Raw genomic sequence first — 72,089 nt, forward strand, 5'->3', positions numbered from 1 at the left:
CTGGCACAGTGGGTACAAGAACAGAGTGGCCATGCTGGCAGAAGTAGTGGCTACACTGGGCTCAATAGCGTGGACTCTCATTTGCCAAGAAAGTCCAGTCTCTAAATGTCCAACTTGCCAACAACAGAGATCATTGCTGAGATCCTGAGAAGTCACTGTTTCTCAAGAAGACCTGGCAACTGATCCGTGGAAAGTCAACTGCTATGGGGCCCTTTAATCTGGAAGGGCCAGCATTTGGTCCTCGCAAGAATAGATAGCTATTCTAGTTGTGATAAGTGGCCTTTTGTGCCTGCAGAGTCACAGCCAACATCTGTACTAAGGGCTTGCTTAGAAATGTATGATCTTTAACCATGGAATCCCACGTGGCTTAGCATGTAAACAATTTCATGACTTCCATGACTGAGGCACAGAAATAGGTCCATCCCAATAGTATCCATTGTTTGCATCACGTATCAAATATTCACTAGCAACCACATGCACAGTGTGGTGCAACAACCTACAGAAGACTCAGCAGAAAAACCAGCTCAGAAACAATATCCTGGAAGGATGAGTGCCGTCCTTCAGGGTACAGTGTCTATACTAAATCAAAGACTGCCATATGGTACTGTATATCCATTATGAGGAATATATGAGATCAGAAAGCAAGGAATAGAAGTTGGGTGGCCCTCCTTAACATAACTCTTAGTGAGCCACTGGTTGTTTTTCTACTTGTCCTCCCAGCAACTGGGTGTTCTCCAGGGCTTTAGGAAGTCCGTGGGCCACAGAAAATGTACTTTTGCCAGAGACACAGCATGAGTGCCATGGAACTGCAAGGTAGTGCCGTAAAAGCCTAGTCTGTAGGAGGAGGAGTCACCATTTTGGATGGAGTCATTGACCCTGAGTAGCAGGGGAGTTAAGGCTACTAATCCTCAGTAGAGGCTTGGAAGATTACCTGTAGAACCTAGGTAATACATTTGCCAGACTCCTGGAGCTCCCTTGCTTGGGGAATGGTGTGACTGGACTTGTGCAGCAATCTTCACCTGAGGGGTCTCAGAATCCTGAGAATAAAGATGCAAAATTTTTAAACAAACAATATGGAGAGTCCTGTGTTTTTTCACCATATATTCTACTCTGCTCCCTCTACTTTCTCCTTTCTTATACTCATACCCCGTGGGTATCTAAAACTACTAAAAGGTTGGCAGAAACAGTTCTCAGCAGTAGTGTTATATTGCTTATCAGGACTCCTCCAAGGTATGGGATAATAGGAAACAGCCTCATGCATTAGTTTTTGTTAAAAGAGAAACTGTGGCTAAAGTTTAAACATAGAACTGCTATTCCAATTCTTCCTCTTCCAAAAACCTGACCCTGTTTCATCTGGAAAGTGACCTGGTCTGCAGATGTTCTGTGATACACCTCAACACAATGAAGTCTTTACCATCTGTTGGAGTCACAGAAATCTTTAAAAAATTTTGATTCCATTGTTTGGGAGAAGTAGAAAAATTTCCAACACTGCCTAGCAGGGTCAAAAACAGAACCAGTACAAAAGACTTGTATACAGAAAATTATAAGACACCGATGAATGAAATCAAAGATGACACAAACAGATGGAGAGATAGTCCATGTTCCTGGGTAGGAAGAATTAATATTGTGAAATGATTATACTATCAAATGCAATGTATATATTCAATCAAATCCCCATCAAACTACCATTTTTCACAGAACTAGAACAAAAAATTTCACAGTTCATATGGAAACACAAAAGACCCTGAATAGCCAAAGCCTTCTTGAGAAAGAATGGACCTGGAGGAATTAATCTTCCTGACTTCAGATTAAACTACAAAGCTACAGTCATCAAGACAGTTTGGTACTGGCACAAAAACAGAAACATAGACCAATGGAACAAGATAGAGAACCCCGAGATAAACCCATACACCTGTGGGTACCTTACTTTTGACAAAGGAGGCAAGAATATAGAATGGGGCATAGATTGTCATTTCAAAAGTGGTGCTGGTAAAACTGGACAGCTACATGCAAAAGAATGAAATTAGAACACTTCCTAATACCATATACAAAGATAAACTCCAAATGGATTAAAGACCTAAATGAAAGACCAGAAACTATAAAACTCTTAGAGGAAAGCATAGGCAGAACACTTAATGATGTAAATCAAAGCAAGATCTTCTATAACCCACCTCATAGAGTAATAGTAATAAAAACAAAGAAGTGGGACCTAATTAAACTTAAAAGCTTTTTCACAGCAAAGGAAACTACAAATAAAATGGAAAAAACAACCCTCAGAATGGGAGAAAATAATAGCAAATGAAACAACTGACAAAGAATTAATTTCCAAAATATAGAAGCAGGTCATACAACTCAACACCAGAAAAACAAATAGCCCAATCAAAAGTGAGAAAAAGACCTAAAAAGACATTTCTCCAAAGAAGACATACAGATGGGTAACAAACACATGAAAAGATGCTCAACATCATTCATTATTAGAGAAATGCAAATCAAAACTACAGTGAGATACCACCTCACACCAGTCAGAATGGTCATCATCAAAAAGTCTATTAAAAAAAAAAAGTCTACAAACAATAAATGCCAGAGAGGGTATGGAGAAAAGGGAACTCTCTTGCATTGCTGGTGGGAATGTAAACTGATACAGCCACTGTGGAGATTCCTTTAAAAGCTAGGAGTAAAACCACCATATGATCTAGCAATTCCACTCCTAGACATATACCCTGAGGAAACCAAAACTGAAAAAGACACATGTACTCCAATGTTTGTTGCAGCACTATTTACTATAGCTAGAACATGGAAGCAACCTAGATGTCCATTGACAGATAATGAATAAAGAAGCTGTGATAAATATGTACAATGGAATACTACTTAGCCATAAAAGGAAGACATTTGAATCAGTTCAAGTGAGGTGGACAAACCTAGAGCCTATTATACAGAGTGAAGTAAATGTAAATATCGTATACTGACACACACATATATATAGAATGGTGGACTATATGTGAAATCTTTTATATACCATAAAAGATAGTACTGATGAATTTATTTTCAGGGCAGCAATGGAGAAATAGACATAGAGAACAGACCAATGGACACGGAGGGAGGGGAAGAGGGAGAGGATGAGATGTATGGAGAGACTAACATGGAAATTTACAATACCATATGTAAAAGAAAGAGCCAGTGGGAACTCACTGTATGACTTAGGGAACTCAAACAGGGACTCTGTGACAATCTAGAAGGGTGGGATGGGGAAGGAGATGGGAGGGGGTTCGGGATGTAGGGGACATTGGTGTATCTATGGCTGGTTCTTGTTGATGTATGACAGAAAACCACAAAATTCTGTAAAGCAATTATCCTTCAATTTAAAAAGTTAAATTAAAAAAACAGAACCAGTCAAAAACCCCTATTTTTTTCTTTTTGGTGTGCAGGTAAGTCCTCCTCCTGTTCCCATTTTTTTGCTTGTTTCTTTTTTGGTGTGTTTGTTTATTTATAATTTGGAGTTGGGGGGCTGTAAATCTCTTGATTTTTTGGAGCCCCCAAAAATAAAGTCTGACACTGTTTCTACTGTTTCCCCATCTATTTCCCATGAAGTGATGGGACCAGAGACCATGATCTTAGTTTTCTGAATGTTGAACTTTAAGCCAAATTTTTCACTCTCCTCTTTCACTTTCATCAGGAGGCTTTTGAGTTCCTCTTCACTTTCTGCCATAAGGGTGGTGTCATCTGCATATCTGAGGTTATTGGTATTTCTCCCGGCAATCTTGATTCCAGCCTGTGCTTCTTCCAGCCCAGCATTTCTCATGATGTACTCTGTATAGAAGTTAAATAAGCAGGGTGACAATATACAGCCTTGACATACTCCTTTTCCTATTTGGAACCAGTCTGTTGTTCCATGTCCAGTTCTAACTGTTGCTTCCTGACTTGCATATAGGTTTCTCAAGAGGCAGGTCAGGTAGTCTGGTATTCCCATCTCTTTCAGATCACTGCATATGGTGATTGCAGCCATGAAATTAAAAGATGCTTACTCCTTGGAAGGAAAGTTATGACCAACCTAGATAGCATATTGAAAAGCAGAGATATTACTTTGCCAACAAAGGTCCGTCTAGTCAAGGCTATGGTTTTTCTACTGGTCAGGTATGGATGTGAGAGTTGGACTGTGAAGAAAGCTGAGCACTGAAGAATTGATGCTTTTGAACTGTGGTGTTGGAGAAGACGCTTGAGAGTCCCTTGGGCTGCAAGGAGATCCAAGAAGTCCATTCTAAAGGAGATCAGTCCTGGGTGTTCTTTGGAAGGACTGATGCTAAAGCTGAAACTCCAATACTTTGGCCATCTCATCAGAAGACTCTGATGCTGGGAGGGATTGGGGGCAAGAGGAGAAGGGGACGACAGAGGATGAGATGGCTAGATGGCATCACCGACTCGATGGACATGAGTTTGGGTGAACTCTGGGAGTTGGTGATGGACAGGGAGGCCTGCAGTGCTGCAATTCATGGGGTCACAAAGAGTCAGACATGACTGAGCGACTAAACTGAACTGAACTGAGCTCTCTTGAAGGTCAACCTTTTGTCACACGGAGGTCAGTATTTTTCTTCTGCTTTCTGAAGATCTTTGGACAGGCAGAAAATTAGGCGTCTTTCCTAAGGTAGATCATGTGCCTCCTTTTACTTCAGACTTTTTTTTTTTTTTACCAGAGAAACTCCTATTTTATTCAAACTGTTTGTCACATTTGCCCTAGATATATGATCTGCCAGAAAGACCCTTAGTCTGTTAATATCTTCTCAAAGTAGTATAGTCTTATTGAGTAAGATCTGGAATTGTAGTGGCCCTCTCTGGCTTCTTGGGGATGTCAGAGTTGTGAGTGTGGCCCCTTAAGAAGAAAGGTCATTAGAATTGCCATCACACCATGGGCATTCTACCTCAGTTTGAGGTAGGAGATCGATGGGCCTCTGGTATGGACAGCTGGTATTTGTCAAATGGAGTAAAACCGAAGCTTTGTTTTCTCCAAGCCAACCCAAGAAGAAAGCTAGTGGCAGAAGCTGAACTCTGCTGAAGTAAAGAGAAAAGGAGACCACTCCTGAAGTCAAGGAAAACCTCCCTGTCTGCACATGTGCAGGAAGGCTCCTTAGGGGTCAAAAAGGGTGGAGGTGCCACCCTGTAATAAGTGTGGACGTACCCCCACAGGCGTGAGGAGTGGGATCCATCTTAGCAAAAACTTGCGCAAGCATGCTGGGGAGGGTCCTAGGGCAGGTCAGGTGTGAAAAAAGATAACTGGCCAAAAGTAAACAAGGACCCAGAAGGACTGTCTCACTTAAGTGATTTAAATCTCCTCTTATTGCGGTCTTCCTCGTTAGAGAGGACAACCTCACGCTTTCTCTCTTTTCTCTCCCTGTGTGTATTTCTGCTTTGTTTCTGTCTTAAATAAACAAACTGTTTCTCTGTGTGCTCTCCCACTTATGCTGTGTCTCTAAGAATAAACTTTGTACGTGTGTTTGTATTCTAGAAGCATTCTTGCTTTCAAATGAGGGCTAGAGCCAAGGGGTCATTGCTTCTAGCCTCTAGTCACTGGTGGTCCAGTGGTGAAGATTTCTGGTTTTTCACTCAGGTTACCCAGTTTCAGTTCCTGGGCAGGGAACTAAGATCTCTTAAGACCACTCCCTGCTATCTCTCCAAAATCAAGCTGGTGAAAAGAAGCCAAGAAATGAAAGATTTTGAGTAGATTCTAATATTCTGTGGCCTCTATTATATAACTTTCACCTTGCTGCTGGTGCTTCTGCTTTTTCCGTAGAAAAAGACCTTGTCTTTCTATGTCTTCGTATGTTTGTGTGTCTCACAACCCCACTCTTTTCTCAGCTTTCTCCTATCCTTACCTCTGTTTTCCTTTCTGCCCCCTTGATTCTCTTCTTTATTTTGTGGCACTCCCTCTTCCTTTTGTTCTGGAACTCGACCCTTTCTTGATATGCCACAGCCCTAGAAATAGGAAAAAAAAAATTTTTCTAGGGCTCTTTCCAGGTGTTTCTGCCCTTGTTTGCCTGGGAATAATCCAACTAACTGTGTTAACTTGGCTGCAGTGATTTGATCTGACAGGTCTGACACCAATTAGAAACTGCTTTTAAGGAATACACATGTTGGGCCTTAACACAGGACAGCCATTTAAAAGTATGGCCTATACCTAAAATATCTAATGCTGTTCAGAAACAAAATAGACGGGAGATCACGCCTGTCCTCAATGTAAAACACTTTTGGTCAACATTTCTGGAGATAGCATGGTAACCGAAGAGAAAACCATACACCATTGAGTGTATGGTACCACAAATTAAACACCTTGAGAGAAGCAAAAGGTCTTCCACCAGTACAAAAAATCACTAAGATTATAAGTAGATCAGAAAAATAGAATTAAGAGAGGAAAAAGTGACAGGGACCACAGCTATCATGTTTTGGCAAATTCAGTTCAGTTCATTCGCTCAGTTGTGTCCGACTCTTTGCGACCCCATGAATCACAGCACGCCAGGCTTCCCTATCCATCACCATCTCCCAGAGTTCACTCAGACTCACATCCATCGAGTCAGTGATGCCATCCAGCCATCTTATCCTCAGTCGTCCCCTTCTCCTCCTGCCCCCAATCCCTCCAAGCATCAGAGTCTTTTCCAATGAATCAACTCTTCGCATGAGGTGGCCAAAGTACTGGAGCTTCAGCTTTAGCATCATTCCTTCCAAAGAAATCCCAGGGTTGATTTCCTTCAGAATGGACTGGTTGGATCTCCTTGTAGTCCAAGGGACTCTCAAGAGTCTTCTCCAACACCACAGTTCAAAAGCATCAATTGTTCGGCTCTCAGCCTTCTTCACAGTCCAACTCTCACATCCATACATGACCACAGGTAAGACCATAGCCTTGACTAGACAGACCTTAGTTGGCAAAGTAATGTCTCTGCTTTTGAATATACTGTCTAGGTTGCTCATAACTTTTCTTCCAAGGAGTAAGTGTCTTTTAATTTCATGGCTGCAGTCACCATCTGCAGTGATTTGGGAGCCCCCCAAAATAAAGTCTGACAGTTTCCACTGTTTCCCCATCTATTTCCCATAAAGTGATGGGACCAGATGCCATGATCTTTGTTTTCTGAATGTTGAGCTTTAAGCCAACTTTTTCACTCTCCTCTTTCACTTTCATCAAGAGGCTTTTGAGTTCCTCTTCACTTTCTGCCATAAGGGTGGTGTCATCTGCATATCTGAGGTTATTGATATTTCTCCCAGCAATCTTGATTCCAGCTTGTGTTTCTTCCAGCCCAGCGTTTCTCATGATGTACTCTGCATGTAACTTAAATAAGCAGGGTGACAATATACAGCCTTGATGTACTCCTTTTCCTATTTGGAACCAGTCTGTTGTTCCATGTCCAGTTCTAACTGCTGCTTCCTGACCTGCATACAGATTTCTCAAGAGGCAGGTTAGGTGGTCTGGTATTCCCATCTCTTTCAGAATTTTCCACAGTTTCTTGTGATCCACACAGTCAAAGGCTTTGGCATAGTCAATAAAGCAGAAATAGATGTTTTTCTGGAACTCTCTTGCTTTTTCCATGATCCAGTAGATGTTGACAATTTGATCTCTGGTTCCTCTGCCTTTTCTAAAGCCAGCTTGAACATACAGAAGTTCACGGTTCATGTATTGCTGAAACCTATCTTGGAGAATTTTGAGCATTGCTTTACTAGCATGTGAGATGAGTGCAATTGTGCAGTATTTCAAGCATTCTTTGGCATTGCCTTTCTTTGGAATTGGAATGAAAACTGACCTTTTCCAGTCCTGTGGCCACTGCTGAGTTTTCCAAATTTGCTGGCATATTGAGTGCAGCACTTTCACAGCATCATCTTTCAGGATTTGAAACAGCTCAGCTGGAATTCCATCACCTCCACTAGCTTTGTTCGTAGTGATGCTTTCTAAGGCCGACTTGACTTCACATTCCAGGATGTCTGGCTCTAGGTGAGTGATCACACCATCGTGATTATCCGGGTTGTGAAGATCTTTTTTCTACAGTTCTTCTGTGTATTCTTGCCACCTCTTCTTAATATCTTCTGCTTCTGTTAGGTCCATACCATTTCTGTGCTTTATCAAGCCCATCTTTGCATGAAATGTTCCCTTGGTATCTCTAATTTTGTTAAAGAGATCTTTAGTCTTTCCCATTCTGTTGTTTTCCTCTATTTCTTTGCATTGATCGCTGAAGAAGGCTTTGTTATCTCTTCTTGCTATTCTCTGGAACTCTGCATTCAGATGATTATATCTTTCCTTTTCTCCTTTGCTTTTCACTTCTCTTCTTTTCACAGCTATTTGTAAGGCCTCCCCAGACAGCCATTTTGCTTTTTTGCATTTCTTTTCCATGGGGATGGTCTTGATCCCTGTCTCCAGTGAAGCGATGGAGCCAAAGCAAAAACAGTACCCAGTTGTGTATGTGACTGGTGATAGAAGCAAGATCCGATGCTGTAAAGAGTAATATTACATAGGAACCTGGAATGTCAGGTCCATGAATCAAGACAAATTGGAAGTGGTCAAACAAGAGATGGCAAGGGTGAATGTCAACATTCTAGGAATCAGTGAACTAAAATGGACTGCTGCTGCTGCTGCTGCTATATCACTTCAGTCGTGTCTGACTCTGTGCGACCCCATAGACGGCAGCCCACCAGGCTCCCCTGCCCCTGGGATTCTCCAGGCAAGAACATTGGAGTGGGTTGCCGTTTCCTTCTCCAAATGGACTGGAATGGGTGAATTTAACTCAGATGACCATTATATCTACTACTGTGGGCAAGAATCCCTCAGAAGAAATGGAGTAGCCATCATGGTCAACAAAAGAGTCCCAAATGCAGTACTTGGATGCAGTCTCAAAAACGACAGAATGATCTCTGTTCGTCTCCAAGACAAACCATTCAATATCACAGTTATCCAAGTCTATGCCCCAACCAGTAACGCTGAAGAAACTGAAGTTCAACGGTTCTATGAAGACCTACAAGACCTTTTAGAACTAACGCCCAAAAAAGATGTCCTTTTCATTATAGGGGACTGGAATGCAAAAGTAGGAAGTCAAGAAACACCTGGAGTAACAGGCAAATTTGGCCTTGGAATGCGGAATGAAGCAGGGCAAAGACTAACAGAATTTTGCCAAGAAAATGCACTGGTCATAGCAAACACCCTCTTCCAACAACACAAGAGAAGACTCTACACATGGACATCACCAGATGGTCAACACCAAAATCAGATTGATTATATTCTTTGCAGCCAAAGATGGAGAAGCTCTATACAGTCAACAAAAACAAGACCAGGAGCTGACTGTGGCTCAGATCATGAACTCCTTATTATCAAATTCAGACTCAAATTGAAGAAAATAGGGAAAACCACTAGACCATTCAGGTATGACTTAAATCAAATCCCTTATGATTATACAGTGAAAGTGAGAAATAGATTTAAGGGCCTAGAACTGATAGATAGAGCGCCTGATGAACTATGTTTTGGCAAATGGACTGCTAATTACAAACAAAATCACCCTGTCCACACCCTTACCCCCAGCCCACCTATTTTCATCAAGTGTCTTTGGATCAACAAGAAGTTACCAGGTTAGCAAACCGTTATCCAACTCAATTTTAATAGATATTTGTGCAAAGAACAAATGCAAACACATGTTTGACAAGGGTATAGTAAACTGATTCTCAGATCTGTCATGGATTAAAATCCAGATTTCTCTACCAGATGAACCTCGTGGATGAGAAGTGCTGCCTAAGAGAACTCTGTAAAAGTTGGGCAAATTATGATTAAACAACAATATCCTATGTATAGTATAGAGAGCTATATTCACTATCCTATGATGAGTCCTAATGGAAAAAATATTTTAAAAGAATATATATATATGTATATATATTACTGAATCACTTTGCTGTATGGCAGTAATTAACACAGCATTGTAGATCAGCTATACTTCAATTAAATGGAAAAAAGTGGATAAATGAAAGTGTCACAGGGTGGCTATCCCATTGATTCTCTACTGCTATATCCATCCTTCCTCTACCCCTAGGTAGCTACATCATCTGGATGCCAGATATTTTCAGAAAGGGATTTGATATAAGGTCTGAGAAATATAAATAGCATGAATGTAACACATCTCACTTATGAGACCTGCTTCTAACAGTCTCTTATGAAGCAATTGCATCCTATTTCCTTTTATGTAAATTTTTGTTTCTGTATATACATCAGGCACTCAGTTCTACCTGTACTTTTTAGACAGGTCATGCTTAGCCAAGTCCTATGATTTAATGTGAAATGCTATGACATTAATAACTAGGGGCTGCAAGAAGTAACATAGCAGTGATCAATGGCTTCTTGGTTGATGGTTTTACAATGTGTGAAGTCGCTCAGTCGTGTCCGACTCTTTGTGACCCTGTGGACTGGAGTCTGCCAGGCTCCTCTATCCATGGGATTCTTCAGGCAAGAATACTGGAGTGGGTTGCCATTTCCTTCTCCAGTGATCAGTGGCTTCCTGGTTGATGGTTTTACAATAAGAGATATCAAATGCCGAAGTCATTATACTTGAAACACTTCTGTTTTAGCACAACCCAAGAGAACAATGAGAATGATAGTGTCAGCATTTTTTTAAGTGCCTAACATATTCCAGGCCCCGCTTAGGTCCTTTCTTTGGACCATCACAAAACTCCAGGAAAGTACATTTCATCTCTCAGTGTAAAATGTCAGATATAACCTTGATCCTCTGAAAGCCTATGACTTTGGGCAAGATCAAATACTTAGGGCTTCCATGGTGGCTCAGTGTTAAAGAATCTGCCTGTCAGTGCAGGAGACCCGGGTGCCATCCCTAATCTAGCAGGATCCCACATGACATGGAGTACCTAAGCCGTTGCACTAAAAGTATTGAGCCTGTGCTCTAATAGAGCCCTGACGCTGCTGCTGCTGACCGCACGCGCTCTGTGCTCCACCACAAGAGAAGCCACTGCAATGAGAAGCCTGTGCACCACAGCTAGAGTGTAGCCCCCACTCTCGGCACCTCAAGAAAAGCCCGTGAAGCAACGGAGACCCAGCACAGACAAAAATAAACAAACATAATTATCTACTTAGCAGGCTGTTGAACTGCTGTTGATATTCATATGCCAATGACGTGGAATTTTTGATCTTCCTACTGCATCAGTGTGTCTTTTATTGGTATCTTTTATGTTTGGCTTGTTTAACACTATCAAAAACATGAACCAGTAACAAAAATTTGTACATAATCAACTAAAGAAAAGTCTAATAAACTACTAAACAAAAGTGCATACCAGTTCAAACAAGATGTGCTACAGGCACATCCATGAACCATTAGCAACCACAACATAAATAAGCACAGGACCTCTTGTCGGTGATTCTAACAGTTCCCATTATCATTGACCGGGATAGTAAGAGTATGACCAGATATAAAATATTAAATGCATATAACCACCCAGACCCCTTTTAAATTGCCAAGTCATTTTATTTTAAAATAATAACTTCAGAAAAGTTACAGGATTTTGTAACTATCAGAGTGATTATCGTTCATTTCTTCCAGTAGGTGCCAATGTGAGTTTCTCCATTTTGTGTCCTCTAGTCTGTATTTATTTGGCTTCAAGGGATTATTTTTCCAACAGTTTATTCTTCAGTTTCTCCTTTCAAAATATCTTTTACATAGTAAAGGACACCTATAACTGCTGTAAGCAAAAAATAAAAAAGAAACATGCGTAAAAGCAATAGAACAACTATTAAGTTTACAGTCTGTAGTTCCAAGGCTCGAATACGTAGTTTTGTGTCAGGTGGAGGGCCACTATCTACACTGCTGCCTGGTCCTCTCTCAGTACAATTTGGTGGTTTCCAACCTCGCTGACAGTGACAATTTTTGTTATTGTTGCACACCCCTCTCTAATTGCATTTCTTGACATTGCAGTCAAAACCCTGGTCTTGAAAAAAAGTACAGTTTTGGTCCTTACAGTATGCTCCTGGGCCACATGTTGCACCATCCACTGCAAGCCCCATTTATGGCATGTCTGTCCTGAAGTGGGCATCATACCCAAAGCAGGTTTGTGGTGTAACATCCTTTACTACCGGAGAAGGCGATGGCACCCCACTCCAGTACTCTCGCCTGGAAAATCCCATGGATGGAGGAGCCTGGTAGGCTGCAGTCCATGGGGTCGCTAAGAGTGGGGCACGACTGAGCGACTTCACTTTTGCTTTTCACTTTCATGCATTGGAGAAGGAAATGGCAACCCACTCCAGTTTTCTTGCCTGGAGAATCCCAGGGACAGAGGAGCCTAGTGGGCTGCTGTCTATGGGGTCATACAGAGTTGGACACGACTGCAGCAGCAGCATTCTTTACTATTATTTGATGAAATGCAGTGTGCTCCCCACCACCAGGAATTTCCTTCACATTGCTACAGTGTAGCAGTCCACACAGAACATCATCTTGTTCACATTGTACAGGTTTTCCTCCTTCTCAAATCACCCTCACACCACAGTTTCCGAATTGGTCACCCCTGACATTCAATACGTCATAGCATGCTGGGATAGCATCTTTTATGTCATAGCCAAAGGAGGGCTTGACAGTGTAAATCACAGTCACTACAGTTTCCCCTCACACAAACAGCTGATGCTGTTTCTTCCTGTATATAAGTGTCAGCTGGACAATCATGTGTCTTCCCATTACAGTATTCTGGTAAATCACAAATACCAAGAGTATCTCTGTACATATATCCAGGTTGAGCATATTTACACTTCATGCAGCAATCTCCATGATCACAACCACTGCCAAGGCTGAGGATACAACTGGTTTCGCAACATGAAACCTTACTACAGTCTTTTAAGGTGCCACAGTCACATTCTTCAAAATTATCTATTATCTTGTCACCACACCGTCTAGCTACATAAGGAAAATTATTATATGCTATATTTAGTGAGCTCAAACAAGGATCCCACATATGCAACCACTGATGAATAGCCTCAAAAGTACAATTGCTTATCATGTCTAGAAGACCAGGATTAGGAGCCATGAGGCACTGATATCTTCGAAAACACCGACAACCTGGAACATCGTGAAATGCACCCATAAGACCTATTGCATGTGCTCCAACAGTAGCAGCTAAAAATATGTGATATCTTACAACATATAAATATGATGCTCGCCAATTGGGGTTGCATATTCCATTATGGCTGCTATAATAGGAGGTCCCAGTGATCTTCTGTCCTGTTAAAAGCAACGAAGTATCACGTGGTACATTTGCATAAAAATTCTGAGAGTTCCATAAACCAAACTGATTCTTTGCCTCTGCAGTGCTTCTAAACCTTTGGAGATTCATCTGATCCCTCTGACTCCATATTGCACAGAGCACATATGAAAACCTGAAGTTGACCCTGGTAATAAATGGTGTGCAATATGTTGTTTATACTCACTATATTCTCTTATTACACGTGTCTCATTACTCTTCTGAACAACTAATGAGTTTGAAACTGTGTAGTGAACTTTCAAGGCTTTCCTGTGTGGCCACCACAAATACACAGTGCCTGCTCTAGGCATTTCAGAAATCATTGCCTCCTCATACTCTTGATTTGTATTTTTCTCTTCAGCCTCACATTTCTCATCCTCTGCTGCTGTTTTCTGTGTCACAAGCTGAGAAATCAGATGCTCAAATTTGGAAGAAGCCTCCAATGGTTTGATTTCGTAAGTGAAGTCGTCCAGCTGCAGCATGCCACGCAGACCCCCATGGCAGGTGTCCAGGGTGCCCATGGACCCAGGAACCCCTTCCAGGTAGCTAAAGTAGTAACAGTCTCGGGGGATATAAGGGTAGTTCTCCTGCATGGCACCTTGGTCGTTATCGGTGATAACAGGAAAATGTCTGGGCAGCAAGTTCTTCTTGACTCTCAAGTGAACCACATGTCTTTGGCCGCTGAAGCGAATCTTGTAGGAGAGCTGGCCTTGTCTCTCAATTCCACTCACTCTGTGGGACACCTTCCTGGGAATCACAATTTCAGAAGAAGTGAAGCGCCATCCTGGTGGGTCATGGGAACAGCAGGTTGGAGACAGGAAAAGCCAGAGCAGAGGCAGCCAGAGATCACCTCTCAGGTGGGCCTGGGTCCAGGCACGCCCCATGAGTGAGGAAGTGCGTGACCAAGGAAAGTGCACTGCGGTGGGAGGCAGGCAAGACTATCCCTGGAGCAGCAACTTTGAGACAGCAGGCTGGTCCTGAGGAGAGCAGAGGCAGACTGGAGGCTGGACAGCCCCAGAGAGGTGGGGGAGGGGGTGCAAGCTCTTACATAACAATGTGTCCTCATGAAGGGGAGGGGCTGTGCCAAGTGGTCCTAGGGGTCCTAACACAGGGGTGTTAGGGAAGATGAAACACAGCAGAAATGAGGGAAAACAGAGTGCATATCTGGGCTGAGTGGTTCCATGGTCCTTCGGAAAAGCCACAGGGGAAGAATCAGGGGGTTTGGTGCAAGTTTGAGACAGTGATTGACTTTTTGCCCTCAAACCAAAATGAGACAAGGCTTCAATTTGTAATGAAAATATGAAATGGAGAAGAGAGTGGAAGCTTCTTTTAGTCAGACTTTTGAGGAGAGAATCAAATTCTTTCATACTTTACAAACGTGGGATATGTTGAGGGTGATGAGTGGAACAGAACAATAGTGTCATGAGTAGAAATGTTAGGGTGGACAATAATAGTTCCTTATAAAGTTAAAATGATGCCTGCCCTGTGTCTTGGTGATTCTAGCCATAGGAAGTTACCACAATGATTCTATATACATATTCATAACAGCATTATGCTTGAATTTATTCCACAGACTGGGAACAAGCAAACAGTACTGGACAGATGGATGACACTCAAAGGGCCTATTCCCTCAGTGGGAAAATCCTCAGTAAATCTGATCAAGTTTTTGGTATGTGTACAATCATGGATGTATCTCATGGATAATATGATAACAGAAAGAAAGCAGACCAAAGAAGCTTTACATAGGACTTCCTTTGTACGATGTTCTGGAATAGTCCAAAATAATGTACGGGGAATAGAATTTTAATCAGTGCTTTCCTGATGTGAGGGAATGGAGGGATGGAGGGAACTTCCTGGAGTGATGGGAAACTTCTGAATCTTGATTGGAGTGTGTTCAAGATGAACGTTTCCCTCCAGAGTCCACATGTTGAAATCCGACCCCCCACCCCAGGTGATGGTATTAGCAGCTGGGGTCTTTAGGAGGTGATTGGTGCTTTTACAAAGAGGCCTCAGAGAGATCCTTCAACCCTTCTGCCCTCTGTGTTTACAGTGAGAGGGTGCCATCGATGAACCAGGAAAGGGTTCTCCAGACACTAAATTTGCTGGCGTCTTGATCTTGGTCTTACTAGCCTTCAGAACTATGAGAAATATTTTTATTAACCACCCAGCCTAAGGTATTTTATTGTATAGTATTCTCAACACCCTAAGACTGGATGGTACTTACAAGTCAAACCTCAACAAGCTGCATCATTAAATCTGAATATTTTATTGTATATGCTGAGTATACCTCAAAAAGTTGATTTACTTAAAAAGTTCTGACTTGAGCTTTTTTTAGTTCGTTACAGAATAATGAATCATAATCTGATCATCACTGTTTCATACATCTTTCTGCTTTCAAAAATCATTTCTGCATTGAATTGCCTGTAAATGAACTCAACTCAAACTAAGGAAGTTACCATGAGCAATTTATCTCGCCTGATTTCTCTTTTTGTGGATCATATCTTTAAGTTGGAACCAGTAATAAGGACATTAACATTTAGAAAAGAAGAATGTCCTATTGCATAAATGTGATGTATGCAACACTGAAGGATTTTTTAAAAATTAGTGCACTCTCTTGCCTGGAAAATCCCATTGGATGGAGGAGCCTGGTAGGCTTCAGTCCATGGGGTCGCTAAGAGTCGGATACGACTGAGTGACTTCACTTTCACTTTTCACTTTCATGCACTGGAGAAGGAAATGGCAACCCACTCCAGTGTTCTTGCCTGGAGAATCCCAGGGACGGGGGAGCCGGGTGGGCTGCCATGTATGGGGTCGCACAGAGTCGGACACGACTGAAGTGACTTAGCAGCAGCACCAGCAGCAGCAGGAATATTCAAAAAGATACAAGTATGCTTGAACTCAGCTTGAAGTCAATTCACCATGAAAAGAATAGGTAACTTCCTATTTTTTAACTGAAGTGTAATTGATTTATAATATCGTGCTGTTTTCAGGTGTACAACATAGTGATTCAGTATTTTTATGGATTATATTCATTGGAAGTTGCTACCCTTGAAATATCCAATGCCAGATGCCACTCCCTTCTGGCACCAAAGTTTCCACAGAAAAGTCCGCTGATGGCCGTTTGAATTAGTGTTTTCCTTTTCTTCTTCTATATACCCAGGTGTGGAGTTTCTGGATCATGTGGTGAATTTACTTTTAATTTTCTGGTAATCCTCCCTACTGTTTTCCATAGTGTACCGATTTACATTCCTAACAACAGTGCACAACGGTTCCCTTTCCTCTGTATCCTCACTAACACTTGTTGTTCCTGGTCTTTTTGATGATAGCTCTTCTGAGAGGTTCGTGAAGTCATATCTCATTGTAGTTTTGATTTAAATTTCCTTAGATTAGCGATGTTCAATACCTTTTCATCTGCATATTGGCCATTTGTGTGTCTTTCTTGGAAAAATGTCTATTCGGGTCTTCTGCCCATTTTCTAATTGGGTCATTTTGTTTTCTATTTGATGTTGAGTTATTATATACTTTGCATGATAATCCCTTATCCATCATTGCATCTCCAAATAATTTTTCCCACTCAGTAGACTGACTTTTAGTTTTGTGAATAGTTTACTGCGCTCTGCAAAAGCTTTTAAGTTTAATTAGGCCCCATTTACTTATTTGTGCTTTTGTTTCTTTTGCCTTAGGAGACAGATTCAAAAGAATACTGCTGTGATATATTTCAAGAAGCGTTATGCCCATGTTCTCTTCTAAGTGTTTCTGTTTCTGGTTTAGGTCTTTAGTCCATTTAGAGTTTATTTTTGTATACGGGATAAGGAAATGCTCTTGTTGGTGTACAGACAGAAAAGTCGCTCAGTCATGTCTGACTCTTTGAGACCCTGTGGACTATACAGTCCATGGAATTCTCCAGGCAAGAATACTGGAGTGGGTAGCCTTTCCCTTCTCCAAGGGGATCTTCCCAACCCAGGGATCGAACCCAGGTCTCCCGCATTGCACGCGGATTCTCTACCAACTGAGCTGTCAGGGAAGCCCATTGCCAAAGCCCTTGACAAAAGTTTTGCTCTGCATTACTCCTGGAGGCCTCAATCCTCAGGAAAGGGAGAAAGAGCCAATCATTTTCTCAAAAACATTCTCGAAAAACAAATCCAGGAAACTTCACAAGTTTGGGTAACCCTGTTATCTATTGCCCTCCTTAGCAGTAGAATAACTCCAAAGGATCCCTCGGTTTGAGTCCATATACATTCTTTCTAACATCAGACCTCCTTATGGACAGGGAAGCCCTAGGGCTACAGTAGTATGTAACCAAACTCTCAGTGTTCTAACAGGCCTTTAGGGAATTTGGCCCAGAAACCAACCCTCCTAGCCCTCACTCAGCCATACTATATCAACTTGGGGATAGAGTCCTTAACAGAACTTGGATGGACAGTTCTCCCAAGTCCCAGCTGGTTCCTATTTGAAAGGGACTTCTTCCAGTCTTCCTTTCCTCACCTACAGCCATCAAAGTTTCAAGAATCTCTAGCTGGATTCACCTCTTCAGGGGGGAGCCTTGGAAACTGCCCTCTGAAGACTCAAGCACTCCAGCATCCTACACCTCTGAACCACTTGAAGACCTTAAATTTCTCTTCAAAAGGACCAAAGATAAGTAACAATCGAACTCTTTAAAAAGATCCATGATCAACTGCCCATGTTGTGCTCCTGATATCGTGATTGTCCTTTCTTTCTTCCAGTCTCGTGCCCTCCTGTGGATGATCCTATCTCACACCTGTGGTACCTAACCTTGGTTGTCCGGTCTTCCAGAGGCCTGCACCAGGCATCATTCTTGACTAAATGCCCCTCAAACTCACTCTTGGGCTCCAGAATCACTGAGGATGGTGACTGCAGCCATGAAATTAAAAGACGCTTGCTTATTGGAAGAAAAGCTATGACAAACCTAGACAGTGTATCAAAAAGCAGAGGCATCACTTTGCCAACAAAAGTTTGTATAGTCAAAGCTATGGTTACTCCATCAGTCACGTACAGATGTGAGAGATGAAACATAAAGAAGGCTGAGTGCCGAACGCCTGATGCTTCTGAACTGTGGTGCTAGAGAAGACTCTTGAAGAGTCCCTTGTTCAGACCAGTCAGTTCTAAAGGAAGTCAACCCTGAATAGTCACTGGAAGGATGCTGAAGCTGAAGCTCCAGTACTTTGGCCACCTGACATGAAGAGCCGACTCACTGGAAAAGACCCTGATACTGGGGAAGATTGAGGGTAGGAGGAGAAAGGGGTGACAGAGGGTGAGATGAGATGGTTGGATGGCATCATTGGCTCAGTGGACGTGAGGTGAGTTTGAGCAAACTCTGGGAGATAGTGAAGGACAGGGAAGCCTGGTGTGCTGCAGTCCATGGGGTCCCAAAGAGTTGGACATGACTGAGCGACTGAACACCAACAAGCTCACTCTGACTCTCACCTTACCCTTCCTCTGTTCCACCACACCAGCTAAACCCTCCCAACATTCCTTAGACCCAGAGGAGTATTTATAGACCCTAGCTACTGCCCACAACCCATCCTTCTACTGGCTATGCATCTCTGGAACTAGCCTTCAGACAATATTACTCTGGCCAATAGGAACTCGGTCCAATGTCTTAGCTTACCCAGATGCATCATTTGATTCTAGGACCACAAGCTTTAAGTTAGATCACATAGAGTCTATCTTTCTTCAGGTCCTACAAGAATGCCTAAATTTTATTCCTGTCATTCTGTCAACCCCACAACCCAGAAGCATCCTAATGAACCTAACCGAGGCTTTCATATACCCCATCTCCTTTCAGGGCAGTCACCCATGGGGGTATTCTGTCGGTAACATCTCCAACCATGCAACCATACCTTCATCTTGACTTTTCCGCCAGTGAGTGAACAACATTGGAAGAGCACCAACCAAACTATCCAAGCAGCAGTTAAACACAAAAAAACAAGTCCTCCGAAATATCTCAGCTTTTTGGTCTTCAAAATACAGGTGCCAGACAAACCCCTCTTTAATCATAGATACTGACAATACTTTCATTTCTACAGGATGGGTCTCACTAAATATCTCTGGTCACTCCTCACTTCTTGCACAATTACTGGTCTAGGGACCAAAAAAACCCACTTTTTAAAATGCTATGCTGTTGCCAGCATCCACAGGGGCAAATTGGGAGCCTCTGATCCATGTGGAGTCCGGCTGGGAGTCCCAGTAGCCGGTAACGCCAACCCCCGAATTACACTCCACTCTGACTCATATGGAGCCAGCTTACCCCCATCTCAAGACCTCTTTTCCATGTGTGTGAGCTCAGCATACATGCGCCTGCCCCCACAGTGGAAAGGAAAATGTTCTTTGGGTTACATGCATGAAAATCTTTACCTGAAAATGTCTAATCATCTGAAGGCCTGATAGCCAGTTTTGTTTTGTTTTGTTTTGTTTTTCTTTCCAGAGCACACTGCCTTATTTCTGATTTCCACTTTGAGCTCCTTTCAGGAGGTGCTGAAGGTTAGCAGCTGCAGTGGCTATGATTTAATTCTTTTAGAGGCAGACAGCACGTGCCAGATTCCAGTTGGCAGGGCCCCTTCATGGCCAAAAATTTGACCATGGTTGGGGGCGTTTTATGGCCGTTTTGTCCTGTGGTGCTGGGAATGCGCATCTGCTGGTTTGGCAGAGGTCCCGCTGATAGGCAGCTCAGAGTGCTGTTCCCGGAGGAGGCCATGGGAGCAGCACAAGTTCTGGCCCATACCTGTCTCACCAGTGATCTCTTAGGGCCCAAGAGGACGTTCCCTCCGCTGCTGCTTCCCATGTCTGCACTCACATTATTACAATCAGTGACCCCATGTTTATTGTTTAATCCCTGTGTTGTGCCCAACTCTTTTGTGACCCTTATAGACTGTAGCCCACCAGAGACCCCTCTGTCTATGGCGTTTCCCAGGTGGGAATATTGCAATGGATTGATATTTCCTTCTCGGGGAACTTCCCAACCAGGAATTGAACGCTTGTCTCTCGCACTGGCAGGCAGATTCTTTACTACTGAGCCATGTGTTTATATATATATATATATATATATATGTATATACACATACACATCATCATTTTATCAGAGGCTCAGTCACACACACTTGGTAGTGCAAGCAACAATTTTGCAAAACAGGCAGTAAAAAGAAGTGAGCTAGCAGTAGTAGTAAGGTAAGAAGTAATAATTTAAGAATTTTATTAGGTATAGTCCAGGATACCCTAGGTCATCTAACTTAGTCTGTTAAGTAACTATTCAGTTCAGTTCAGTTCAGTCACTCAGTCGTGTCCGACTCTGTGACCCCATGAATTGCAGCACACAAGGCCTCCCTGTCCATCACCATCTCTCAGAGTTCACTCAAACCCACGTCCATCGAGTCGGTGATGCCATCCAGCCATCTCATCCTCCATTGTCCCCTTTTTCTCCCGCCCCCAATCCCTCCCAGCATCAGAGTCTTTTGCAGTGAGTCAACTCTTTACATGAGGTGACCAAAGTACTGGAGTTTCAGCTTTAGCATCAGTCCTTCCAAAGAACACCCAGGGCTGATCTCCTTTAGGATGGACTGGTTGGATCTCCTTGCAGTCCAAGGGACTCTCAAGAGTCTTCTCCAACACCACAGTTCAAAAGCATCATTTCTTTGGCATAAGTAACTATAGCCTGGTGTTAATCTCCTGGTTGTAAATCGTGAAGCATCTGCTTTTACCCGAAGGTTGATGATGAAGTTAGGCTTTAGGGAAAAAAACACAAAAAACCACAACTTAGAGTATCCCTTTAATAATTTAGTTAAATCTTGTTAACAGTATAACATAACAGCAAAGGACTGCCTGGGAAGTGAGTCTTAGTAGCACAGACCTTAATTAATAAAACTAGAATTTAATATTTAGTGAAACATAATTGTTTCTAAAATTATGCTTTTTTATTAATCATAGCCGACTAGTTTGTTCTTAAAATAAGTTTGGTCCACTGACCATATAGGCTTTTTTTGTATTGACTCTGTCATAATTTTTCAGGAGTCTCGGACTAAATTCCCAAAGGCGTCTGAATGCCAAGAAGGTCATGCCAAAGGCCTGCCATCACATTTTTCTCTTTTATCGGTCCCCCAAATATTTTGAGATATCTGTATTTTTTTAGGAGATGGTCTTCTTATTTATTTGATGAGGTTGTTCAGAACCCAAGTGTCTCCAGTTTCTGGAGGGACAAGGCAGAGAGTAAAGGAAAATGTTTGAATTTTACCCATAGGTGTAAAATACCGAATTGTTTTAAACCATAAGTAACTTGAGGAGAAGAGCTTCTTTATATCTGAAAGAAAAAAAGAAACCCACAAAGTTTATAAGCCAGTAAAATGTCAGACAAAAGTCATGAAAGTTGCAACCATATTTAGCAGTTCATTTAATCCCCTGTAATTAATCTTTGTTCTGTCTATGGGGTCGCACAGAGTCAGACACGACTGAAGCGACTTAGCAGCTGCAGCAGCTGTTGCCCTTGCCTGATAATTGAGGATGATAGTCTAAAGAAGTTTGTAAAGTTTGTGTTAAGGCTTGTGTGATTGGTCCAGAGAAGTAGGTGCCTTGCTTACTGGAAACTATAGAAAGCATATCCCAAGTGGAAGACACATTGTTAAACATTTTTTCTGCGTCAGGGCATTTACCCTGTGCAGGCAAATTAAAAACAAACAAACAAAAAAAAACAAACAATGAGGTTCATCAGGGAGCTGGGAAAAGCCAAGCAGCTGTCTTAGATTTCCCATAGCCCTGACTGTTTGATTTACCCATTTTAAAATTCCTGACTTAGGAGTAGACTGTCACCATGTTTTAAAGACATCAATACAGCAAAAGTCTTAATTTTTGTAGAAGCAGAATGAACTTTATCCACATGTGCCATAGTCTTCATAGACCATTGTGAAATAATGCTTATTTACTTTACCAAAGTAACAAAAGATTTTAAAAGCAAATATAAATGGCTTAAAGGTAAGGAAATTCACATAGCCTGTTATCAAAAGCCACATTCCAAGAAAATTTTCTTCTCTTAGGAGAGTGAAAACCAAATTCCAGTCTGATACCAGGTTATATTCACTGTGATAACAATAGTTATTCACTTAGTCAAAGTAACAAAAGATTTCAAAGGCAGTCAACATCTTAAGAAAACTGTACCCTGCACCCAAATTTTCTTAAGCAACCACGAACTGTTCTTTATATTAGCACTCTGTAGTTGGTAAACATAAATCACCCAGAGCTCTTCATTTTATTTTCATTTTTTCCCCTTAAAAGTTTCTTCACGTAAAGTGACTTTCCCTGTTGACAAATTTGCAATAGATGTAAGAAGAATGTTATACTTACTGTTGATGATTCTTAAGACCTGTCCATATTAATTAGATTAACAAACATTAATAGCAGGTCTTAATTTAATATTGAATATTTCCCAGTTCATGTGAACGTAAAATTCATTCAGTTTAATTTCCCTGTATTTAGAATTGTTTGATTTGTAAGCACTTTTCTTTAGGCCCGTTAAATTAGAACTCATTTACAAAATAACCTCAGCAGTAGGATTCAAAGACAAAGACACACACTGAGACGTAGATTACTCCACACAGAAAGAGATCTCATAGTTTTCCACTTGAGATTTAAAATGTCTCTTTGCACTTGTATTTTCTTCCTTGGCTTGAAGTTCTACTAATCTGTCCAAGGCTGAAGTCTCAGGCAGTGTGGGCCGTGTATGTCAAGGATGTGATAACAGTTAACTTCAGGTTTTTCCCTAGGCATGTTTCTCAAGTCTGAAAGAAGCATTTTAACAAGCTAGCTTTCTCTAATTGCACATGCAAAAAGAACCAGTTTTGTAATTTCAAAAAGGTTTCATTTTGGCCAGTTTTCTCCAGAGTCTGAAGAATATTATGACCAGTCTTTTTCTTTCTGCATCATAGCCTCATAGCTAAAATTTAAATCAGAAAGTGCGGAAATTGGTTCAGATGACAGGTGCAGACTGACTGCTAAGATGTTGTCCCCGTAGGACTTGACCCTCTGGGGAGGTGGGGTCGTAGTCTGATCAGAAGAATCGGAAGGAGTAAGAAAACGTGCAGGAATGGGGGCAGCTTGGTTTCCCTTCCTTCCTCACCACATGCCCTGAGAGGTAGGAGAAGTTAGAAGGAGACTTTTTTAGAATGTTCAGAGAGTTTTTTCAGGCTTCTGATTACAGACACAGTAGGGGATGGGGAGATAAGGCAGCCACAGAAAGACGCATACAGCATGAGTCTTTCAGGTTTGGACTCTGACTTCCCGCCATGAAGGAGTTTAGTGTGCCAGTAAGAGGCCATTTTTCTTTGGCCTCTCAATTTGTGTTGGGGCTAGGAAAAGAAAATGAGCCTTTTCTTTTTGAGGTTTCCAGCATCAAATTTTTTTCCTGTTCTCCAGCAGCAGCAGAATGTAGCTGAGAGGTGAGTCTGAGGGAGTCTCCCTGCCTCTCCAAAACCCATTCTTAGCCTATATGCCCTAGAATGGGGGTGCTGAGAGTCACCAGCCATAGAAAGGAATCCCTTTTATCCCAGGGAGCCCTCCCTGAAACTGAGACACCATGTGACTAATGGCACAAATGGCCGATTATCCCAACAATCGTGTCAGACAGTGAGAGGTAGCTCCTGAGTGTGCAGCTAAGGCACAGACTGTGAGACAAGATACCATGCAACTCGGGCAGGAAAAGATAGGAGAGAAAGAGATTACCAGGACCAACCTGGTGCCTCACCCTTTGGCAATTCCCTGAAACATGGAGGCACTTTTTAGAATGACTCAGAGGCAACTCCCAGACTCCTGTGTATCAATCCAGACCAAGGGAGGAAAAGTGAAAGTAACAGGGAAGACAGGCTGAGGGATCTGCTTTGTGGCTGTGCCAGGAAGGCAGCAGTCAGGGGTGAATGGGCTCAGTGTTTTGCTTGAACCCATATGTGCCTGACATTGCACAGAAACTGTCTATCTGGGGGCAGATGTCCTAGTAGCCTTGTCCATTCTGTGACCCCCTTATCTTGTCATGGGAGTATTCAAGTGGCAGGTGCACTAATGGCTTTTAAGTGCCTGAGCTGTGCTTGCAATTTTAATTGGCCTGGTCCTCAGCTTAAGGGAGAATGGGGAAAGGAGGAAAGGAGGGCCCTCACCCTTTTAGGTGGCAGTTACTGGGGCATAGTGGACCTGGGGCCTTTGGAACATGCCAGAGAGTACCCCTGGCCAGAGTTCCTCAATTGCTTCCACAGACACTGGCCTATTCACAAGGGGTTTGAAGAAAAAGAAATGAGAGAAGAAAGGAGAGTAGGGGAAAACTCCCCTGAGAATCCCCATATGGGCCACTCAATGTTGTGATCTGTGCCTGGGCTGGAAAAAGATTTCCAAATACAGAGTATTTTAGAAAGGAATGAGTTCGTTAAGAAAAAGAGCAGAGAAAACAAGGGTGCTGCAAGCACACCGGGTGGCCTCCTGCCAGACCAGGGAAAGCTAACGCTTTTCGTAGGTTAGTAGCCAATTGTCATAGTCTCAAGACAGAGAAAATTCCTGCCAGAAGGGTGGCATTAGAGAATTGCTCAGGATGGGTATTTTTGTCTGTTATGGGGTCAGAGGGCTGGCTGGTTTGCATCAGGAGAGCTCTTGCAAAGTTTGCTATGTGACTCAGTCACGTCCCCATGACCATGGTGCAGGGCTCCTCACCTGTGGAACCTATAGCTTTCCATAGATAGCAATAATTAACACAGCATGAAAAAATTATATTTCAATAAAAAAGGAGAAAAATTTGGACAAATCAAAATGTCATAGGGTGGCTATCCTGTTGATTCTCTACTGCTACATCCATCCTCTTCCCTTAGGTAGTTACCCTCATCTGAACTTTATATTTATAGAAATGGATTTTCCCCAAGGACTGAGACATTTAAATACCATGAATATAACATATATCACTTATGAGACCCGCTTCTAACAATCTCTTATGAAGCAATTGCTTCCTGTCTCCTTCTGTGTAAATTTTGTATCTGTACATACAAAAGGCACTCAGTTACACCAGTACTTGATAAACAGGTTGTGCTTAGGCAGTTCCTATGATTTTAAGTATGAGATGCTATGACATTAATAACTGGGGACCACAAGTAGTGATAGAGCAGTGATCAATGGCTCCTTGTGTGTTGGTTTTAAATTAAAGATAGCAAATGCCAAAGTCATTATACTTTGAATACTTCTGTTTTCGCACAACCCAAGAGAACAATGAGAATGGCAGACACAGCATTTACTAAGTGGGTAACATATTCCAGGCCCCTCTTAGGTCCCTTTGGACCATCACAAAACTCCAGAAAGGTACATTTCATCTTTCAGTGTAAAATGTCATATATAACCTTGATCCTCTTAAAGCCTGTGGCTTTGAGCAAGATCATACTTAGCAGAGTGTTGAACTGCTGTTGATATTCACATGCCTGTAACATGGAATTTTTTATCTTCCTACAGCATCAGTTAAGGTATCTTTTATGCTATCTTCAAGTTAGGTTTATTTAACGCTAGCAAATACATGAACCGGTAACAAAAACCTAGTACATAATCAACTAAGCAAAATCCTAATAAACTACTAAACACATGCATACCAGTTCTAACAAGATGTGCTACAGGCACATCCATGAAACATTAGTAACCACAACATAAATAAGTAGAGGTCCTCTTGTTGGTTGGAATCTAACAGTTCCCATTATCATTGAGAGGAATAGTAAGACTAAGACCAGATATAAAATAGTAAATGCATTTAACCACACAGACTCCTTTTAAATTGCCAAGTCATTTTATTTGAAGATAACAACTTGGGAATTAGTGTGATTATTGATCATTTCTCCCAGTAAGTGCCAATGTGATTTTCTCCATTTTGTGAACTCTAGTTTTATTTACTTGGGTTCAAGGGATTATTTCTCAACACTTTCATCTCCCTCTTCAAGTTTATCTTTTACATAGAAAGTGGCACCCATAAATGCTGAAAGGGAAAGAAGGCAAAGGCGAAGAAGCAGCAGAGCTAATGCTCCGTTTAGACTCAGCCTTAGACTGGCTCGAATGCCTAGTTCTGTGTCAGGTGGAGGACCACTATCTACACTGCCACCTGGTCCTCTCTCAGTACAATTTGGTGGTTTCCAACCTCGCTGACAGTGACAATGTTTCTGGCTGTTGCACACCCCTCTGTAATTGCATTTCTTGACATCGCAGTCAAAACCCAGGTCTTGAAAAAAAGTACAGTTTTGGTCCTTACAGTATGCTCCTGGGCCACATGTTGCACCATCCACTACAAGCCCCATTTCTGGCACATCTGTCCCAAAGTGGGCATCATACCCAAAGCAGGTTTGTGGTGTAACATCATGTACTATTAATTGATGAAACGTAGTGTGCTCCCCACCACCAGGAATTTCCTTCACGCTGCTACAGTGCAGCATTCCACACTTAACATCATCACGTTCACATGGAACAGGTCTTCCTCCTCCTTTAGTCACCCTCACACCACAGTTTCCAAATCGGTCACCCCTGAGATTCAATACCTCGTAGCATGATGACGCAGCCGCTTTTATCTTAAAGCCAAAGAGGGCTTGACACTGTAAATCACGGTCACTACAGTTTCCCCTCATACAAACAGCTGATGGTGAACATGGGGTTCCATCCTGGATATAAGTGTCATCTGGACAATCATGTGTCTTCCCGTTACAGTATTCTGGTAGATCACAAATACCAAGAGTATCTCTGCAAATATATCCAGGATAAGCATATTTACAGTTTCTGCAGCAACCTCCATAGTCACAATCACTGCCAAGGCTGAGGACACAATTGGAATTGCAACATCGATCCCCACTACAGTCTTTCAAGGTGCCACAGTCACATTCTTCATTGGGATCTACCTTCTTGTCACCACATCGTCTTGATATATAAGGAAAATTGTTGTATGGTATATATGGAACACTCAAACAAGTATCCCACATATGTAACCGTCGGTGAATTTTCTCAAAAGTACAATTGCTCATCATATCTAGAAGACCAGGGTTAGGACTCATGAGACAGTGTTGTCTCCGAAAACACTGACAACCTGGAACATCATGATTACAACCCAATACATGACCCATCGCATGTGCTCCAATAGTTGCAGTTAAAAATAGGTGGTATCTTGCAGCAAATACATATGATGCTCCCCAATTGGGATTGCACACTCCATCAAAGCTGCTACTATAGGAGGCCCCACCAATCTTATGTCCTGTTATAAGCAATGAAGTATCATGAGGAATTTGATAAAACCATCCCCAATATTTCCATAAACCAAAATCAGTTACTGCTTTTGTAGCTGATTGAAATTCATACAAATTCATCCTATCCGCGCCATCCCATATGCATAAAACACGTATCAAAACCTGAAGTTGACCCTGGTAATAAATGCTATGAATTATGTTATTCAAAATCACTACATTCTCTGTTATACGTGTCATATTATTGTTCTGAACAACTAATGAGTTTGAAACTGTGTAGTGAACTTTCAAGGCTTTCCTGTGTGGCCACCACAAATACACAGTGCCTGCTCTAGGCATTTCAGAAATCATTGCCTCCTCATACTCTTGATTTGTATTTTTCTCTTCAGCCTCACATTTCTCATCCTCTGCTGCTGTTTTCTGTGTCACAAGCTGAGAAATCAGATGCTCAAATTTGGAAGAAGCCTCCAATGGTTTGATTTCGTAAGTGAAGTCGTCCAGCTGCAGCATGCCACGCAGACCCCCATGGCAGGTGTCCAGGGTGCCCATGGACCCAGGAACCCCTTCCAGGTAGCTAAAGTAGTAACAGTCTCGGGGGATATAAGGGTAGTTCTCCTGCATGGCACCTTGGTCGTTATCGGTGATAACAGGAAAATGTCTGGGCAGCAAGTTCTTCTTGACTCTCAAGTGAACCACATGTCTTTGGCCGCTGAAGCGAATCTTGTAGGAGAGCTGGCCTTGTCTCTCAATTCCACTCACTCTGTGGGACACCTTCCTGGGAATCACAATTTCAGAAGAAGTGAAGCGCCATCCTGGTGGGTCATGGGAACAGCAGGTTGGAGACAGGAAAAGCCAGAGCAGAGGCAGCCAGAGATCACCTCTCAGGTGGGCCTGGGTCCAGGCACGCCCCATGAGTGAGGAAGTGCGTGACCAAGGAAAGTGCACTGCGGTGGGAGGCAGGCAAGACTATCCCTGGAGCAGCAACTTTGAGACAGCAGGCTGGTCCTGAGGAGAGCAGAGGCAGACTGGAGGCTGGACAGCCCCAGAGAGGTGGGGGAGGGGGTGCAAGCTCTTACATAACAATGTGTCCTCATGAAGGGGAGGGGCTGTGCCAAGTGGTCCTAGGGGTCCTAACACAGGGGTGTTAGGGAAGATGAAACACAGCAGAAATGAGGGAAAACAGAGTGCATATCTGGGCTGAGTGGTTCCATGGTCCTTCGGAAAAGCCACAGGGGAAGAATCAGGGGGTTTGGTGCAAGTTTGAGACAGTGATTGACTTTTTGCCCTCAAACCAAAATGAGACAAGGCTTCAATTTGTAATGAAAATATGAAATGGAGAAGAGAGTGGAAGCTTCTTTTAGTCAGACTTTTGAGGAGAGAATCAAATTCTTTCATACTTTACAAACGTGGGATATGTTGAGGGTGATGAGTGGAACAGAACAATAGTGTCATGAGTAGAAATGTTAGGGTGGACAATAATAGTTCCTTATAAAGTTAAAATGATGCCTGCCCTGTGTCTTGGTGATTCTAGCCATAGGAAGTTACCACAATGATTCTATATACATATTCATAACAGCATTATGCTTGAATTTATTCCACAGACTGGGAACAAGCAAACAGTACTGGACAGATGGATGACACTCAAAGGGCCTATTCCCTCAGTGGGAAAATCCTCAGTAAATCTGATCAAGTTTTTGGTATGTGTACAATCATGGATGTATCTCATGGATAATATGATAACAGAAAGAAAGCAGACCAAAGAAGCTTTACATAGGACTTCCTTTGTACGATGTTCTGGAATAGTCCAAAATAATGTACGGGGAATAGAATTTTAATCAGTGCTTTCCTGATGTGAGGGAATGGAGGGATGGAGGGAACTTCCTGGAGTGATGGGAAACTTCTGAATCTTGATTGGAGTGTGTTCAAGATGAACGTTTCCCTCCAGAGTCCACATGTTGAAATCCGACCCCCCACCCCAGGTGATGGTATTAGCAGCTGGGGTCTTTAGGAGGTGATTGGTGCTTTTACAAAGAGGCCTCAGAGAGATCCTTCAACCCTTCTGCCCTCTGTGTTTACAGTGAGAGGGTGCCATCGATGAACCAGGAAAGGGTTCTCCAGACACTAAATTTGCTGGCGTCTTGATCTTGGTCTTACTAGCCTTCAGAACTATGAGAAATATTTTTATTAACCACCCAGCCTAAGGTATTTTATTGTATAGTATTCTCAACACCCTAAGACTGGATGGTACTTACAAGTCAAACCTCAACAAGCTGCATCATTAAATCTGAATATTTTATTGTATATGCTGAGTATACCTCAAAAAGTTGATTTACTTAAAAAGTTCTGACTTGAGCTTTTTTTAGTTCGTTACAGAATAATGAATCATAATCTGATCATCACTGTTTCATACATCTTTCTGCTTTCAAAAATCATTTCTGCATTGAATTGCCTGTAAATGAACTCAACTCAAACTAAGGAAGTTACCATGAGCAATTTATCTCGCCTGATTTCTCTTTTTGTGGATCATATCTTTAAGTTGGAACCAGTAATAAGGACATTAACATTTAGAAAAGAAGAATGTCCTATTGCATAAATGTGATGTATGCAACACTGAAGGATTTTTTAAAAATTAGTGCACTCTCTTGCCTGGAAAATCCCATTGGATGGAGGAGCCTGGTAGGCTTCAGTCCATGGGGTCGCTAAGAGTCGGATACGACTGAGTGACTTCACTTTCACTTTTCACTTTCATGCACTGGAGAAGGAAATGGCAACCCACTCCAGTGTTCTTGCCTGGAGAATCCCAGGGACGGGGGAGCCGGGTGGGCTGCCATGTATGGGGTCGCACAGAGTCGGACACGACTGAAGTGACTTAGCAGCAGCACCAGCAGCAGCAGGAATATTCAAAAAGATACAAGTATGCTTGAACTCAGCTTGAAGTCAATTCACCATGAAAAGAATAGGTAACTTCCTATTTTTTAACTGAAGTGTAATTGATTTATAATATCGTGCTGTTTTCAGGTGTACAACATAGTGATTCAGTATTTTTATGGATTATATTCATTGGAAGTTGCTACCCTTGAAATATCCAATGCCAGATGCCACTCCCTTCTGGCACCAAAGTTTCCACAGAAAAGTCCGCTGATGGCCGTTTGAATTAGTGTTTTCCTTTTCTTCTTCTATATACCCAGGTGTGGAGTTTCTGGATCATGTGGTGAATTTACTTTTAATTTTCTGGTAATCCTCCCTACTGTTTTCCATAGTGTACCGATTTACATTCCTAACAACAGTGCACAACGGTTCCCTTTCCTCTGTATCCTCACTAACACTTGTTGTTCCTGGTCTTTTTGATGATAGCTCTTCTGAGAGGTTCGTGAAGTCATATCTCATTGTAGTTTTGATTTAAATTTCCTTAGATTAGCGATGTTCAATACCTTTTCATCTGCATATTGGCCATTTGTGTGTCTTTCTTGGAAAAATGTCTATTCGGGTCTTCTGCCCATTTTCTAATTGGGTCATTTTGTTTTCTATTTGATGTTGAGTTATTATATACTTTGCATGATAATCCCTTATCCATCATTGCATCTCCAAATAATTTTTCCCACTCAGTAGACTGACTTTTAGTTTTGTGAATAGTTTACTGCGCTCTGCAAAAGCTTTTAAGTTTAATTAGGCCCCATTTACTTATTTGTGCTTTTGTTTCTTTTGCCTTAGGAGACAGATTCAAAAGAATACTGCTGTGATATATTTCAAGAAGCGTTATGCCCATGTTCTCTTCTAAGTGTTTCTGTTTCTGGTTTAGGTCTTTAGTCCATTTAGAGTTTATTTTTGTATACGGGATAAGGAAATGCTCTTGTTGGTGTACAGACAGAAAAGTCGCTCAGTCATGTCTGACTCTTTGAGACCCTGTGGACTATACAGTCCATGGAATTCTCCAGGCAAGAATACTGGAGTGGGTAGCCTTTCCCTTCTCCAAGGGGATCTTCCCAACCCAGGGATCGAACCCAGGTCTCCCGCATTGCACGCGGATTCTCTACCAACTGAGCTGTCAGGGAAGCCCATTGCCAAAGCCCTTGACAAAAGTTTTGCTCTGCATTACTCCTGGAGGCCTCAATCCTCAGGAAAGGGAGAAAGAGCCAATCATTTTCTCAAAAACATTCTCGAAAAACAAATCCAGGAAACTTCACAAGTTTGGGTAACCCTGTTATCTATTGCCCTCCTTAGCAGTAGAATAACTCCAAAGGATCCCTCGGTTTGAGTCCATATACATTCTTTCTAACATCAGACCTCCTTATGGACAGGGAAGCCCTAGGGCTACAGTAGTATGTAACCAAACTCTCAGTGTTCTAACAGGCCTTTAGGGAATTTGGCCCAGAAACCAACCCTCCTAGCCCTCACTCAGCCATACTATATCAACTTGGGGATAGAGTCCTTAACAGAACTTGGATGGACAGTTCTCCCAAGTCCCAGCTGGTTCCTATTTGAAAGGGACTTCTTCCAGTCTTCCTTTCCTCACCTACAGCCATCAAAGTTTCAAGAATCTCTAGCTGGATTCACCTCTTCAGGGGGGAGCCTTGGAAACTGCCCTCTGAAGACTCAAGCACTCCAGCATCCTACACCTCTGAACCACTTGAAGACCTTAAATTTCTCTTCAAAAGGACCAAAGATAAGTAACAATCGAACTCTTTAAAAAGATCCATGATCAACTGCCCATGTTGTGCTCCTGATATCGTGATTGTCCTTTCTTTCTTCCAGTCTCGTGCCCTCCTGTGGATGATCCTATCTCACACCTGTGGTACCTAACCTTGGTTGTCCGGTCTTCCAGAGGCCTGCACCAGGCATCATTCTTGACTAAATGCCCCTCAAACTCACTCTTGGGCTCCAGAATCACTGAGGATGGTGACTGCAGCCATGAAATTAAAAGACGCTTGCTTATTGGAAGAAAAGCTATGACAAACCTAGACAGTGTATCAAAAAGCAGAGGCATCACTTTGCCAACAAAAGTTTGTATAGTCAAAGCTATGGTTACTCCATCAGTCACGTACAGATGTGAGAGATGAAACATAAAGAAGGCTGAGTGCCGAACGCCTGATGCTTCTGAACTGTGGTGCTAGAGAAGACTCTTGAAGAGTCCCTTGTTCAGACCAGTCAGTTCTAAAGGAAGTCAACCCTGAATAGTCACTGGAAGGATGCTGAAGCTGAAGCTCCAGTACTTTGGCCACCTGACATGAAGAGCCGACTCACTGGAAAAGACCCTGATACTGGGGAAGATTGAGGGTAGGAGGAGAAAGGGGTGACAGAGGGTGAGATGAGATGGTTGGATGGCATCATTGGCTCAGTGGACGTGAGGTGAGTTTGAGCAAACTCTGGGAGATAGTGAAGGACAGGGAAGCCTGGTGTGCTGCAGTCCATGGGGTCCCAAAGAGTTGGACATGACTGAGCGACTGAACACCAACAAGCTCACTCTGACTCTCACCTTACCCTTCCTCTGTTCCACCACACCAGCTAAACCCTCCCAACATTCCTTAGACCCAGAGGAGTATTTATAGACCCTAGCTACTGCCCACAACCCATCCTTCTACTGGCTATGCATCTCTGGAACTAGCCTTCAGACAATATTACTCTGGCCAATAGGAACTCGGTCCAATGTCTTAGCTTACCCAGATGCATCATTTGATTCTAGGACCACAAGCTTTAAGTTAGATCACATAGAGTCTATCTTTCTTCAGGTCCTACAAGAATGCCTAAATTTTATTCCTGTCATTCTGTCAACCCCACAACCCAGAAGCATCCTAATGAACCTAACCGAGGCTTTCATATACCCCATCTCCTTTCAGGGCAGTCACCCATGGGGGTATTCTGTCGGTAACATCTCCAACCATGCAACCATACCTTCATCTTGACTTTTCCGCCAGTGAGTGAACAACATTGGAAGAGCACCAACCAAACTATCCAAGCAGCAGTTAAACACAAAAAAACAAGTCCTCCGAAATATCTCAGCTTTTTGGTCTTCAAAATACAGGTGCCAGACAAACCCCTCTTTAATCATAGATACTGACAATACTTTCATTTCTACAGGATGGGTCTCACTAAATATCTCTGGTCACTCCTCACTTCTTGCACAATTACTGGTCTAGGGACCAAAAAAACCCACTTTTTAAAATGCTATGCTGTTGCCAGCATCCACAGGGGCAAATTGGGAGCCTCTGATCCATGTGGAGTCCGGCTGGGAGTCCCAGTAGCCGGTAACGCCAACCCCCGAATTACACTCCACTCTGACTCATATGGAGCCAGCTTACCCCCATCTCAAGACCTCTTTTCCATGTGTGTGAGCTCAGCATACATGCGCCTGCCCCCACAGTGGAAAGGAAAATGTTCTTTGGGTTACATGCATGAAAATCTTTACCTGAAAATGTCTAATCATCTGAAGGCCTGATAGCCAGTTTTGTTTTGTTTTGTTTTGTTTTTTCTTTCCAGAGCACACTGCCTTATTTCTGATTTCCACTTTGAGCTCCTTTCAGGAGGTGCTGAAGGTTAGCAGCTGCAGTGGCTATGATTTAATTCTTTTAGAGGCAGACAGCACGTGCCAGATTCCAGTTGGCAGGGCCCCTTCATGGCCAAAAATTTGACCATGGTTGGGGGCGTTTTATGGCCGTTTTGTCCTGTGGTGCTGGGAATGCGCATCTGCTGGTTTGGCAGAGGTCCCGCTGATAGGCAGCTCAGAGTGCTGTTCCCGGAGGAGGCCATGGGAGCAGCACAAGTTCTGGCCCATACCTGTCTCACCAGTGATCTCTTAGGGCCCAAGAGGACGTTCCCTCCGCTGCTGCTTCCCATGTCTGCACTCACATTATTACAATCAGTGACCCCATGTTTATTGTTTAATCCCTGTGTTGTGCCCAACTCTTTTGTGACCCTTATAGACTGTAGCCCACCAGAGACCCCTCTGTCTATGGCGTTTCCCAGGTGGGAATATTGCAATGGATTGATATTTCCTTCTCGGGGAACTTCCCAACCAGGAATTGAACGCTTGTCTCTCGCACTGGCAGGCAGATTCTTTACTACTGAGCCATGTGTTTATATATATATATATATATATATATATATATATATATATATATATATATACACATATACATCATCATTTTATCAGAGGCTCAGTCACACACACTTGGTAGTGCAAGCAACAATTTTGCAAAACAGGCAGTAAAAAGAAGTGAGCTAGCAGTAGTAGTAAGGTAAGAAGTAATAATTTAAGAATTTTATTAGGTATAGTCCAGGATACCCTAGGTCATCTAACTTAGTCTGTTAAGTAACTATTCAGTTCAGTTCAGTTCAGTCACTCAGTCGTGTCCGACTCTGTGACCCCATGAATTGCAGCACACAAGGCCTCCCTGTCCATCACCATCTCTCAGAGTTCACTCAAACCCACGTCCATCGAGTCGGTGATGCCATCCAGCCATCTCATCCTCCATTGTCCCCTTTTTCTCCCGCCCCCAATCCCTCCCAGCATCAGAGTCTTTTGCAGTGAGTCAACTCTTTACATGAGGTGACCAAAGTACTGGAGTTTCAGCTTTAGCATCAGTCCTTCCAAAGAACACCCAGGGCTGATCTCCTTTAGGATGGACTGGTTGGATCTCCTTGCAGTCCAAGGGACTCTCAAGAGTCTTCTCCAACACCACAGTTCAAAAGCATCATTTCTTTGGCGTAAGTAACTATAGCCTGGTGTTAATCTCCTGGTTGTAAATCGTGAAGCATCTGCTTTTACCCGAAGGTTGATGATGAAGTTAGGCTTTAGGGAAAAAAACACAAAAAACCACAACTTAGAGTATCCCTTTAATAATTTAGTTAAATCTTGTTAACAGTATAACATAACAGCAAAGGACTGCCTGGGAAGTGAGTCTTAGTAGCACAGACCTTAATTAATAAAACTAGAATTTAATATTTAGTGAAACATAGTTGTTTTTAAAATTATGCTTTTTTATTAATCATAGCCGACTAGTTTGTTCTTAAAATAAGTTTGGTCCACTGACCATATAGGCTTTTTTTGTATTGACTCTGTCATAATTTTTCAGGAGTCTCGGACTAAATTCCCAAAGGCGTCTGAATGCCAAGAAGGTCATGCCAAAGGCCTGCCATCACATTTTTCTCTTTTATCGGTCCCCCAAATATTTTGAGATATCTGTATTTTTTTAGGAGATGGTCTTCTTATTTATTTGATGAGGTTGTTCAGAACCCAAGTGTCTCCAGTTTCTGGAGGGACAAGGCAGAGAGTAAAGGAAAATGTTTGAATTTTACCCATAGGTGTAAAATACCGAATTGTTTTAAACCATAAGTAACTTGAGGAGAAGAGCTTCTTTATATCTGAAAGAAAAAAAGAAACCCACAAAGTTTATAAGCCAGTAAAATGTCAGACAAAAGTCATGAAAGTTGCAACCATATTTAGCAGTTCATTTAATCCCCTGTAATTAATCTTTGTTCTGTCTATGGGGTCGCACAGAGTCAGACACGACTGAAGCGACTTAGCAGCTGCAGCAGCTGTTGCCCTTGCCTGATAATTGAGGATGATAGTCTAAAGAAGTTTGTAAAGTTTGTGTTAAGGCTTGTGTGATTGGTCCAGAGAAGTAGGTGCCTTGCTTACTGGAAACTATAGAAAGCATATCCCAAGTGGAAGACACATTGTTAAACATTTTTTCTGCGTCAGGGCATTTACCCTGTGCAGGCAAATTAAAAACAAACAAACAAAAAAAAACAAACAATGAGGTTCATCAGGGAGCTGGGAAAAGCCAAGCAGCTGTCTTAGATTTCCCATAGCCCTGACTGTTTGATTTACCCATTTTAAAATTCCTGACTTAGGAGTAGACTGTCACCATGTTTTAAAGACATCAATACAGCAAAAGTCTTAATTTTTGTAGAAGCAGAATGAACTTTATCCACATGTGCCATAGTCTTCATAGACCATTGTGAAATAATGCTTATTTACTTTACCAAAGTAACAAAAGATTTTAAAAGCAAATATAAATGGCTTAAAGGTAAGGAAATTCACATAGCCTGTTATCAAAAGCCACATTCCAAGAAAATTTTCTTCTCTTAGGAGAGTGAAAACCAAATTCCAGTCTGATACCAGGTTATATTCACTGTGATAACAATAGTTATTCACTTAGTCAAAGTAACAAAAGATTTCAAAGGCAGTCAACATCTTAAGAAAACTGTACCCTGCACCCAAATTTTCTTAAGCAACCACGAACTGTTCTTTATATTAGCACTCTGTAGTTGGTAAACATAAATCACCCAGAGCTCTTCATTTTATTTTCATTTTTTCCCCTTAAAAGTTTCTTCACGTAAAGTGACTTTCCCTGTTGACAAATTTGCAATAGATGTAAGAAGAATGTTATACTTACTGTTGATGATTCTTAAGACCTGTCCATATTAATTAGATTAACAAACATTAATAGCAGGTCTTAATTTAATATTGAATATTTCCCAGTTCATGTGAACGTAAAATTCATTCAGTTTAATTTCCCTGTATTTAGAATTGTTTGATTTGTAAGCACTTTTCTTTAGGCCCGTTAAATTAGAACTCATTTACAAAATAACCTCAGCAGTAGGATTCAAAGACAAAGACACACACTGAGACGTAGATTACTCCACACAGAAAGAGATCTCATAGTTTTCCACTTGAGATTTAAAATGTCTCTTTGCACTTGTATTTTCTTCCTTGGCTTGAAGTTCTACTAATCTGTCCAAGGCTGAAGTCTCAGGCAGTGTGGGCCGTGTATGTCAAGGATGTGATAACAGTTAACTTCAGGTTTTTCCCTAGGCATGTTTCTCAAGCCTGAAAGAAGCATTTTAACAAGCTAGCTTTCTCTAATTGCACATGCAAAAAGAACCGGTTTTGTAATTTCAAAAAGGTTTCATTTTGGCCAGTTTTCTCCAGAGTCTGAAGAATATTATGACCAGTCTTTTTCTTTCTGCATCATAGCCTCATAGCTAAAATTTAAATCAGAAAGTGCGGAAATTGGTTCAGATGACAGGTGCAGACTGACTGCTAAGATGTTGTCCCCGTAGGACTTGACCCTCTGGGGAGGTGGGGTCGTAGTCTGATCAGAAGAATCGGAAGGAGTAAGAAAACGTGCAGGAATGGGGGCAGCTTGGTTTCCCTTCCTTCCTCACCACATGCCCTGAGAGGTAGGAGAAGTTAGAAGGAGACTTTTTTAGAATGTTCAGAGAGTTTTTTCAGGCTTCTGATTACAGACACAGTAGGGGATGGGGAGATAAGGCAGCCACAGAAAGACGCATACAGCATGAGTCTTTCAGGTTTGGACTCTGACTTCCCGCCATGAAGGAGTTTAGTGTGCCAGTAAGAGGCCATTTTTCTTTGGCCTCTCAATTTGTGTTGGGGCTAGGAAAAGAAAATGAGCCTTTTCTTTTTGAGGTTTCCAGCATCAAATTTTTTTCCTGTTCTCCAGCAGCAGCAGAATGTAGCTGAGAGGTGAGTCTGAGGGAGTCTCCCTGCCTCTCCAAAACCCATTCTTAGCCTATATGCCCTAGAATGGGGGTGCTGAGAGTCACCAGCCATAGAAAGGAATCCCTTTTATCCCAGGGAGCCCTCCCTGAAACTGAGACACCACGTGACTAATGGCACAAATGGCCGATTATCCCAACAATCGTGTCAGACAGTGAGAGGTAGCTCCTGAGTGTGCAGCTAAGGCACAGACTGTGAGACAAGATACCATGCAACTCGGGCAGGAAAAGATAGGAGAGAAAGAGATTACCAGGACCAACCTGGTGCCTCACCCTTTGGCAATTCCCTGAAACATGGAGGCACTTTTTAGAATGACTCAGAGGTGATCCAGGGATCATTACATCAGTTTCAGAGGAGGGGTCTCTAGTGCCTGCAGGATCTTGTCATGCCCTGTCAGAGTTGCCTCACTCCTAGGCTCCTCCATCCTCCCAGCAGGACAGACACCAGTAGCCGCCCTTCCGTAAGGTACAGGCAGCTGGCTTTGGCAGTGTCCACACTGGGCAGTCTCCATCGATGTGCAAATTCCACCCAGATTTTGAAGGATGGAGATTATTGGAGCCAAGGGCCCATTACCTTGAGAAGCAGGGCTCCATAGAGAATACACATTAGGGCACTGCCCTGCAGAGCCATGAGGGCAGGCCACTTCAGAACCCCAGACTAGTAGAACCATTGCACATTATCTCAGGCACGGGCGTTCGGCTGTAGCCCATGAGCCTACAGTGTAGGCTACGCTCTGCAAAGTGATGGGGTAGGCCTCCAGGAGTTGTGGGTGTCCAACCCAGAACTGCCACGCCAGTGTGTCTGGAAGGCAAGAGCTCCACTCCAGTGGGTCAGGGAGTGGGACAAAATCCCCAGTGTGCCTGGAGGGAGGAAAGAACATGGAACCAAAAAGGATTAATTATTCTGTTGCTTTAAGATTTTAGACACATGTGGAAACCATCACTCCTTTCTTCCCTCCCGTTTCTCCCTTTTGGAATGGGAGTGTCTATCTTATGCCTGTCCCACCATTGTATTTTTGAAGCATATAATTTTGGTGACTTTTTACAAAAATTATTCAGGAAGTTCCCTGGTAGCCTAGTGGTTAGGATTCTAGGCTTTCACCGCTGTGACCCGGGTTCAATCCCTGATCAGGGAAATGAGATCCTACAAGCCACGCTGAGTGGCCGAGAAAAAATTATTCAGGAATATCCACATATAGTTGAAAGATAAAGATTGAGGCTTTGACAGAAGGTAGTTTGAATTTATCTGGGCCATTATGTGACTGATGTCATCTTTTAATCATCTTTTCTTCCTATTCCCGTCAGGATCTCCTAATGTCCAGTGTAGCATCTCACTTATTTTTGAGTGATATAAAGTTCTGGAGACTTATAAGTCTGAGATAAGGATGCCATCATGTTTCGGGTTCTGACACGCGCTGTCTTCAGGGTTGCCGGCTGCCGAATCCTCCTTGTATCTCTGCTTGGCTTAAAGAGATGTGTGTGTGTGTCCCATAATTTATTGCACCTTGAAGATCCTACAGTGTAGACTCCTCTCACAGGGAAGTGTCTTTCAGAGAACCATTATCTGTATGACTTGTTCATTTCCATTAACAGTGGAATCTTCCTCTTGGATTTCTCATTCTTGACTTCCCATGTGTACATATGGTAAAACACTGTACGTGGTGATGTGATGTGAGGGCTAGACACCCGAGGGCAGCATAACACGTTGAGGCTGCCCTTGTTAAAACACTGCAGGAAGCATGCTGCGGGAGAAGACCCCAAGGCCATAACATGACGCACCCCCATCAGATTTCCAAACTGGCAGTGACTCAGGCACATACCCACTACAGTCATGGGAAGTCACCCACAGTTTTTAAAAATATTTTCTTTTCCACTTCCAAGGTAATCAAGGGAGGAAAAAGAGAAGTTACTATGTTATCAGAGAGTGGAAGGTATTTTGTTGAATAATATAAAGCATTTACAGTTTGGCACTGTGTCACCTTATATATGACAGGATGTTGTAATGAGACATATTGAATATGCCAATAAAACTGTTGTGATTATAGCCTCTTTCTCCTAATAGACCCCCACATTTTTTCCAAATAAAAACTAACAGTATTTGAATATTGATATTTTTATTCCCATTTTGCCAAAAAGGAAAAATAGAACACAAATAATCTACCTGGTCAGAAAAAATGTTTATAACCAAAAAAAAAAAAAAATCACAAAAGAAAACAATAAGTCTTTATTCACCAAGAGCTGCTGCTGCTGCTAAGTTGCTTCAGTCGTGTCCGACTCATAGATGGCAGCCCACCAGGCTCCCCTGTCCCTGGGATTCTCAAGGCAAGAACACTGGAGTGGTTTGCCATTTCCTTCTTCAGTGCATGAAAGTGAAAAGTGAAAGTGAAGTCGTTCAGTCATGTCCAACCCTCAGCGACTCTTAGCAACTCCATGGACTGTAGCCCACCAGGCTCCTCCATCCATGGGATTTTCCAGGCAAGAGTACTGGAGTTGGGTGCCATTGCCTTGTCTGTCACCAAGAATTGTTGACTGCTAAACTCACTTAAGTTGGATATGTCAGTGGGATTTTACCAATAAAGTAATTCCTACAGTTACAGAATATTAAAAACATACAAAAGTGCCGTTTTTATATACAGCGTAACTGAAATATAGTTTAACCAATGGTTTACAAGGTAGTCAAATACCACAACAGCAAACCATGGAAGGAGTCATAAATTATGTATTTTCTACATGTCTGAAAAGCTTTCAGCTGGGACCAATCTTGTGTTTTTATCTTTGAAGGATGACTGCTGTAAAATGACGATATTCATTAGCCTGCCCTCTAAAAGGCAATAAGCTTAATTTATAGAATGAACAAATGGACAAATTTTCTATTGTTCTTAAAGTACAATACAATTCCTTTGTTTAAGTGGACGGTATAGGAAGTGAAAACCCATTGTGTGGATCTGCCTCTTCAGGGATGAGGGTACTGAGGCCCAGAGAAGGGCAGTAACTTGGTCAACTCAGCAAGGTCTCTGATTCCCAGTTCAGAGAGTCCAGGGCCTCTGGGATGGTCCTTTCCCCCTGAGTCATAACATTGTAACAGACTTGCTCTGGATGAGTATGTGATGAGTATGTAGAAGTTTGGAACTCTTGGATCCTATCTATACCTCAGGTCATTTTCTCTTCTTTTCCGGGAGATAAGGGTCACTTGTGTTGAATGGCTTTCCAGGGGATTGATCTCCGTACAGCAACTCTGAGATGCGCTCTTTGCACCTTCACCAAAAATCTCCCTGCACTGTCCATCATGGCTGTTGCAGCTCTTCTGATAGCAAAAGGCACTGTCACTACAGGGAATCCCGTCCTGCACATGGACATCTTCTGGGCACTGATGAGATGTCCCATTGTACCATTCCGGAAGGTCACATTCATTGATCTGAGGTCTACAGAGCTCCCCTGATGGCATGAACTTGCAGTCTTTGCCACAAAGCCCAAAAGCACAAGCAGCCCCAGGTCTTAGAGTGCAGTTCAACAGACAACAGGGATCTTGTTCACACTGCTTTATTGATCCACAGTCACACTTCTCTTCTTCAATCACACCATTCCCACAGTGCTTCAGCATGAAGACTGCCCCTGGAATTGGCAGATTGTGCAGACATGATCCCTGGTTTAAAGTGGTCTTTGTAAATTCTGCATAGCTACAATTTGTGAATCTCTCTGCTGGCAACCTGATAGCATTCATGATGCAAACACTTTGTCCACACAGAATTCTTCATCATGCTGCATACCCAGTTCAGTTCAGTTCAGTTCAGTCACTCAGTCGTGTTGGACTCTTTGCGACCCCATGAATCGCAGCACGCCAGGCCTCCCTGTCCATCACGAACTCCCGGGGTTCACTCAAACTCAGTCCGTCGAGTCGGTGATGCCATCCAGCCATCTCATCCTCTGTCATCCCCTTCTCCTCCTGCCCCCAACCCCTCCCAGCATCAGAGTCTTTTCCAATGAGTCAACTCTTCCCATGAGGTGGCCAAAGTATTGGAGTTTCAGCTTTAGCATCATTCCTTCCAAAGAACACCCTGGACTGATCTCCTTTAGAATGGACTGGTTGGATCTCCTTGCAGTCCAAGGGACTCTGAAGAGTCTTCTCCAACACCACAGTTCAAAAGCACTGGAAAAACCATAGCCTAACTCATGAGCTACAGTGAGAGCACACCAGCGGTCTCCTCTGAAATTATTAACTCTACAGTTGAGAAAAGGACAACATAATCCTGCCACATATGCTATAGCAAGGACACTAAGAAGTGAACCCTTAACGAAAATATGTACAGCATCATACTGTAGCCGGGAAAGACTGCTTTGTTTTCTCTGTCTTTGTTAGTAATTTGTGTCATATCTCTCTGTTTTTAGTGTGGAAAGTTTATAAGTTTTACTGATATTTTCAAAGAACCAGCTTTGGTTTCACTGATTTTTCTCTATTTTCAGTTTCATTATTTTCTGCTTTAATTTCTTCTCTTCTGCCCACTTTGGGTTAAATTAGGTAGCAGATTAGTACAGACCTTCTTTCTAATATATGCAGTCAGTGTTATAAATTTTTGTAAATACTAAATACTGCTTTCACTGCACCCCATTAATTTTGAAAAGCTGTGGGATTTCCATCTTTGGGATTTGTTATGTTTCAGAATGTGTTCTACTTGGTAAATGTTACATGTGAGTTTTGGAAGAATGTATTCTGTTGTTGAATGAAATATTTTATAAATGTCAGTTATATCCAGTTGATTGATGGAGTTGAGTTCATCTATATCCTTCCTTACTAATTTTCTGCTTGCTGGGTCTGTTGTTGTTGTTCACTTGCCCAGTCCTGTCTGACTCTTTGTGACCCCATGGACTGCAGCATGCCAGGCCTCCCTGTCCCTCACCATCTCCCCAAATTTGCCCAAGTTCATATTCATTGCCTTGGTGATACCATCCAGCCAGCTCATCCTCTGACACCTCAGTCTTTCCCAGAATCAGGGACTTTTTCAATGAATCATCTGTTCACATCAGATGACCAAAATACTGGAGCTTCAGCTTCAGCATCAGTCCTTCCTGGTTTGATTTCTTTGCTGTCCTAGGGACTTTCCGGAGTCTTCTCCAGCATCACAGTTCGAAGGTATCAATTCTTTGGTGTTCTGCCTTCTTTATGGTCCAGCTCTCACAACCATATGTGACCACTGGGAAGACCACAGCCTTGACTATACGGACCTTTGTTGGAAGAGTGATGTCTCTGCTTTTCAACACACTGTCTAGATTTGTCATCGCTTTTCTGTCAAGAAGCAATTGTCTTCTGATTTCACGGATGCAGTCACTGTCTGCAGTGATTTTGGAGCCCAAGAAGAGGAAATCTGCCACTGCTTCTACCTTTTCTCCTTTAATCTGCCATGCAGTAATGGGGAGAGATGCCATGATCTTAATTTTTTTAAATATTTAATCTTAAGCCGGCTCTTTCATTCTCCTGCTTCACCCTCATCAAGAGGGTCTTTTGCTGGGTTTACCAATCACTAATAGAGAGTTGACATCTCCAAACATAATAATGCATTTGTCAGTTTCTTCTTGCAGGTTTATCATTTTTTTCATCTAAGTATTTTGCTGCCCTGTTATTAGGGACATACACATTAAGGATTGTCATGCCTTTTGGAGAACTGACCACTTTATCATTATTTAGTGCTCCTTTGTATACCTGATCATTTTCCCTGCTCTGAGTTCTGCTTTGTTTGAAATTCATATAGCTATTCCAGCATAGTTTTGATTAGTGTTAGCTTAGTATCATTCTTCATCCTTTTACTCTTTATCAGTGTCTTAAAGTATGTTTCTTGTAGACAACATATAGCTGAGTCTTGTATTTTATATACTCTGATAGCTTCTTTCTTTTAAAATGTATATTCACATTTAAAGTGATTATTGATACATTTGGTTAATATCTACCATATTTATGTTTTCTGTTTATTGCTCTTGTTCTGTTTTGCCTTTTGTGGTTTTAATTCTGAAAAATTTTCTCATTCAAATGAAACCTACAAAACTTAGTTCCCTTGAGCCATTTTCCATCCCCTTTACAGTATAATTGTGTTAAATATTTCTTCTCTGTATATTGAGAACTACATTAGACAATATTATATTTGCTTTAGCTACTAAATATAATTTATAAAATTCAAGAGGAAAAAGAAAGTCCATTGTATTTACCCATATTTTAACTCTTCCATCATCCTTCTTCCTTCCTGATATTAAAAGATGTCTTGTTTTATAATTTCTGTTCTATTTCAAAAATTTTATTTAGCCATTGTTTCAGGCAGGTCTGCTAGTGACAGATTCTCTTAATTTTCCTTCATCTGAGTATGTCTTGGTTTCCTTAGCATTCCTGATGAGTAATTTCAGTGGATATAAAATTCTGTATTGATATTTTAATTCTTGTGAAATATTTTGCTATTTCCTTCTGGCCTATGCGGTTTCTAACAAGAAATCTGCTATTTTTCAAATTGTTTCCCCCCTGGGAAGTAAGATTAGGCAATATAAAGTTTCTCTCAAAGTACTTTCAAGATTTTTTCTTTGTCTTTTAGTTTTCACAATATGATTATGATGTGTCCCGGCATGTTCCTTGGGTATATCCTGTTTGTGATTCTGAGCTTCTCAAATCTGTAGGCTATGACTTTTGCCAACTTTTAGAAATCTTCAGTCATTATTTGAGTACTTGGAATCCCTGCCCTATTCTCTCCTTCTGCAACTTGGATAACATGAATCTTTTGTTATAGTCCTAGAGGTTACACATTTTTTTCCACTTTATTTTTTCCTCTCTGCTTTTCAGATTTAGTAGTAATTCTTTCTCTGTGTTCAGTTTCACTACTTATTTCCTCTGTTATTTTCCAGCCCATCCATTGACTTTGTGCCTTCAGATTTTGTATTTTTCAGTTATAAATTTCCATTATTTTCTTTTTAAAAATATCCTACACTTCTTTGGTAGGACTTTATTTTCCTGAAATTTTCTACTTTTTCCAATTGTTTTGATCATCCTTGTCATTGTTCATTGGAACATTTTTATGTTGGCTACTTTAAAATTCTTACCAGGTAATACCAACATCTGCATCATCTCAGAGTTGGCATCTGTTGATCGTCTTTTCTCCTTCAAGTTGAAACTTCTATACTTCTTTATATGACAGGTGAATTCTCATTGTATTCTGAACATTTTGGCTGTTATATTTTGAGGCTTTATATCTTCTATAAATACCAGGACCCCTCTGACAGTGCACTAGCAGAAGAAGAGAAGTATTTCATTGTTATTGCTATGATGATACATGCTCAGGTCTCCATTCTGTTTCTGTTGATGTGCTGAGGAGAAGGGGAACCTCATATTGTTAAAAGTATGGAGCACATTAATTTCCCCTCTTGGTCTCTGCTGACAGCACCCAGACTGGGAAATTTAAGACTTCCACTGCCCAAGTGGCCTCCAGAAGCACTGTAATATAAGAGTCTTATTACTACATGGTGAGAATGAAAGTCCCAGAAGTCTATTTGACCTTCCCTGACATCACCCCAATGAGGGGCAGTGGCTAAGGCACGTCATGAGCTGGGTGAGACTGGATATCTAATCTCCTCACCTGGCCTTTGCTTATGAGGATTCATGTGGGACTACAACTTTTCCCATTACATTTGGCTGGAGTAGGATGGTTATTTTCTATTAATGGAAGGTTTCTGTCTTTCCAGGCTGCTCGTGTCTTGTTTCTTTGGCTAGAGAGAACAGACTTGCTTGGGCCTTTGGTTAGTTTGTGTCTATTGCAGTCTAGCACTAACAGCCTTTTCCACACTACAATGAGGGCAGAAAAAACTAGAAAGAAATCATCACCATGCTGTTCTTGGGTTCCAGCGTTACTAGCTGGTCCATCATCTTTGCTCCACCTTTCTGAACCTTCTTATGTATGTTTTATATGTAAAGTACAGTGCTTTAACCAGCACTGAGCATAAGCAATAGGGAGACAAGTGTTTATTCTACCTTTTCTGGAACCAGAAGTCCTTAATACTATTTTAAAATGCATTACTCCCTGTTAAAGCAAGCAAGACCAAGTCAAAACTGCTTTGGGAGATCTGAATTCTTTCTCACCTCTCAATCTCCTGGGATATTTTCTATTTGAAGCAGGTGCTCTAGTCTTCTTTCCTGAGTTGAATTTCTTTGCTCTGCTTACAGGTCCTACTTGTTTTTTACTAAAACATGATTGACTGTCTATAGTTTCCTACTTTCTTATCTCTTGGTTATATTTTCTTCATTGTTAATTACCTCATGCATAGGAGCAGACTTAATCCACTGAGTTTAGCTGTAGACAAACTCTTTTTTTTAATCTTCCCTTCCTAAGAAGGGGATATCTCCAGTTCTGTGTGGTTGAATGAAACAGTTTTATGAAAAGAAACATCTCAAACAGATTTCTGCGGAAATCAGCACGGCTAGAAAGAACTTTTCCTGAGAGTAAACAGAAGGGGACTGTCACTAAAAATGCTTCTAATTGATAATTATTTCATAGAGCTCTGAATCCAGTTAAATTGGGAGGTGACAAGACTCATTTAGCCAATAATCCTCTTAAAATAGGATCTACCCAGATTTAGTATTTTATTGACTCAGTTTTTTCTATGCAATATTTATAGAGTTGAAATCATTTTAGAGATGATCTATTTTGCCAAATTTTATACTCTAAATTATCTACCAAATCATTTTGAATGTGTTTTTTTATCAAAATATTACAGTTTAATAGGAGATGCAACTTTTAAAACTTGTATACAAAACAAAATAGCAAAGTTATAAATTATATAATTTAAAAATATGTTTAATATGGTAATTATAAGGAGAATTATAGAATATCAATGTTGTCTATATTATTTAGAAAATATGTAATATCTTGACCTACAATGTTAGTATAATTTAACCCAACAGTGAAAAGTGATTAGACAGTCTGGCCAATACAATAGCATGGGTAAAACGATGAAGCAGAAATGAATCTACACAAATTGGAGGTGAAGAGGCTATCTAATTTCAATTATAGTGAAGTCAGACATAAATTTGTATAGAAATGGTGGGGCCAGAGCAAGACATTCTTGAGAGCCAGTTGTTTCTGGAGAAGTGAAAGATCCTTGTTGCTAAGCAGCTAAATCTAGAATTTTGTCACCTGAGAGACAAGAGCGGCAAAGCTTATGTTTCTCTTTGTTATGTGAGGTCTCAACTACCTATCTTGGTTCACTGATAAGTCTGGTACAAATTATCTTGAAGAAAAAAAGCATGGAACTACTGTTATTTCTGTTGGTAAGTCATTTATCAAGTTTGCCTCTAAGCATAATTTGGTAATCAGAATAGTATGTCGAATAATGTAAAGATTCTTAACTTTGGGTGTTTTTCCTTTTAAAAGATGCGAGAGACTTTAGCATGAGAAAGTGGGGCTATGTTGCAGCTAGGGTTTGCCTAAGACTGAGGGGGTTGCTGTGATGTGGGACTTTCAGTTTATAAACAATATAGTACTGGGCAAAGCAAGATAAGTTGATTACCCAAGTTGCTAGTAAAGAACAGGAAAATAGGAAAAAGTAAAGTTGAGAGTAGGAAAAATTTATAGACTCGGTGCTTTAGTAGATAGGAGATATGATCTGGAATAGAAGATAAGGGCTAATACCTGAATCTCAGGCAGGATCACTCTTCCAATATGACTGGAATATGGAGTAGGGTAGAGAAGTAAAAGAAATGGGCATGCATTCATATAGGTTTGTAACAGTGAAAATCCTAAAAATCATTTTGTCTTTGAATTTGGCATCAGTATGAATTTTTTTTTTCACTCTGTTCTGGACTAAGAAATTCATTTTGTATTATGAACCAGTGGCCACACATATAAAAATACCCACAAAATTTGTGCATCATTCGCGTATGAATTGCTAAGGAACTTCTAGGCATGTCCTCTGATACTTTAACTCAATTTTCTAAAAGATAAAAACTTCATGTCAAGAACCATTTAATTGACTTCATGACTCTAATGAATCAGTGACAGAGTGTATTCAAGCATAATAGAGTAAGAGAAGTGATGGGTAGGTAAAGGTTTTCAGAAATTTGAAATAGCTGTGGGGAAAAATTAAGAGATGATAAAAATACATGGAGGAGGGCTATTGTCTACTCCAAGTTTCCAATAATTATAGAGAATATGGATTTTTAATGGCACCACTTCACAGTATTAAACATTTAGAATGATGTTTGTTATGCACCGAGCCCGTATCTCCAAACCAACCGAGAGAGTGAACAAGTCCACCTTGGTAATGCAAAGGCAAGAAGGGAGTTTTTATTTCTAGCGTGCTAGGGCTCAAGCCTCATTCGACGCAGCGGAATCAGACGAGAGCCCCAAACAAAGCAGTATGGCAGTTTATATACAGTCAGCTCTTTGTCTCAGTTACAGGGTACTTGGCGATACCTGATTGGACAGGCAGAATGAGCTCATGCAACGCCTTCCTTATGCTATCGCATATAGAAATCTTTCCTTATTTGGTTAAGGAATGTTCTTCAAGAAAACAGGAAACATGACTCAGGTCCCCGGCGCTGTTATGCACCTCATTGAGCCGACCACCCTGCCTAACATTCCCCCCTGTTCTTAGATCATACAGAGGAATCCTCCTCTGGGTCCTGAGATACTGTTTGATATTGCTGCTGAAGCACGAAGAGCTGTACTGTATTAATGCGCTCTTTTACAAAGGCTACAAGTCTATTGATAATACAAGGGCCAAACATAAGCATTGTTAGAAGGATTATCAGGGGTCCTAGCAGGGTAGAGATTAAAGTAGTCAGCCAGGGGGATTGTTGAAACCAGGACTCAAACCATCCCTGTTGAGCCTCACGCTCTCGTTTACGCTGGGCTAGCCCCTCTCTCACTTTGGCCATGGATTCCCTAACTATTCCAGTATGGTCTGCATAAAAACAACAGTCTTCTCCTAGGGCGGCACAAAGTCCCCCCTGTTACAGAAATAGAAGATCTAGCCCTCTTCTATTTTGCAAAACTACTTCAGACAGGGAAGTTAAAGATTACTCTAAATGACTAATAGACCGTTCTATACGAGTGATCATATACTGATCTATACGAGTCTTCATCTATGGCTGCTCTTAAAGAGTTAAATCCTTGACTTTGCATGGACAAAGCTGTTATTCCAGTTCCGGCCCCGGCTATTCCCAGACCGAACATAGTTGCTATGGTTATGGCAGTAATGGGCTCTCTCTTAACTTTATAAGCTCTTTCTTGTTGATTAAGAGTCAATTTGTGGGCCCAATAATCATATACAGCTTCTTCTGGTCAATACAGTATCTTTGGTATCACAGCCACCATAACACAAAATTCTTTTTTAGGATCAAAAATGGAGCTATGTACACAGGGAGTCAACCCAGTGTGAGAGCACACCCACCATCCTCCCATCTGTGGAACTGACCACCTGGCTACAGGCAGACTCATGAGTTCAACAGTAAGGGCACACACTGAGGATCTGTCTGGCGGCACTTTGCCCATACATAGTCCCTTTCCCCACACTTCTCTCATTGTAAGGCCTACTTTTCGTTCTCCCCATCGACATTGGGGAGGATCGGTGCCATTGGCCAGGTCGTAAGAGGCGTTGAGGCCTACTGCCTCGTAATAAGGGGGAATTAAGTTGTAACATAACCAACAGGATTTAGTTGCCTCAGGATGGGTTTGATTTAAGGTAGCATAAGCTGCCTTTGCTAATTTCCATAGTGGATCTGTTTGTCCAAGTTTAGCAAGGGGGCCCGCCTCTGGGCCTTTTGTTGGTCCCTGGGATGTAGGTAGGGAGGTTGTCGGGTAGAGAGTTGCATGGACCTGTTCAACGGGGTTTGGACCGATACTATACATTTGTACCGGTTCTAAAACTTGACTCACAACAATGATCCCATTATAAGTAGTCAGGTCATTTCTGGTCTGAAGTCCCCATGATATCCCGTTGACCCAGGTCTTCTCTCTTTTTTTTTTTTCTTTGTCAATGTTAAACCTTATTTTTACCTGGGCAAAGTTATGATCCTTTTCCCAATCGGAGTACGGAGGTACGGGTCCTACAAATGAGAAGTTAAGCAAGTCCCGATTTCCTACATCCCACCGTCTATACCCTGGAGTCTCCGACCCATCATTAGAAGTTACACAGTCCCAAGATTTACAATAAGAGTCCTGTATCCCCCCACAGATCTTCCAGTTGTGCCTGGGTGCACCTGGACATGCCCAGAATGCATGATTCCGGAGGTAGCCCCTTTTCCAAGGTACATTTACCACCGGCTTAAGGTCAAAGTATAAGTCTGGCCACCAAGTATTTGGTGGATGTATTGCGGTGGTGGAGTTAACGTTAACCATCTCACGTGTTAGTCCATTTTGCAGTTTCCAGGAGATTTTGACCGATTGGTGCGGGTTCACGCTGGCAGCTTCGGAGCAGAGTAACATGGTCATCCATAAGATGGTCCAGACGAGTTGCCTTGGTCCTGTCGATGATGCCGGAGCTTCAGCTTCAGGGGGTTGGACGGGTGCAGAGACGCTTCCCATTCTTTTTTTTAGCGTCTTCCTGCTCTGCTGAAGTAGCTGGGCGTACGTGGTTGCAATGCACCCAAGACCCGATACTGTCGACCTTTAGGGCAGTTGGGGTGGTAAGAAGAACAACATAAGGACCCTTCCATTTAGGTTCTAGTGCCTTGGTGTGGTGCCTTTTGACCCACACCCAATCTCCAGGGCTGATGTTATGTGAGGGGATAGTCCCCTTGTTTTGGCCCTCATGTATTTCCCGGAGCAGTTTCCAGACGCGAGAATGCACTTTGCCCAAAGCCATCAAAGCCTGCTGGAATTGCCCCAGAGTAGGAGGTAGAAGTTTCTTTCCTTCAAATATTGGACATACAGGGGGAGGTCGCCCATACAGAATTTCAAATGGGGCCAGATTAAGCTGATAAGGAGTATTACTTGTGCGAAAGAGGGCGAAGGGAAGGAGAGTCACCCAGTCCCCGCCAGTCTCTATAGCCAATTTAGTTAAAGTTTCTTTTAGGGTCCGATTCATTCTTTCAACTTGCCCCGAGCTCTGTGGGCTGTATTCACAATGTAATTTCCATTTGGTCCCTAGAGCCCGGGCAAGGTTCTGAACTATTTGGCTCACAAAAGCAGGTCCATTATCAGAGCCAATAGTCACCGGCAGGCCAAACCTGGGAACTATTTCTTCTAAAATCTTTTTAGCCACTACCATTGCAGTTTCTCCCTTAGTAGGAAAAGCTTCTACCCACCCTGAGAAGGTATCTACCAACACTAACAAGTACCGGTAACCATACTTGCCTGGCCTTACCTCGGTGAAATCTATTTCCCAGTGCTGCCCTGGCCCTTTTCCCCGATACCTCAGTCCTGCGTGTTGCCTCTTTCCTGGCCTCATCTGTTGACATGCCTTACAAGCATGTACTATGTTCTTCACAGTTGTTTGGTGCCGGGGAAATTGCAGGCGCGCAGTTTGAAAAAGCATCAGAGTCTTTTTCTCTCCCAGATGAGTAGACGAGTGTAGATGCTCACACAGTTGCCGTCCCAACTGAGCAGGGAGTATCAAGTAACCATCGGAGTCTCGGTACCATCCATCCTCTCCTTGTTGGAGGTAGGGACGTTCCTGGATCCAGGCAAGGTCTGTGGATGAATACTCAGGGGTTGGGGGCAAAGTTCCCATACCTGGGGGTGGAAGTCCGATCGCCAACACCGGAGCGATGAAATCTTCATCAGCCGCTTTTCGAGCCGCCAGATCTGCGGCACGATTTCCTCGTGCCGTGGGGCTGTCCCCTTTCTGATGTCCAGGTACATGTACTATTGACACAACCCGAGGCAACTGCACAGCCTCCAGAAGTCAACGGATTTCTGGCAAGTTTTTAATCTCTTTTCCTTCAGCTGTCAAAAACCCCCGTTCCCGATATATCGGGCCCTGGATGTGTACCGTGCCAAAAGCATAGTGACTGTCAGTAAAAATAGTTATTCTTTTTCCTTTGGCTCTCTCTAATGCTTGAATCAGGGCAATTAACTCTGCTCTTTGTGCTGAGGTGTCTGGGGAAAGAGTCTCTGCCCATATCGTCCGTCCAGAATCATCTACCACTGCGGCCCCCGCCCGTCTCTGTCCATCTTTTACATAACTGCTTCCATCTGTAAACCATATTAGCTCACTGTTATCCAGTGGCGTATCTGTTAAGTCCTTCCGTATTGCCGTTACCCCGGCCAGTATCTCATCACAATCGTGGAGGGGGCTATCCCCCTCCGGATTGGGCAAAAGAGTAGCCGGATTTAGAGTGCAGAGCATTTGAAAATGAATCCGTGAGGTGTCAAGTAGCAGGGCCTGGTAGTGTGTCAGGCGGGCATTGGGAATCCATTTACCCGGGGGTTGTTTCAGAACTCTCTCTAGAGCATGAGGAGTGTAGACCAAGAGTCTCTGTCCATAAGTCAGTTTATCAGCATCATGGACTAGGAGCGTGGTGGCCGCGATGATTCAGAGGCAAGGTGGCCATCCGGCTGCCACTGGGTCCAATTTCTTGGAAAGGTATGCTATGGGACGCTTCCAAGGTCCCCACTTCTGTGTTAGTACCCCTTTTCCTATCCTTCGCCTTTCATCTATAAATAATTGGAAAGGCTTAGATGGGTCAGGAAGGGCAAGGGCAGGAGCTTCCAGCAAGGCACGCCTGAGCTCCTGAAAGGCCGTTTTCATTGACTCAGTCCATTTCCAGTCTTTGTTTTCTTTGGTCCCTTCATACAGGGGCCTGGCCTTTTCTGCAAACCCCAAGATCCATAATCGGCAGTATCCCACAGTTCCCAGGAATTCTCTCACTTGTCTAGGGTTGGCCGGCTCAGGGATCTGGAGGATGGTTTCTTTCATAGCCTGTGTTAGCCACCTCTGGCCCTGTTTTATCTTATAACCGAGGTATGTAACCTCTTGCTTGGCAATCTGGGCCTTTTTGGCACTGGCCCTGTAACCTAAAGTCCCCGAGGTTTGGAGAAGGTCACCTGTTGCCTCTTGGCACTCTTTTTCCGTAGTCGCTGCCAGCATAAGGTCATCAACATATTGTAATTAAACAATGGTAGGGTGTTCAACCCGATACTCACGGAGGTCTTCATCCAAGGCCTCATTAAACAACGTGGGTGAGTTTTTGAAACCCTGTGGTAAGTGAGTCCACGTCAGCTGCACAGGAGTCTGACCACCATCTTCCTGCCATTCGAAGGCGAAGATCTCTTGGCTTGCAAGGGCAAGAGGCAGACTGAAAAAGGCATCTTTTAAATCTAAAACAGTGTACCAAACGTAGCTTGGTGGCAAGCTGCTTAGCAATGTATAAGGGTTAGGAACCATAGGATGAATGTCACTCACCCGTTTGTTGACTTCTCGCAGGTCTTGAACCGGTCTAAAATCAGTTCCCCCAGGCTTCTTTATGGGAAGCAGGGGAGTGTTCCATGGCGACCGGCACTTTCTCAAGACCCCAGCGTCTATGAGGCGTTGTATGTGAGGAGTAATTCCTTGCCGAGCTTCTTGACTCATGGGATACTGCCGCACTCTCACCGGTGTGGCACTGGCTTTCAGTTCCACAATAATAGGGGGCCTCTGTTTGGCCAGTCCCATTCCTGCTGTTTCAGCCCAGGCCTGAGGGTATCTCTGAACCCATGGCTGTACTTCGGGACTTATTGTCGCTGGGGCCTCTGGCAAGTACAGTCTGTATTCATCCTTTAATGCCAGAGACAAGACCTGAAGAGGATGCCCAGTTCCATCTAAAACTGACACTTGCCCGTGGTCGAAATGAATTTGGGCATTTACTTTAGACAGTAAATCTCTTCCCAGCAAGGGCGCTGGACACTCAGGTATCACCAGAAAGGATTGGGTCACTTGGTGGGTCCCCAAGTTCACATCCCATTTTGTAGTCCATCCATATCGCTTAGTCCCGGTTGCTCCCTGCACCCAGCTACTTTTCTTAGACATGGGTCCATCTCTTTGGTTTAAGACTGAGTATTGAGCTCCTGTATCCACCATGAAGCCAACCGGTTTCCCCTCCACATTTATAGTTACCCAGGACTCGGGGAGGGGCGTTGAGCCCTGACCCCCCTAGTCACTATCCTCACCCGCGTAGAGGATATGACTGTCAGGAGAGGGAGTCTCGTTCTTGGGATTTTTGGGCCCCTCTTTTAGGTTTTTCCTGGGGCATTTATCTTTCCAATGTCCAATCTCCTTACAAAACGCACATTGGTTTTTTCCAAGCTTGTGCCTTGCAGGTTTTTCCTCAGTCTTTGAGTCTAGCTTTTTCCCTTTTTGGAACCTATTTTTGTTTTCAATTCTGGCGAAAAATATCTGAGCCAGCTCTTGTTGGTTCTTACGGTTTTCTTCAGCTCTAAATTCTCTTTCTTCCCTTCTAATGCGGTCCTCTCTCTCCTCTGGGGTCTCTCTATGATTGAAAACTCTATCTGCTGCCCTCACTAGATCTTGCAGGGACTGTTCACCCAACCTCTCTATCTTTTGTAACTTTCTCCTAATATCGGGGGCTGCCTGATTCACCAATGCTAGCATAACTGCTGCTCGAGACTCATCTGCCTGTGGGTCCATAGGAGTATACTGTCTAAAAGCTTCCATTATCCTTTCAAGGAAGGCTGCCGGGCTCTCATTTGGCTCTTGCCTCACTGAATTTACCTTGGCCAAATTAGTTGGCTTTCTGGCGGCCGCTCTAAGGCCAGCCATGAGAGTCTGACGGTACACTCGGAGATGCTCCCTACCTTCAGCGCGTTCGAAGTCCCAGTTGGGTCGCACCAAGGGGAACCCCTCTTCAATGAGGTGAGGCTGTATTGTGGGCCTCCCATCCACCCCTGGCACATTTTTCCGGGCTTCTGACAGGATCCGTTCGTGCTCTTCTGTAGTAAAAAGTACCTGTAACAGTTGCTGACAATCATCCCAAGTGGGATTGTGAGTAAAGAGGATAGATTCTAAAAGATCAATAAGACCCTGCGGTTTCTCAGAGAAAGAGGGAGTTTGAGTCTTCCAATTGTACAAATCACTAGTGGCAAAGGGCCAGTACTGATATGTCCGTTCCCCACCCTCTCTGGCTGGCCCCGCCCAGACCGGAAACGCATGAACAGTGGAGGAGGGAATTTCCGGGCCTTCTTCTTCCACTGCACTGGCCATTTCCCTTGCTCTTCCCCGAGTTCCCTGGGCGGGGCCCCCTTCTCTAGGAGGAGCCGAGGGCTCGGCCCTCCTCCAGGCTTCTCCCGATGAAACTTGTGGAACCTGTGGAAGCAAGGGCGGATATGGATCCTCGTACGGGGGTGGGAACAACTCAGTTTCCAGGTCAATCAGATTAGGATACAGAGAAGAAGATTCCTGGAACACCGGCTTAGGTCGTTTTTCGTCCTGTTTTTCTTCTTTTTCTTCAGAAGCTTTCATGACTAGCACCTGTGGGTTTGGCGAGGTTGGAGTCGGGGAAGAGGGACGGGGAGGTTTAGGAGGTTTAGAAGGAGCAAGAACAAAGGGTTTAAGCCATTCCGGCGGGTTTCTCACTAGATCCTGCCAGACCAGAATGTAGGGAGTCTGGTCTAGGTGCCCGGCAGGACTAGGGGTAAGCACCCTCTCTTTAACTGCCTGGATAATTTGGGGATTGAAGGTTCCCTCTTGTGGCCATCCGACGTCAAAGGTGGGCCACTCAGTGGAACAGAAAGTCACCAGTTTGCTCTTCTTTACCAGTAACGAAAGATTCTGAGCTCTAGACTTAAAATCAGAAAAATGGTCAGTCATCAGAGACAGCGGAGTAGAAGTAGATTGCCCCATGGGTACAGAGAACACGGACAATGACAACAAGACTCACACAGACAGTGCCGGCACACAGAGTCACAAAAATGACACAACAAACAGATTCCAACTCTCAATATTACTTTCAGTCTCCTTTATAGCACTAGAGACCCCTTCTCTACTTGCAAGTGTCTTACCGTCAGGACATCCTCAGTGCCAGCTGCCCTCCCGGTTCGCTACCAGGGACCCAGCCTTACGCTGGGCTTGCCTCGTCACCTTACACCTAGATGCCTCCCCAGTACGATACTGGGCCCCGGACTTAATCTAGGCCTCTGCACTGCTAGCACCGGTGCTCAGAGCTCTCAACTCCTAACGAGATTATTCCCTTCTACCAGGAGAGTTGTCCTCCCCGGTAGGCCGGAGATCCCGGACAAGCCCCCAAATGTTATGCACCGAGCCCGTATCTCCAAACCAACCGAGAGAGTGAACAAGTCCACCTTGGTAATGCAAAGGCAAGAAGGGAATTTTTATTTCTAGCGCGCTAGGGCTCAAGCCTCATTCAACGCAGCGGAATCAGACGAGAGCCCCGAACAAAGCAGTATGGCGGTTTATATACAGTCAGCTCTTTGTCTCAGTTACAGGGTACTTGGCGATACCTGATTGGACAGGCAGAATGAGCTCATGCAATGCCTTCCTTATGCTATCGCATATAGAAATCTTTCCTTATTTGGTTAAGGAATGTTCTTCAAGAAAACAGGAAACATGACTCAGGTCCCCGGCGCTGTTATGCACCTCATTGAGCCGACCACCCTGCCTAACAATGTTCTTTTAGGAGTTTGGGTCTATGAGGTCCTAGAAATAATGAGGACAAGGATTATGACAAAGATACTTTGAAGAGTTTTCCTATGCCCTGCTCTCAAGATGAGCAGAATAAGACATAGGTTGTTTGTTCAGCCTCAGTTCAGTTCAGTTCAGTTCATTCGCTCAGTAGTGTCCGACTCTTTGCAACCCCATGAATCGCAGCACGCCAGGCTTCCCTGTCCATCACCAACTCCTGGAGTTCACTCAGATTCACGTCCATCGAGTCAGTGATGCCATCCAGCCATCTCATCCTCTGTCGTCCCCTTCTCCTCCTGCCCCCAAACCCTCCCAGCATCAAAGTCTTTTCCAGTGAGTCAACTCTTCGCATGAGTTGGCCAAAGTACTGGAGTTTCAGCTTCTACATCAGTCCTTCCAAAGAAATCCCAGGGCTGATCTCCGTCAGAATGGATTGGTTGGATCTCCTTGAAGTCCAAGGGACTCTCAAGAGTCTTCTCCAACACCACAGTTCAAAAGCATCAATTATTCGGTGCTCAGCCTTCTTCACAGTCCAACTCTCACATCCATACATGACCACAGGAAAAACCATAGCCTTGACTAGACGGACCTTAGTCGGCAAAGTAATGTCTCTGCTTTTGAATATGTTATCTAGATTGGTCATAACTTTTCTTCAGGGCAGCTCAATATAAAAAAAAGTAACAATAAAAAATGAATGGAAGATCTAAACAAATACTTCTCTAAAGAAGACATACAAATGGCTAAAAAGCATATGAAACGATGCTAAAAGTGAAAGTCCCTCCGTCATGCCTGACTCTTTGTGACCCCATGTATGGAATTCTCCAGGCCAGAATACTGGAGTGGGTGGCCTTTCCCTTCTCTGGCAAATCTTCCCAACCCACGGATCGAACCCAGTCTCCCACGCTGCAAGAGGATTCTTTACCACCTGAGCCACAAGGGAAGCCCTGAAAAAATGCTAAACATCAATAATTATTAGAGAAATAAAACTCAAAACTACAATGAGGTGTAATTTCACACTGGTCACAATGGTCATCATCAAAAAAATCTACAAACCATAAATGCTGGAGACAGTGTAGAGAAAAGGGAATCCTCCTACACTGTTGGTAGAAATGTACATTGGTACAGACACTATGGAGAACAGTACAGAGTTCATTAAAAAACTAAAAATAGAGCTATGGTATGATCCAGCAAGCCCATTCCTGGGCATATATTTTGGGAAAAAACCCTAATTTGAAAAGACACATGCACTTCAATGTTCATTGCAGCACTATTTACAATAGCCAAGACATGGAAGTAGCCTAAATGTTCATCAAGAGAGAAGTGGGTAAAGAAGATGTAGTATATATATATACACAATGGGATATTACTCAGCCATAAAAAAGAATGAAGCAATGCCATTTGCAGCAACATAGATGGACCTAGAGATTATCATACTAAGTGAAGTAAGTCAGATAGAGAAAGACAAAAATCGTATAATATCACTTGTATGTGGAATCTACAAAGTAGTTAAAATGAACTCATTTACAAAACAGAAATAGACTCACAGACTTTGAAAACAAACTTATAGTTATCAAAGAGAAAACATGGCAGGGCTGTAAATTAAGAGTTTGGGATTAATATATATATATATATATGCTATTATATATAAGGGTTTCCCTCATAGCTCAGTTGGTAAAGAATCCATCTGCAATGAAGGAGACCCCAATTTGATTCCTGGGTCAGGAAGATCCACTGGAGAATTCTTGTGGATTCTTGGGCTTCCCTTGTGGCTCAGCTGGTAAAGAATCCACCTGCAATGTGGGAGACCTGGGTTCCATCCCTGGGTTGAGAAGATCCCCTGGAAAAGAGAAAGGATACCCACTCCAGTATTCTGGCCTGGAGAATTCCATGGACTGTATAGTCCATGGAGTCCCAGAGAGTCAGACACAACTGAGTAACCTTCACTTTCACTTACTATATAAAATAGACAACTAAAAGGACCTATTGTATAGTACAGGAAACTCTACTAAATCTTCTGTAATAACCTATATGGGAAAAGAATCTGAAAAAGAATGGATACATGTATATATATATATGTGTATATGTATATATATATATATATATATATATATAAAAATGAATCACTTTGCTATACATCTGTAACTAACACAGCCTTGTATATCAACTATACCCTATTATAAAATAAAAATTAAATCAAGCAAAACCAAAAAGAAAAAATACTGAATAGGTGACAATATTTGCAAATGATATGACCAATAAGGGATTAATATCCAAAGTATATAAACAACTCATACAACTCAACATCAAAGAAATAAACAATTTAAAAATGGGCAGAGCACTAAACAGACATATTTCCAAAGAGGAAAGGCAGATGGCCACAGGCACATGAAAAGATGCTCAACATTGATAATGATTAGAGAAATGCAAATCAAAACCACAGTGACATCACACTAGTTTGACCAGCTATCATCAACAGAAGACAAATAACTAATGTTGGTGAGCATGTGGATAAAAGGGAACCTTCATACACTGTTGGTAGGAATGTAAATTGGTGCAACTACTATGAAAACAGTATGAAGGTTTCTCAAAAACTAAAAAATAGAACTTCCATATGACCCGGGAATGTACTCCTGGGTGTATACCTTAAAAAACCACAACCATTAATTCGAAAAGATACATGCACTCTATTGTTAATAGCAGCACATGGAAACAACAGAAGTGTCCACTGACAGATGAATGGATAAAGAAGATGTGCTATATACATATAATGTAATATCACTCAAGTATAAAAAAGAATGAAATTTTGCCATTTGCAGCAACATGCATGGACTTTGAGTGCTTTATGCTATGTGAAGTCAATCAGAAAGAGAAAGATATATATTGCATGATATCACTGGTAGGTGGAATCTAAGAAAACACCAAACTAGTTACTATAAAATAAACAGACTCACAGATATAGAGAACAAATGGGTGGTTATGAGTGTTGGATGGGAAGGAGGGATTTATAGGAACAAGGATGTGTGAAGTACAAACTATTCAGTGTAAAACAGGTTCAAAGATGCCTTGTACAACCCGGGGAATATAGCCAATATTTTACAATAACATTAAATGAAAAGTAACCTTTTAAAATTATATAAAAATAAAAAATATTAATCCAATGACCCTTGATTCAAACTGATATTTGCTCAAACTCTTAAAATTTAACAAAACAGATACTTCAATGTCTAAAATAAATAAATAGCAGATTAAGTGATAAAAACACATAAGTGATCTGGAAGATAGAATAATGGAAATCACCCAATCAGAACAGCAGACAGAAAGAAAACAAAACAAAAGCAATCTATGACATCGTTTGAAGCATCACTACCAACAAAGCTAGTGGAGATGATGGAATTCCAGCTGATCTATTTCAAATCCTAAAAGATGATGCTGTGAAAGTGCTGCACTCAATATGCCAGCAAATGTAGAAAACTCAGCAGTGGCCACAGGACTGGAAAAGGTCAATTTTCATTCCAATCCCAAAGAAAGGCAATGCCAAAGAATGCTCAAACTACCTCACAATTGCACTCATTCCACACACTAGTAAAGTAATGCTCAAAATTCTCCAAGCCAGGCTTCAACAGTACATGAACCGTGAACTTCCAGATGTTCAAGCTGGATTTAGAAAAGGCAGAGGAACCAGAGATCAAATTGCAAACATCCACTGGATCATCGAAAAAGCAAGAGAGTTCCAGAAAAACATCTATTTCTGCTTTATTGACTATGCCAAAGCCTTTGACTGTGTGGATCACAATAAACTGTGGAAAATTTTTAAAGAGATGGGAATACCAGACCATCTGACCTGCCTCCTGAAAAACCTGTATGCAGGTCAAGAAGCAACAGTTAGAACCGGACATAGAATAACAGACTGGTTCCAAATGGAAAAGACTATGTCAAGGCTGTATATTGCCACCTTGCTTATTTTACTTACATGCAGAGTACATCATGCAAAATGCCAGGCTGCATGAAGTACAAGCTGGAATCAAGATTGCTGGGAGAAATATCAATAACCTCAGATATGCAGATGACACCACCCTTGGAAGTAAAGAGCCTCTTGATGCAAGTGAAAGAGAAGAGTGAAAAAGCTGACTTCAAACTCAACATTCAAAAACCTAAGATCATGGTATCTAGTCCCATCACTTCATGGGAAACAGATGGGAAACAATGGAAACAGTGACAGACTTTATTTTGGGGGGCTCCAAGATCACTGGGGACGGTGACTGCAGTCATGAAATTAAAAGACGCTTGCTCCTTGGAAGAAAAGCTAAGACCAACCTAGTCAGCTCAGCTCAGTCACTCAGTCATGTCCAACTGTTTGAGACTCCATGGACTGCAGCATGCCAGGTCTCCCTGTCAATCAGCAACTTCCAGAGTTTACTCAAACTCATGTCCATTCAGTCAGTGATGCCATCCAACCATCTCATCCTCTGTCATCCCCTTCTCCTCCTGCCATCAATCTTTCCCAGCATCAGAGTCTTCTCCAGTGAGTCAGTTTTTCACATCAGGTGGCCAAAATATTGGATTTTCAGCTTCAACATCAGTCCTTCCAATGAATATTCAGTACTGATTTCTTTTAGGATGGACTGGTTGGATCTTGCAGTCCAAGGGACTCTCAAGAGTCTCCTCCAACACCACAGTTCAAAAGTATCAGTTCTTCGGTGCTCAGTTTTCTTTATAGTCCAACTCTCACATCCATACATGACTACTGGAAAAACCATAGCTTTGACTAGATGGACCTCATCAACAGGTTCTTTAGTTCCTCTTTGCTTTCTGCCATTAGAGTGGTATCATCTGCATATCTGAGGTTGTTTCTCCTGGCAATGTTGATTCCAGCTTGTGATTCATCCAGCCTGGCATTTTGCATAATGTACTCTGCATCTAAGTTAAATAAGCAGGGTGACAACATACAGCCTTGCAAAGTATAGAGAAATACAAATGAAAACCACAATGAAGTATCACTTCACACCAATCAGAATGGTTATTATCAAAAAGTCTACAGATAAAAAAATGCTGGAGAGGCTGTGAAGAAAAGGGAACACTCCTATACTGTTGGTGGGAATGTAAAGTGGTTCAGCCACTATGGAAAACAGTATGGTGTTTCTTTAAAAAAAAAAAAAAAGAAACTAAAAATAGAACTACCATGTTATCCTGCAATCCCACTCCTAAGTATGTACCCAGAAACACCAATTCAAAAAGATACATGCACCCCAATGTTCATAGCAGCAGTATTTACCATAGATAAGACATGGAAGCAACCTGAGGACCCATCAACAGATGGCTGGCTTAAGAGGATGTCATATATATATATATATATATATATATATATATATATATATATATATATATATGCATGTGTGTGTGCGTGCGTGTACACCCACACACAATGGAACACCACTCAAGCATAAAAAGAATGAAATATTGCCATTTGTAGCAACACGGATAAACCTAGAGAATATTATATTTAGTGAAGTAAAGCAGACAGATAAATACTGTATGGTATTACTTGTAAGTGGAATCTAAAAAACAGAATAAACGAATCTATGTACAAAATGTAAACAGACTCACAGAGATAGTAAACAAACTTATGGTTACCAAAGGGGAATGAAAGTGGAGAAGGATAAATCAGGAATATGGGATTAATAGATACAAACTACTATACATAAAATAGATAAGCAACAATGATCTATAGTATAGGGAACTATATTCAATATCCACTAGTAAACTACAATGGAAAATAAGAAAATAATCTTAAATATCTATCTATCTATCTAAATCATTTTGCTGTACACCTGAAACTAACACAATGTTGTAAATCAACTCTACTTCAATTTAGAAAGCCTGACTTAATTTTAATTAGATCCCATGTGTTTATTTTTGCTTTTATTTCCAGTATTCTGGGAGGTGGATCATAGAGGATCCTGCTGTGATTTATGTCGGAGAGTGTTTTGCCTATGTTCTCCTCTAGGAGTTTTATAGTTTCTGGTCTTATGTTTAGATCTTTAATCCAGTTCATCGCAGCACTGTTTATAACAGCCAGGACATGGAAGCAACCTAGATGTCCATCAGCAGAGGAATGGATAAGAAAGCTGTGGTACATATACACAATGGAGTATTACTCAGCCATTAAAAAGAATACATTTGAATCAGTTCTAATGAGATGGATGAAACTGGAGCCGATTATACAGAGTGCAGTAAGCCAGAAAGAAAAACACCAATACAGTATACTAACACATATATATGGAATTTAGACAGATGGTAAGGATAACCCTGTATGAGAGACAGCAAAAGAGACACAGATGTATAGAACGGACTTTTGGACTCTGTGGGAGAGGAAGAGGGTGGGATGATTTGGGAGAATGGCACTGAAACATGTATACTATCATGTAAGAAATGAATCGCCAGTCTATGTTCGATACAGAATACACGATGCTTGGGGCTGGTGCACGGGGATGATCCAGACAGATGATATGGGGTGGGAGGTGGGAGGGGGGTTCAGGATTGGGAACTCATGTACACCCGTGGCAGATTCATGTCAATGTATGGCAAAACCAATACAGTATTGTAAAGTAAAATAAAGTAAAAATAAAAATTAAAAAAAAATAAATACACTGAGTTAAAAAAAAATCAAGTTGGTGTTAAAATGTACAATTTGCATAACTTAGAAATGTACTGACATTAAATAAACCAAATGGAATATTAAAAAAAATAAATAAAAAGCTTGACTTAAATAACAAATACAAAAACAAAAAAACACATTGAAAAATCCTCCTGGTTTTCAGATGGGTTGTCTATATGCTTGCTAGCATTAGTTATGATGAAGGTAGGGTTTTTGATGGCGAATAATTCCATCAGTCAGGTGTCAAAGTCTTTGAAGTTTGTGCAAGAATGATAGGGGCTGGTTGATGGCAGAGTGAGAAAGAAAGGTTAAAACTTACTGTAGTTGGAAGCAGTTGGATAAATGGTTTGGATTTGACTTGGTGAGGTGTGGGCAACAGGAACCCAGCTTATGGACCACAAAGACATATGACTTCTATGATATGGGTTTCTCTAGAGTGAGTTTTAGGGCAAGCAGTAAACTTGAGGAAGTTTAAGCAGGTAAGTATATGTAGGGAGCTTTGTGAAGGGGGGGGGTTTGATTTTGGTTGTCTCTGTCTGTCTGTCTGCCTGTCTTTTTCAACAAATGAAAACTGCAGAAGTAATAGGGGAAGTTGTATGTAGGGATGATATAGAGGAATTCGAATTAAAGTAAAAGAAGTATTGACTAGGAATGGATTTAGAATCCAGGAGATGACTGGTACTGAGTCAGGCATCTTCATTTTCATACCAGCTATGAAAGGCTTCTTAGATTAGCTTGGCTTAGTTGCTCTTCATAAGAAATTGAACTTACCTTGGCAGTACATTTATCACAGTCATGGATGAAATCAGATTTTTGAGCCTGAAGCATCTACAAGAGGAGAGGCCACCTTAAGAAAAAGAATAGAAAATTACCATAAGGATAAAAATGAACATTTATTTAGCATGGGAAGAAATCACAACAAACAATAACTTTCAAAAGTTTGAAAATAACCGTAAACATCACAAAAATATTCAAAAACCCAATAATTGCACTAACTTCCTAACACACTTCTATGTTTCCCTCAGTTCAGTTCAGTCGCTCAGTCGTGTCCGACTCTTTGCAACCCCATGAATCGCAGCACGCCAGGCCTCCCTGTTCATCACCATCTCCCAGAATTCACTCAGACTCACATCCATCGAGTCCGTGATGCCATCCAGCCATCTCATCCTCGGTCATCCCCTTCTCCTCCTGCCCCCAAGCCATCCCAGCATCAAAGTCTTTTCCAATGAGTCAACTCTTCACATGAGGTGGCCAAAGTACTGGAGCTTCAGCTTTAGCATCATTCCCTCCAAAGAAATCCCAGGGCTGATCTCCTTCAGAATGGACTGGTTGGATCTCCTTGCAGTCCAAGGGACCCTCAAGAGTCTTCTCCAACACCACAGTTCAAAAGCATCAATTCTTCAGCACTTAGCCTTCTTCACAGTCCAACTCTCACATCCATACATGACCACAGGAAAAACCATGGCCTTGACTAGACGGACCTTAGTCAGCAAAGTAATGTCTCTGCTTTTGAATATGCTATCTAGGTTGGTCATAACTTTTCTTCCAAGGAGTAAGCGTCTTTTAATTTCATGGCTGCAATCACCATCTGCAGTGATTCTGGAGCCCCCCCAAATAAAGTCTGACACTGTTTCCACTGTTTCCCCATGAAGTGATGGGACCGGATGCCATGATCTTCGTTTTCTGAATGTTGAGCTTTAGGCCAACTTTTTCACTCTCCTCTTCATCAAGAGGCTTTTTAGTTCCTCCTCACTTTCTGCCATAAGGGTGGTGTCATCTGCATATCTGAGGTTGTTGATATTTCTCCTGGCAATCTTGATTCCAGCTTGTGTTTCTTCCAGCCCAGCGTTTCTCATGATGTACTCTGCATACAAGTTAAATAAGCAGGGTGACAATATATAGCCTTGACGTACTCCTTTTCCTATTTGGAACCAGTCTGTTGTTCCATGTCCAGTTCTAACTCTTGCTTCCTGACCTGCATACAGATTTCTCAAGAGGCAGGTCAGGTGGTCTGGTATTCCCATCTCTTTCAGAATTTTCCACAGTTTCTTGTGATCCACACAGTCAAAGGCTTTAGCATAGTCAATAAAGCAGAAATAGATGTTTTTCTGGAACTCTCTTGCTTTTTGCATGATCCAGCGGATGTTGGCAATTTGATCTCTGGTTCCTCTGCCTTTTCGAAAACCAGCTTGAATGTCAGGGAGTTCATGGGTCACGTATTGCTGAAACCTGGCTTGGAGAACTTTGAGCATTACTTTACTAGCATGTGAGATGAGTGCAATTGTGCGGTAGTTTGAGCATTCTTTTGCATTGCCTTTCTTTGGAATTGGAATGAAAACTGACCTTTTCCTGTCCTGTGGCCACTGCTGAGTTTTCCAAACTTGCTGGCATATTGAGTGCAGCACTTTCACAGCATCATCTTTCAGGATTTGAAACAGCTCAATTGGAATTCCATCACCTCCACTAGCTTTGTTCGTAGTGATGCTTTCTAAGGCCCACTTGACTTCACATTCCAAGATGTCTGGTTCTAGATTAGTGATCACATCATCATGATTATCTGGGTCGTGAAGATCTTTTTTGTACAGTTCTTCTGTGTATTCTTGCCACCTCTTCTTAATATCTTCTGCTTCTGTTAACTTCCTAACACACTTCTATGTTTCCCTACAGTTTTATAATTACTTCCTCTTTAGCTGCTTCCCTCATGAGTATTATTTTGTTATATTTTCTCTGGAGAGAACAGAAAGTAATTGCCTGTCCCTAGTATATTCAACCAAAATTTATTTTTTATTATTGATATTTAGAAAAATTCAGCTTTACAACTTGTTACTGGTAAAACAATAAAAATTACCTAAGTTATTGAATTTCAGGAGACATTTATCAAGTCTTTAATATGTGAACCATTTTACTTCAGGGCACTTCAAATTTTCTTGTGTAGTAACTAATTTTGAACACTCTTACATGGATGACATTACTAAGCACCTCCTAGGGGTTTATGGAGGTCTATACAGTGAGGGTCCCTGAATCATTAACTTTATTACTCAGATTAATGTGATTCAGATCCTTTTATAATAATCTGATTATTTGTCTTTTTTCCACAGGTTCAGTGATTCTTAGCCTCTTTTTTGTCACTTAACTGAGACTATGATGATGTCTATGGACACTCTCCTCAGTCATAGAAAAGGGCACTTAATATATAAAATATTGAATACAGTGTTATAGAGCCTTCTGAAGTTATTCTTGCTCCTGCCACATATTTCTGCACTAAATTGATCATCTGCTTAATGCACTGTATTTTAATTTTATTTCCCTAGTATCTAGCACAATGTCCTATATTTTGTATGCTCCAGACATAAATTAAAGAAATTAATGAATGTTGCCAGGCAGATTGTATGCCAGGTAATACAGAAATTCTTCACTTTCAAAAACTGTTGGTAAATACATTTTAGCAGACATTGGGAATTTTCCCCTGCAGTCCTAAAATACCAGGCACTCTGATGCCTTTGCCCCTAGAAGACAGAATTCCTTTTCTCAGACTTTTAAATTTCATGAATTCTTATTATCCCTTCTGAAGTTATTTCCTCTTGTATTTCATATTCTCCTACAGGTAACTGGGGAGAACAACCTTGTTTTCCTCATTCCTTTAGAAGATGTCAGTATTTATGATTTTTTCTCTTATAAAAATTATGAATATATATATTAATACATTTTAAGTGGCATTCATCTATAACCCAAGTACTTCACCACCCACTGTTTCCATTTTTCATTGTATGGAGGACTATACTAGGTCCTAGTATATAGGGGATATTATAATATAGGGGATATTAAAATGAGTTAAAATCATAAACCTTGCACTGACTCAATGAGTGAAGGAGAATATCACAAGGAGACAAGCAAATAACTTGAGATAAATAGTCTAAAGTAAATCATAAGGCGGATGCAAATTGACATAAGGATTGTGATGGTCTCTGACCTCTCCAGTTTTGACAGGAGAAAGTAACAAGAGTTATGCAAGGGCAACAGGCACAAACCAACACAGTTTGGGACAAATTGAGATACAACGTCACTGTACTCTGAAGTTTCTTTAGTTTTGCTTTAACATTATATTGAGGAGATTTTTATACCGCCTATATGTGTTTGAGATAATTGTATAATGAAGACCCAAGTGCCTAGCATCTGGTTCCGACAACTATCCACTATCGATAGGGCCAATACTGTTTTATCTTTGTCCCCTCTAACTTTACATCCCCAGTTATTGAAAGCATATCCAAAGCTTTTTGCTGCATTAATCACTCTTGACACATTCAAATTCTTTCTCCTATTTTCCTTACCCAATCCCACCACCATCCCCCACCCTTCTTTTTATTTTCACTTTTCAGCACTGCCCACTCTGATGGTCACACTCTCACAGGACACAGATCCTTAAAGTTCAGCTCAGAGGGAGCAGCCAGGTCAGCAGTGCCTGATAAGTTCTTCTCTGGACAGATGGCTCCATAGTGGCTGCTCCATCATGGTGACTGGTGAAGCAAGAGTGTCCAGGCAGGTTGTTGGACTGCTCTGGCTTGAGGTGTCTCTGTTCTCTTCTGGTCTCTCCCAGGAAAGGCGCTCTCAAAGCCTCAACTCCCCAGATGTGGTGATTCCCTTGAAGGTTACCAACGGGGGCAGAGGTCCAACTGCTCCAGGTTGGCTCTCCTACAGCCTGCAGTTTGGGGGTCAGAGACATGTTGTCTGCATAAGAGCTAAGAAGATCTTGATTTCCAAACCCCTCCCAGTGTTCACCTACACGGACCAGCGCGCCCTTCAGCAGGATCAGCCTTTTGTTCCTAATGACTGCTATTACCATGGTTATGTGGAGGGGGTCCCCGAGTCCCTTGTTGCCCTCAGTACTTGTGCTGGGGGCTTTCAAGGAATGCTGCGGATAAATGACTTTACCTATGAAATCAAGCCCATCAGGCACTCTACTACATTTGAACACCTGGTATATACGATAAACACTAAAGAGACACAGTTGTCACCAATGAGATGTGGCTTAACAAATAAAGCAGCACACCAGCAGCTGGAATTCGAAGAGGCTGAGAAATTAACTCTGAAACAAAATTCTGCTTATAACCGGTGGGCCCATTTGTGGTTTCTGGAGCTGGTTGTGGTGGTAGATCACAATTTCTTCATTTATTCTCAAAGTAATTTCTCAAAGGTGCAGGAGAATGTTTTTGTTGTTGTCAACATAGTGGATTCCATTTATCAGCAGTTGGGTACCTATGTGATTTTGATGGGGATTGAGATTTGGAATCATGGAAATGTTTTCCCACTGATAAGCATAGAACAGGTTCTGGAGGACTTCTCTCAGTGGAAACAAATCAGTCTTTCCCAGCTACAGTGTGATGCTGCACATATTTTCATTGAAAATTCACTTATAAGTGTCCTCGGTATAGCCTATGTGGCAGGAATATGTCACCCTCCTCTCGACTGTGGAGTTAATAATTTCAAAGGAGACCCCTGGTCTGTTTTTGCTCTCACTGTAGCTCATGAGTTAGGTCATACTCTGGGTATGCAGCATGATGAAGAATTCTGTGTGTGTGGACAAAGTGCTTGCATCATGAATGCTATCAGGTTGCCAGCAGAGAGATTCACGAATTGTAGCTATGCAGAATTTACAAAGACCACTTTAAACCAGGGATCATGTCTGCACAATCTGCCAATTCCAGGGGCAGTCTTCATGCTGAAGCACTGTGGGAATGGTGTGATTGAAGGAGAAGAGCAGTGTGACTGTGGATCAATAAAGCAGTGTGAACAAGATCCCTGTTGTCTGTTGAACTGCACTCTAAGACCTGGGGCTGCTTGTGCTTTTGGGCTTTGTTGCAAAGACTGCAAGTTCATGCCATCAGGGGAGCTCTGTAGACCTCAGATCAATGAATGTGACCTTCCAGAGTGGTGCAATGGGACATCTCATCAGTGCCCAGAAGATGTCCATGTGCAGGACGGGATTCCCTGTAGTGACAGTGCCTTTTGCTATCAGAAGAGCTGCAACAGCCATGATGGACAGTGCAGGGAGATTTTTGGTGAAGGTGCAAAGAGTGCATCTCCGAGGTGCTATAAAGAAATCAACTCCCAGGGAAACCGTTTTGGCCACTGTGGTGTAAATGGCACAGCATACCTAAAATGCCCTATTTCAGATAGCTTTTGTGGGAGAGTTCATTGTGAGAATGTGGGGGACATCCCCCACCTGAGAGATCACTCAGATTTGCAATACACTCACATCAATGGTGTCACCTGCTGGAGTGTAGACTATCACTTAGAGATGAGTACACCTGATGTTGGTGAAGTGAAAGATGGCACCATGTGTGGTCCAGGAAAGATGTGCGTACACAAGAAGTGTGTCAGCCTCTCTCTTCTGTCACAGTTCTGCTCGCCTGAGACCTGTAACATGAAGGGGATATGCAACAGCAGACATCACTGCCACTGCAGCTCTGGGTGGTCCCCGCCCTACTGCCTACACAGAGGCGCTGGAGGTAGCGTTGACAGTGGCCCAGCATCTGCCGGAAGAGTTTTCTTGCCAATAGTTGTCCCTCTTGGTTTGTTTGTTTTGCTTTTACCTTTAATTGCTGTATTTATGCATCTTCAAAAATGGTTTAGACCCAAGAAGACTAAGACTCACTCTCCCAGTTAAGAATATGACTGTAACCCAACAGCCTATACATTAAGTTTCAGTCTATTAGCAGGAGAAAGATTCCAACATGCCTGTTCAGGAACACATTTCTGACAGTTTGCAGAAAAATGTGGACACCTTGCCTTCTGTCAGTATCAAAGATATGGCCATCAAGCAAAGGTAATTCCTAATGTTTTCCTATCTACTGTTCATGGTTTTAAGAGGCAAATAAAATTCATTTCCCTGCAAGTGAGTTCTCTTTGTGTTTCTTGAGCACAGATATGACTCAGGAAAGGCAGGAGATAGACATCTGGGGACCCAGGGATGAGTCTCGCCTCTTTTCATTTCTTCCCAAAGTAACTTCTCAGAGTTACACAGGATGTATTTGCTGTTGTCAGCCTAGTGGATTCCATTTATCAGCAGTTGTGATTTTGATTGGGACTGAGATTTAGAATCATGGAAATGTTTTCCCATTGAAATGCACAGAACAAGCAAAGACTGCAATGCAATTCATGCCATCAGTGGAACTTTGTAGATATAAGGTCAGTAAGAGTGATCTTCCAGAGTGCTGCAATGGGACATCTCATCGGTGCCAGAAGATGTACATGTGCAGGACAGGTTTTCCCTGTAGTGACAGTGCCTACTGTTACCAAAAGTGAAATAATAAAGTTGCAAAATTACTTAATTTTCTAACACTGTGATCCAAAATCTGAAAAGAAGGGTAACAATAATGCTTTCCCATCCAACCTCTAGGGGTTATTAGGTAAACTAAAGAGAGAAAGGAATGGTTTCTTATTAAAGTATAAACATTGTTTTTAACAAAAATTCCTGACACTGTTCCTTCTGCTTCCTAGCCAAGCTTACCTGCTCTAACACTTTGCCTTAATTTGGCAGTTCACATATCCTCTTTGAGGATTTTCTTTGAATACCAGAATATAATCATGAGGGCAGAGTTGTTTTAACTGTTTTCTGCTCACTGTTGTGTCCCAATAGCTAGAACAGTGCCAGATAAACAATAAATGTTTAAATGGACTATTAATTGCATAAAATTAATTAGGAAATGAAAAAAAATAATTTGGTCCTGTTTTAAAAACTACTATAGCTCTTCTTCAAAATTGAACTTTGAATATTTAAAATGTGTATTTATAATGCTCTTTTTGTACTTGTCCTTCGCTATCTTTTAGTCCCCAGTTTATGGTCTCCTCAGTCTATTCTCAGTATAGCTAGAAGTCTTGTCTCTTGAAAACACATTTCTATATCAGATACTCTCTGTATATGGTCCAGACAACTTCTAAATGCCTCTTTTTGTCAACTGAATTAAACTTTTTGATATGATTTTCCACTATCCTTTGCACATTTTGTATCCTCCAGCTATTTTCTGTTTTAAATATACTTAGCTGTGTCATACCTCTGCACATCTGTACATCAATTCCCATTCCCCAGATTCTGTTTACCACCCTCTCCAACCCCCTTGCCTTGGAAAACTCCCATTTTCCTCTCAACAGAGGTTAAACAAAACATCTTTGGAAAAGCATTTCCTTGTGAAATGCTTGTTCTACTTGTGTGCTTCTGTCACTTTGTGCTCATTGCTTGGAGGCATTCTAGGAACAGATGAGGAATAGACGGTAACAATGGATCACCCAGAAACAGAAAGAAGAAACCGATGTTTAGTGGAGTCACAGAAACAGGGAAGCAAGAACCAAGGAGATAAGCTAATTAAATTAGTTTTAGAACATAAATCAGAGATTTACTCACACATTTTCAGTATACATAATCATATGGAAACAAAAGGCAGCTGCTCCAATTTATTGTTTCTCTTTTGAAATTATTTTGTGTATGTTGTTGTTTTTCAGTTGCTAGGTCATATCCAACTCTTGCAACCCCAAGGAGCCCATTAAGCTCCTCTGTCCATGGGGTTTTCCAGGCAAAAATACTGGAGTGGGTTGACATTTCCTTCTCCAGGGGATCTTCCCAACCAGTGATGGAACACACATCTCCTACACTGGCAAGTGAATTCTTTACCATTGAACCACAAGGTAAGCTCCTGTTTTTGTATAAAAATATTAAACTTGGTTACAGTCAAATTTATCAATCTAATATTATTTACATTCACTGGGTTTTACATTTTTCACTTGCAGTAACTTTGGGATAATCCTTTTTATTTTCTGGGATTATGCTGACATCAGTTTTCATGCTC

General features: G+C 42.0%; 3 protein-coding genes and 1 long non-coding RNA gene across 4 annotated transcripts; 2 read left to right on the top strand and 2 right to left on the bottom strand.

Annotated features, from left to right (window-relative positions):
* Positions 1–11,688: 11,688 nt before the first annotated feature.
* Positions 11,689–14,126, bottom strand: LOC128054834 (disintegrin and metalloproteinase domain-containing protein 20-like). The gene is given in 4 exon segments (XM_052647382.1): positions 11,689–11,697; positions 12,360–12,572; positions 12,574–13,223; positions 13,430–14,126. Coding segments are annotated over 4 exon segments (1,569 nt in total).
* Positions 14,127–26,162: 12,036 nt separating this feature from the next.
* Positions 26,163–28,388, bottom strand: LOC128054835 (disintegrin and metalloproteinase domain-containing protein 20-like). The gene has a single exon (XM_052647383.1). It carries the CDS (start codon positions 28,386–28,388, stop codon positions 26,163–26,165), a length of 2,226 nt encoding a protein of 741 aa, XP_052503343.1.
* A 743-nt stretch (positions 28,389–29,131) lies between these two features.
* Positions 29,132–31,240, top strand: LOC128053728 (uncharacterized). The gene is made up of 3 exons (XR_008199962.1): positions 29,132–29,173; positions 30,665–30,710; positions 31,188–31,240. It is a non-coding gene; the product is annotated as an uncharacterized LOC128053728 (long non-coding RNA).
* A 35,943-nt stretch (positions 31,241–67,183) lies between these two features.
* LOC128054836 (disintegrin and metalloproteinase domain-containing protein 21-like) lies at positions 67,184–69,913 on the top strand. Its single transcript, XM_052647384.1, has 2 exons — positions 67,184–67,242; positions 67,675–69,913. Exons 1-2 carry the CDS (start codon positions 67,184–67,186, stop codon positions 69,911–69,913), a joined length of 2,298 nt encoding a protein of 765 aa, XP_052503344.1.
* The last annotated feature ends 2,176 nt before the right edge of the window (positions 69,914–72,089 follow it).

This window comes from Budorcas taxicolor, chromosome 10 (assembly GCF_023091745.1).
Source record: "Budorcas taxicolor isolate Tak-1 chromosome 10, Takin1.1, whole genome shotgun sequence".
In the NCBI taxonomy this organism is placed as follows: Eukaryota; Metazoa; Chordata; class Mammalia; order Artiodactyla; family Bovidae; genus Budorcas; species Budorcas taxicolor.

Excerpts from the sequence above, each read along its gene's own strand:
- LOC128054835 (XM_052647383.1), bottom strand. The coding sequence starts at position 28,388 with ATGGGGCGTGCCTGGACCCAGGCCCACCTGAGAGGTGATCTCTGGCTG.
- LOC128054836 (XM_052647384.1), top strand. The coding sequence starts at position 67,184 with ATGCAAATTGACATAAGGATTGTGATGGTCTCTGACCTCTCCAGTTTT. Across the intron at positions 67,243-67,674 it reads TCCAGTTTTGACAGGAGAAA|TTCAGCTCAGAGGGAGCAGC; the intron begins GTAACAAGAGTT and ends AGATCCTTAAAG.